This window comes from Leptosomus discolor, chromosome Z (genome assembly GCF_034619465.1).
Source record: "Leptosomus discolor isolate bLepDis1 chromosome Z, bLepDis1.hap2, whole genome shotgun sequence".
Classification (NCBI taxonomy): domain Eukaryota; kingdom Metazoa; phylum Chordata; class Aves; order Leptosomiformes; family Leptosomidae; genus Leptosomus; species Leptosomus discolor.
Window position 1 is genome coordinate 77867241 of NC_141419.1, and position 72089 is coordinate 77939329.

At 41.8% G+C, this 72089-nt stretch overlaps 2 protein-coding genes across 2 annotated transcripts; one reads left to right on the forward strand and one right to left on the reverse strand.

Annotated features, from left to right (window-relative positions):
• Positions 1 to 3103: 3103 nt before the first annotated feature.
• On the forward strand, positions 3104 to 32268 carry C6 (complement C6). Its single transcript, XM_086480202.1, has 18 exons — positions 3104 to 3151; positions 4393 to 4550; positions 5354 to 5510; positions 10793 to 10937; positions 11570 to 11711; positions 12554 to 12692; positions 15258 to 15458; positions 20965 to 21205; positions 21439 to 21561; positions 22518 to 22684; positions 23625 to 23850; positions 24884 to 25055; positions 26146 to 26257; positions 26675 to 26807; positions 27772 to 27963; positions 28514 to 28604; positions 29948 to 30189; positions 32087 to 32268. Exons 2-18 carry the CDS (start codon positions 4393 to 4395, stop codon positions 32266 to 32268), a joined length of 2823 nt encoding a protein of 940 aa, XP_086336328.1. The 5' UTR covers positions 3104 to 3151.
• A 14670-nt stretch (positions 32269 to 46938) lies between these two features.
• C7 (complement C7) lies at positions 46939 to 71014 on the reverse strand. Its single transcript, XM_009954835.2, has 18 exons — positions 71009 to 71014; positions 70658 to 70713; positions 69819 to 69894; positions 68735 to 68876; positions 67780 to 67921; positions 66816 to 66954; positions 66046 to 66180; positions 64625 to 64868; positions 63784 to 63897; positions 63189 to 63355; positions 61952 to 62180; positions 61224 to 61395; positions 60763 to 60850; positions 59252 to 59384; positions 58045 to 58236; positions 55145 to 55241; positions 49046 to 49230; positions 46939 to 47126 (listed from the first exon to the last, which is right to left on the reverse strand). The coding sequence occupies exons 1-18, from the start codon at positions 71012 to 71014 to the stop codon at positions 46939 to 46941; spliced, it is 2505 nt and encodes an 834-aa protein (XP_009953137.1).
• Between the last annotated feature and the right edge of the window lie 1075 nt (positions 71015 to 72089).

Consider the following 72089-nt stretch of genomic DNA (forward strand, 5'->3'; position numbering starts at 1 on the left):
TTCTCAGAAGGGAGTTAGAGGTTGACTTGGGAGGATAATATCGTTTTGCAGAGAAGGATTAATTAGATATTGGATGAAATAGATGAGGCATGACCTGGTGAAACCTAGATAGAAACACTACAGTCTCAGGCAGAATACTTATTGGATTTCTCAGCTTCCTTTTAGATAACAGTTTCCCATTCTTTGAAAAATGATCTTTTATAAACATTGAAGCAGAGATGAAGGGATGCTATGTTTGTTTTGCTGGAGAAATATTCTTGTAGGAATAATGAAATTGATACCATGGATATGTGCATAGACACTTCCAAAGTCTGAGTGTTGTAAAATGGCATGCATTATACACTGACCTCTCTTGGTTGCTCCCAATTTGATTCCAGTGACAGTGCTTTGGCCTTTGAGGAAGAGACCAGAACTTTGCACTGGATCTTAAGACTAGAGATTTAGTAAGGCACAGCATCATATAGGTGTGAAAGCCTGCAGGACCGCAGTCCAGAGGAAGAGCATCTTTCGGTGCTGATACTTTTCCATGTGAAAAGCAGTCCTAGAAGGCACCCTTGATTGCATGAGTGAACACTTGCCATATTGCTGACTAAATTTCTAAGTGCTTATACCTCTAAGCAGACTTATTTGAGTTCTTATTCTTAGAGTCATAAAACAGAATCATAGAATCATTTTGGTTGGAAAAGACCTTTAACATCATCAAGTCCAACCATTATCCTAACACTACCAAGCCCACCACAAATTATTTTTAAAAGGTCAGGAGGAAACCTTGCAAGTAGCTATGGTGACAGAAAGTGAATACGAAATGAAGTGTCAGCACTACAGTATTGCCTGCTGTTCAGATGCCCTAACACATCCAATGGTATAAGGGAAGGATGCACATATGCAAGCAGCGGTCTGCAGCCAGAAAAGAAGAGATCGAGGTTGCTCTGAGGATACCTGTCTATAGACAAAGCCTGTGAGGAACCGAGGTACACATATGGAGACCAGTCCTGCAGTGTCACAAGGTCAGCTGCCACACTTAGGAAAAGCTCCTGTCTCTAGTCTCTTCAGTTACATGAGTGTCAGCTTTGTTGTCCTGGTCTGGACCCTTCATCCTCTGAATCCACCTGCTTGCAGATGAGCTGACAATCTCCCGGGTCACATCAGCGGTTGCATACGGCTTTGCCAAAATGCAAGTTAGCCCAAGCAGTGATCTTTGCTGCAGTTCACATGAAGCCCCATCTAAGGATTCAATATGGATTTCCTCATGCTATCCTCAAGCCTTGACTGTGGTGTGAAGTCTGCCAGTGCTAGTTTCTGCCTAACATTTCTCTTACTACTAACTGTGGTGCTTGTTTGCTAGCTTGTTTTCTGGTTATGAATGGCACAGACTGCCTGTAGACTGTGTGAATTGCCTTTTCCTTGGAACAATTTTAAAATTTATAAACTTTTCTAGTAGCTCCTTGTTTTCCTGTTAAGAAAAAGCGTAAACGTAGTTTCTCAGGTAGAAGATTTTAGCCATTTGCATTATACCACTGTGAACACTGACTTGCAGCTCACAGCTGTGGTTTGTTCCTACAAGCCTGGGAGAAGCCAGGCATCTCCTGTTTGGAGTCCTACTGGGGCTAGAGGGGCTGCCCTCAGTGAGCTGGAAGTGCTGAGGGTTAGGAGCTGCTCTCTGAAAGGTAGAAGCCAATATTTTTCACATGACTTTACAAACCCTACCCCGCAGCAACCATGGAGCCAGAGTGATGACTATTTTGATTTCTTATGACAAGTTTACACAATGCAATAAGGATCTGGCAGAACAACACTTTGCTAATTGTGTCCTTGAGTTGTATAACAACACTTACTTGGTCAAACTCTGAATTAGAAAAAAAAAAAAAGCAGAGTAAACTGGAAAATGAAGCTATGCAGGAACCTCTGAGTTGTTTTTCAAGTATATATATCACCTTGGGTCCCAACAAATTGGGTAATATATTTCGAGGACTCTGACACATTGATATGTTTCTGCCAGTCTGCTACAATGAAGGGGGATTCAATGCAGCATTACCTTCTGGGTGGGGTGCACACCAGGTATTTGGGAGGTTTTGAGTTCTGTTCCAGACTTTGATTATTTTTTTAGGGCGAATTTGATTTGTGTTTGTCATTGCTGTTTCTGTTCTGGACAAGTGTATTATCTCACTTTCCATTTTAATTCCTGTCCTGGCACCTCAGTCTTGGGGTGGTGGCCATGTTGCAGGGCAGAAGCTCTCTGTCTTGTCTGCAGCTCTTGTCTGCTGGCTGCACTTCCCCAGGGTCACTGTGTGCCCAGTGCTCACCATGGAGGGCCAAAGGCAAAGAGCTGTAAATAACTTCAAATGCATTTGGATTTTTGCTTTCTCTTGGAGTCCCACTTTTGCAGAGAGGGTGTAGCAGCAGACAGGTATTTTGCCCAGGCCTGGACTCTGTTTCCTAGTGAAAGCAATAACGAATTATAAGCATATGCCATCTTACCAGATTCTCATTCTCTTGCCTTCAAACTGAGAGCAGAGAGGTTATGAACCTCTATCGGGCAGCACAAGGAGACCTGAAGTGCATTGAGCCATTATGGCCTAGTGCAAAGCTATTTTCTTTCCTCTCAGCTCATGTTGAGCAGCTACGTTTGTACGAAGTACTGTTCCCCCACAATTCTCTAGAACTTGTCTCTCTGAGGGTGCTGGTGGAGAGGCCATTCTGTTCTGACCATTTCTGCCACCAAACCAGGTCTACCTTCATTAACGGATAACTAAATCAAACAAAACCTCCAACCTTTCATTTAAGAGACTGCAGCAAATCGCACCAAGGTCACACCAGTCTGCAAAGCTGACTGACTGTACAGTTAATAGTTTCACAGTAAGTTAGTAAGGAAGCTTTTTTTTTGACTTCAGTGCACATACAAGACATACGGGGAAGTGTTTTGTGGGATTTTTTGTGCTTTAAAATGTTGAGTTAGTCTTTCATGTACTTACGTTTATATGGCTGTTGATATGCTTCTGATGTATTGATTGACTGGAGTTTTGCTCACAGATGAGAATATACAGTGCTTTTCTATTTACGATACAGTGAAGGAATGAACAAAGTAATTGTTCTGTAGGGCTTCATCTCTTTTCTAATCCGGCACTGTTGGTTCAAGCAGCCAGGAACTCAGGTAAGGAAAAAGATGTAATATCCCTTCTTCTCTTTGTTCATTGGCATGACTGCTGATTTCTCTGTGTTCAGTTTTACCGTATTTTGGATTTGATTCTATTTGAATCTCTCTAAAAGGCTTGTTCATTGATAAATTATTGTGTAAAAAGTGCTCTGAGTTCTCACTATATGACAGCTGTGTGAAGATTTACTGCCTTTCTTTACTAAAGGGTGAAGCAACGTTTTGACTTCACGCAATTTCATTTTTCTCAGCAAGGTATAAACACTATAATAGCTAAAAACTTAAAAGAGAAAACAATTGCATATTTCATTTCAAAATTTTCAAAATGAAATCTTTTGGGAGTATTGTTTTAAAATAAATACTTTGCTTTAAAATTTTTGTATTGGCTCTGGGTTTTTTGAATAAAATTATAATGTTCACTGTAACAGCCTACCAAATTTAGTGTTGATTCAACCTCATGTGGGAGTGGGAAAAATTTTTTGCATTTTTCAATGAATAAATAGTTTGTCTGGAAAATGTTTTTCAAGCTTATTAATCACTATTACTTCCTAAAGACTGTCTATAACCTTCTGCCTCATCAAGTGAAGTTTGATTGACCACTGGAGTGAGAAATACGCTAGCTGTTCTGTCTCCTGCTGTGGTAGAAAATTCAGATGAGCTTTGAATAGTGGATGTTTGGGTTTTTGACAGGCTAGTCAAAACTAAGAACAATAAAAAACTAGAGGAAGGCTTCACTGCAGCAAAATGTCTATACAAAGGAGGTCTATGTGTAAATGAATTGTTTACGGGGCGATAAATTGGGTTGATTACTCTTAAGGTGTTGTTTGGTGTTCTACATATTTTATAGGAAGAACTGTCTCATGCTTTTATTCATATTCCTAGAAGATATTTTTGAGAATACTTCTAAGCAATGAAGAGCAATAACAGGTCTTTATTTGCCACATTCGAAATTATTTATAAGCAACATCTTAAATAGAAATAATGCACCATCACGATTAGTAGTCCTGATAAGCAGGTGGCCAAAAAAGCCATTGTGATTTTTGGCCCTTAAAGCATTAATTAAATTACTGATAAATGTGTATTATGCATTATTGCCCCTTTCTAGGTACACTGCTTAGCAATTTTGTATTGTGAAGCAGATTTATAGACTCTGAAAATTAGAAGAGATGCCTCTGTAAGGATACTGGCACAACTGTAAGTGATAGTTTCTTGAGCTTTTGTTACCTGTCCATGTGCTGTAGATGGACACCTTCATTATGGACAAGACTATGTTAACATACCTCATCCTGCTGAGCCTGGTGATTGGGAGCAGCCAGGGGTGCTACTGTGAACATTACCCGTGGGGTTCGTGGTCTGCCTGTTCACAAACCTGCAATCACGGCACACAGACCAGGCACAGGTAGGGCCAAACTATCTCTCTACTTCTATGTTTCTATTTATTTCCTGAGAAAATACCACTTCTGGGGAGGGAGACCTGTGTCTGAAGCTCCAGCTTCCATAATACATGGAGAAGAATTATCATACCCAAATGTCTGCCAGATGAATAGATTTATTTTAATTCCAAGACTTAAAAATTACAAAATCATGTATATAGAGCACTACAGTGCGTCCAAACAAACCTATGTCTGCTGACATACGTAGTGAGGAGAGAAAAGCCAGGTCCTACCAGAGTCTTGCCAACAGCATGCGTTGAGCAACCAGCCTCTGTGTGCACACAGGGACGGCGCTCTGTGTCCTGCTCCAGGAGCATTGTCCAGTGCAGAGCAACGCCATGGGAGGGGTCAGCTCCAGCGTGGCAAGCCTACAGAAAGTTCCTCCCTGTTTGATTTATTTTATGACAACAGTTACAGTTACTTTAACCGTAAGTTACTTTAACAGTTACTTTCAAGTCAAATAAAGATTTAGCAACAACAAATTCAGTGGTACGCTCTAAACTTGTGAGACTTCCCCTCTCTACATCCTGGCTCTTTCTATAGCTATTCTCTGGGACTTTTGAAGTGACATGAATCAAAAAGAACTGCTCTGTAAACTTAAGGTATATTTGGATTTTTCTTTTAATCAACGTTCTGTAACTATGTATTATCTCTCAAGTTTTTTTTACTGGGCTCAAATGATTTCCTTTATCAGCCTTCACCCACAGTTACAGAACATCTACCATCTGTCTATGACTCCTTCCTAGCCTAACTTGTTACATTTTTTTAGGCAAATAAGAATGGATGAATATTATAACCAAAACTTCTGTGACCAGCTGTGCACAAAGCAGGAATCTCGTGCATGTAACCAACAAACATGTCCTATCAACTGTCGGCTTGGAGACTTTGGCCCTTGGTCAGAATGTGACCCATGCATTAAAAAACAAGTAGGTAAAAAATGTATTATATGAGTTAAATGCAAGAAATTATGCTTAAGAGCTCTCTTTGTTTCAGACATTCAACTTTATGGCAATTGATCTGCAAAATGACAGTTTAAGTTAACAAGGGAAATTGGTTATGAATTATAACACTAGAAGACGGAATGAATAAGTCAGAAAAAGCAGATCAAAACAGAAAGGGGTGATTTAGTGACATAAATTCATTTATGAGAACTTGCTTCTGTCACAATTAAAGATCAGTTTTCCACATAAAGGATAAACTAAGCTATAGAGTTTACATGTCTTTTTAAGCAAGAGAAAGTCACTAATTTTTTAGCTTACCCATAACATTCTATATATTCTAAAGAGAAAAAAATAGGGTCAAATAATCTGTTAAAAAGAGTTAACCTGGTAAATCCTAACCAGCACTGGCTAGAAATGCTCAGGCTGTATCTCACACTGATAGTCAGGATCAGTATGAGATTGCTGTTAAGAAATCCAGAGCAACATTCCCCCAGCCTTTACAGCCTACACAAAAACCAGATGGATGTACTTAATATCTGTGGAACAAAGACCTAGGATGATGTTTTTCCCTCTTGGGCTTCTGTCTGTTGGCTGATGGTAGACCTAGAGGTATGATGACAGAGAGTGAAGAGGTGAAAAGTCAGGTTCAAGTGGATTCGACCTAAAGAAACAAAGCCCTGGCAAATATAAGGTTGTAGGGAGTGGAGAGGAGCAGAGTGCAGGTTGTTTGGGATAGTCATGTGGCTGGTCGATCTGAGCTTTGAGCCTGGCAGCTCTGAGTTTCTGTGCAGACATAGCCTACAGCCCTCTGAATGTTCTGCTCAGCTTCAGAAATCCATGCCTGAAATGCGGTCTTGAAAAACCTGTCAGATATCATATCTTTACATACATATGTAAAGATTTCTGATGCCCATGCAGGACAAGGAAGACATGAAGAATCTGTGCTAGGCATGAGATGTGAACCACTCTGTGGCGTTCCCTTCCTTCAGCTGGGATGAACAGTACAAGAGCAGAGCAGGGAGAAACAATGAGAGAGTGGGAGACAGCAAGCAAACTGCGAGAGCTGAAAGGGGGCATTGATCTCAAATGAACTGATTGTTGCTGTAATCAATATCCTCTTAAATGAATGAGTTTCTACTTGTGCAGCCGTATATAGAAGCGTTGTTCATTTTTATTAACTTTAAATATTGATGCAACCTATTTGCTGCTTCAAGCAAAAAGGAGCTTTTGTGGACTGTGATCCATTGCTTGTGACCTTTATAAATGTAGACAAACATCAGAATGGAGGACGCGACTTCCAAAGTAAGTGTGAAGATTAGTGTAAGCAAGCTCCCAGTGAGGAGGAGGGATGAAGAGGTGGACTAAAAAAATCTTAAAGTTGCCAGGAAAGGGGAACCTCAATCCATCTTATTTCTACCAGTCTGATGCCAATGCCAGCAATAGATGCCCAGAGCCTGGAGAGGGATCACAGGTCAGCAGGAGAGCACCCAAAGAGGAATACAAAGGAATTCCAGCCACTCCAGCGAGTAAGTCAGCTTCATCCATGGCCCACTTTAAATGTCTCTATTCAATTACATGCAGCATGAGGAATAAACAAGAGGAATCAGAGACATGCGCACTCTTGCAGGGTTATGGTCTTGTTGGCATCACAGACACATGGTGGGATGGCTCCTATGACTGGAGTGTTGGAATGGAAGAATACAGGCTCTTTAGGAAGGGCAGACAGGGGAGATGATGAGGGGGTGTCGCTCTTCACATGCTCAAGATGGATGAGGAGTTGATGGAGAGTTTATGGGTCAGGATTAAAGGGAGGGCAGGGACAGGTGACATTATAGTGGGGGTCTGCTACAGGTCAGACCTGTACCAGGAAGACAGAGCAGATGAGGGCCTCTATACACAGATAGGAGCAGCCTCACATTCACAAGCTGTGGTCCTCATGGGGGACTTCAACCACCCCGATATCTGTTGGAGGGACAACACAGCAGGGCACAAGCAATCCAGGAGGTTCCTGGAATGCATTGATGATAACTTCCTTCTCCAAGGGGTAGTGCAGCCAAGGAGGAGAGGTGCTATGCTGGACCTTGTTGTTACCAACAAGGAGGGGCTGGTGGGGAATGTGAAGCTCAAGGGCAGCCTTAGCTGCACCGACCATGAGATGATGGAGCTGAAGACCCCTAGGGCATCGAGCAGGGTGCACAGCAAGCTTGCTACCCTGGACTTCAGAAGAGCAGAGTTTGGCTTCTTCAGGGATCTGCTTGGTAGGGTACCATGAGATAAAGTCCTGGAGGGAAGAGGGGCACAAAAAAGCTAGTTAATATTCAAGGATCTCCTTCTCCAAGCTCAGGAGCAATCCATCCCAACAAAGAGGAAGTCAGGAAAAAATGCCAGGAGGCCTGTGTGGATGAACAAGGAGCCCCTTGACAAACACAAAAAGGAACCCTACAGAGGGTGGAAGGAAGGACAGCTGCCCTGGGAGGAATACAGAGAAATTGTCCGAGCAGCCAGGGATCGGGTTAGGAAAGCCAAAGCTTAGATAGGATTAAATGTGGCCAGGGACGCCAAGGACAAAAAGAAAAACTTCTATAGGTATGTTGGTGATAAAAGGAAGACTAGAGATAATGTGGGCGCTCATTTGAAGGAAACAGGAGACCTGGTTACCCAGGATATGGAGAAAGCTGAGGTACTCAATGACTTTTTTGCCTCCATCTTCACTGGTAAGTGCTCCAGCCACACCGCCCAAGTCACAGAAGGCGAAGGCAGTGACTGGGAGAAGGAAGAACCACTCACTGTGGGAGAAGGTCAGGTTCGAAACCATTCAAGGAACCTGAAAGTGCACAAGTCCATGGCACCTGATGAGATACATCTGTGGGTCCTGAGGCAACTGGTGGATGAAGTCACTAAGCCGCTATCCATCATATTTGAGAAGTCATGGCAGTCTGGTGAAGTTCCCAGTGACTGGAAAAGGGTAAAAGTAACCCACATATTTAAAGAGGATAAAAAAGGAAGACATGGGGAATTACAGGCCAATCATTCTTACCTCTGTGCCTGCCAAGATCATAGAGTGGATCCTTCTGGAAACTATGCTAGGGCACTTGGAAAATAAGGACTTCATGGCTTTACTAAGGGCAAATTGTGCCTGACAAATTTGATGGCCTTCTACAATGGGGTTGCAGTGTTGGTGGATAAGGTAAGAGCAACTGATGTCATCTGTCTGGACTTGTGCAAAGCATTCATCGCTGTCCTGCCTGACATCCTTGTCTTTAAATTAGAGAGACATGGATTTGACAGATGGATCACTTGGTAGATAAGGAATTGGCTGAATGGTTGCACTGAAAGGGTCACTGTCAATGGCTCAATGTCTGAGTGGAGACCAGTGATGAGTGGCATTCCTCAGGGATTGGTATTGGGACCGGTGCTGTATAACATCTTTGTCAGCAACATGGATAGTGGGATCAAGTGCACCCTCAGCAAGTTTGCCAACGACACCAAGCTGTGTGGTGCAGTCGACATGCTGGAGGGCAGGGATGCCATCCAGAGGGACCTGGACAGGCTGCAGAGGTGGGCCCCTGAAAACCTCATGAAGTTCCACAAGGCCAAGTGCAAGGTCCTGCACCCAGGTCGGGTCAATCCCAAGCGCAGACACAGGCTGGGTGATGAGTGGATTGAGAGCAGCCCTGCGGAGAAGGACTTGGGGGTACTGGTGGATGAAAAACAGAATATGAGCCACCGATGTGTGCTCACAGCCCAGAAAGCAAATTGCATCCTGGGCTGCATCAAGAGAAGTGTGGCCAGCAGGTCAGGGGAGGTGATTCTCCCCCTCTATTCCGCTCTGGTAAGACCCCACCTGCGGTGCTGTGTTCAGTTCTCGAGCCCTTAGTGCAAGAAAGACATGGACCTGCTCGAGCAAATCCAGAGGAGGGCCACAAAGATGATCAGGGGCTGCAGCACCTCCCCTGTGAGGACAGGCTGGGAGAGTTGAGGTTGTTCAGCCTGGAGAAGCGAAGGCTCCAGGGAGACTTTATAGCGGCCTTCCAGTACTTAAAGGGGGCCTACAGGGAAGGTGGAGAGGGACTCTTGATCAGGCAGTGTAGTGATAGGAGGAGAGGTAACATTTTCATACTGAAAGAGGGGAGATTTAGATTAGATTTTAGGAAGAAGTTCTTTCCTGTGAGGGTGGTGAGACACTGGAACAGGTTGCCCAGGGAAGCTGAGGCTGCCCCCTCCCTGGCAGTGTTCAAGGCCAGGCTGGATGGGGCTTTGAGCAACCTGGCCTAGTGGAAGGTATCCCTGCCCATGGCAGCAGGGTTGGAATTAAGGTCACTTCCAATCCAAACCATTCTATCATTCTATGAAGCTCACACAAATAGCATAGTGAGTGTTCTGAATCCCCAGTGGAGTACAAGGAACAGCAAGTTTGAGCTCAAAAGCTTTCAGATGGTCTGGGGTTGCTCCTGGCCCTCTCCCTTCATAGTCACTTGGTTACTGACATTTACTAGACATCTTCCTGCATTGTTTGACTCCAGTGTCTCTGTACAGGGAGGGAAGTCAAAGAAGTCTGCAAGCAACTGTGCTTTTCCAGTGCAGAAAAATTCTTATAGGATGAACTGTTCAGTCATATGCAGAGAGGTCTCACCAGCAGTCCCTTGAAGAGGAGCAGGAAATATGTCTGAAGCAATTTGTCTAGCAGCCTTCAGCTTTGTATTTCTGCATGGAGGGTACTGACTTGCTGAAAGAAAACCCAGTGAGCGCCAGATTTTACTCCCAGATATTCCTTAGAAACAGAAACTTTCAGGAAAACCATTTTTCCCCAGTCATCCAGTGCTCCTCAGACAAGGTGCCCCATGTGTGTGAGCCAAGCCAGCTGGTTTGGGGATGGGGATACATGCCATTGTCAGAGTATTTCTATTTCAACAGAGATGATAAAGAACAGGAGCCTGTTCACACACCATTTCTTACTCTACCTTTAAAACTGAAGATACAGCGACTGAACTTTTGATTCCTCCAGTGATGTAGCCCAGGTTGTCAAGTGTTGAATATGTCTGCTCTGTCAGGGTTATTGAGGCTCCTTGGATTTCAGTTTCCTGCCTGCCTTACCTGGGATAATGGCATGGTAGGATGTAAGGACAAAAACAACTGATTATTTCCTTTAGGGCTCTGGTTGATAAAGCTTCAGCAGCACTGAGTCACGTGGCTCTGCCTGGGAAGGTACTTAGCTACAAAAACCGCTTATATGGACAACCCTGTATTGTATTTCTTTTGCCTTTCAGTTTCGTGTCCGGAGACTCCTTCAGCCATCCCAGTTTGGGGGTCAGGTCTGTACTGAGCCACTGGAGGCCTACCGCCCATGCTTCCCGACAAAGCTTTGCAACATTGTGGAAGTTGATTGCAAGAATAAATTTCGGTGTGAAACTGGTAATTATAATCTTCATTGAGTAACTGCATTACTAGATAGTTACAAGATCAGACACTGAGACAAAAAAGGTCCAGATGCTCCAGATCTTGTATATTCCATGCATAAATTCCAGGGAAAAGGAGCACAGAGAAAAACCTACTTAAGGATTTCACATGTATTGATAGCAGCTCATGTTTGCAGTTTCTTCTGTAACTAAAAGTAATTCAAGTACAATCTCTAGCCTGGGATGTCAGTATGACCATGAGAGCTAGACCATAGCACTGTTCCAATAATTGTTCTTTGCACAAATGTGTCACATACCAACACGAGTTTGAATATAAACATGCACTATTTTTATTAAATTTGGGTATTTCTTGTTTGTTTCAATTTAAACATACCTGATCAGTTTCAAAATAACATTACCTACATATCCTTTTGTTAAGTTAAGTCTTTGCAACTTCAAAGCAAGGCAAAAGTGGCAGAACTGAAACCATTTCTTATTGGAATAATCTAGGCATGATACTGCCTTGCTGTTAATTCCTACAGCAAGTTCACACCTTTAGTAGGCAAAAAGACATACTGCCCTTTTCTGCATTCAGACATCATGAGTCTTTGCATAAAGTTTCTTACTGCTGCTGTTTCTCTGGTGCAGGTCGCTGTATAGCGAAAAAATTGGAATGTAATGGAGAAAATGACTGCGGGGACAACTCTGATGAAAGGAATTGTGGGAAGAAAAAGACTGTCTGTAACAGAAAGTATGAAAGTATCCCAGGTGTGCAGTTAATAGGCAGTGGGTAAGCCAGTTTTGCTTATTTTTCATAAACTTGAGATTTTTATCTCATCATTTACATAACCAAGATAACTCCCAATTAGCGTGTGAGAGTATCCTATCAAAACATATAATCTCTCAAATTAAAAACAACAAGAAATTATAAAAATGCAACCAAACCATGAAGCTAGGACTTGCCCACTGCATCTGCCAGATGTTCTCTGTACTGCTGACGCACTAAAGAGCTGTCAATGAGCACTGCTGTCTGAGTGACCCTTGCTGCCTCACAGCAACCAGAGCATCACATATTAACAACTTCCAGCTCAGTTATGCCAAGTGCTTCAGAAATTTTGAGGATGTTCCTCTACAGATGTTTGTTTGTCTATGGTACATTTCACAGGATACCAATCATCGTGTCTACCAGGCTATGAATTTAAACAGCGTGAAACCTAAATGTGGGATGCCTCTCCCATGTAGTCTTGCATTTTTTAATTGAATTTTGAACTCAGTGCGCTCTGGTAACATCACTTGTGGTAGAAATGGAGAACTGCTGGTTGATTTTCCTATGCCATTTTTAGGGGTTTCTCTGCTTAAGAGTGACTCTCCTATGCTGATATTGGGATTATCTAGAGAGTTAGGTACTGCTGGACAGTAGGACACAGGATCGCTACTACAACATTTTTCAGGTGAATTCAGTGTGAATGAGAAGTTGTTGTAGAAGAACTTCTTTCAAAGCCACATAACCTAGATGCTCATACACTTTCATTCAAACCAACAAAATCTTCAATGCAGCTATATACCACTAAATGTTTCAAGACTACGTGTCTTTCTGTGATTGTTTAATCTCTGGAAATAAATTTTTGTTAGATTTCATATTCTGGCAGGAGAAAGCCGAGGGGAAGTCCTTGGCAATTCATTCAATGGAGGACAATGCACAACAGTGAAGCGCAATGAGACAAGGAAATCATATCGTGTTCCTGCGAACCTGGAGGCTATCAGTTTTCAGGTATTCTCAAGCAGCAACCCCTAACTGAAAAAACATTGCCGTAATGACAATCCAAGTCATGCACTCAAGTCTTAGGCAGTAATGTGTGTTTTAGGACAAGATTTCTCAATCTGGTGAAGCCTGAACATCCTTCAGGTGATATTTGGAAACGGGATAAATTGAGCAGTTGGGTGGCTCTACTCACGCCTTTCAGTCCTGTGGTTCCTCACTGTATCACATCTGGGAGTCAACATGATTGATTTGGGCTTCCCTCCTGCTTCCTTGTGGCTATGGCCATGTATTTGTTGTGACTCAGTACCAAGGGCCTTGCCCCTGACACTGACATAATCTGGCCAGAGGCTCGTTCAGGTCCAAAGCTCATTTCAGCATCACTGCTGTATCCTTGCAGTGCCAATGGCTGTCCTAACTCCAGCTTCCTCCTAGTCACCTGCAGCCTTGGGACAGAGTTCCTCCCTGAGCCATTTTAGTCCCTCAGTCCTGCCTGTTCCCTGCCCAGCCCCTCCAAAGAGCAGCAAGGAAAGGAGGCAGGCACCAAGTCTGGGAGCTAGGAGGACAAGAGGTACACAGTCTGGGGAGTAGCCTTGCAGGACAGGTCAAGGACAAAATGAACATGGCTTGTATCTTACCAAAATATCTGTGTATCATTTTTTTTTAGACCTGATATTTTAGACCTTTAGACACTGATATTTAGAAAATACTTTGAATACCATGGTTAGGGCACAGCATCTGGCTGTGCACATATCAGCAGGCCCTGTCTGAAGCAATAGATACTGCATTGGGAAGGAAGGAATGCAGGATGTGGAAAAAGCTCAACTGATGGATGAATCTGAACTGCTGATTTTTGCCACGAGTGCTGTGAGTTTTTAATATTACTTTAACAGGAACAACTGAACAAAGGACACCCTAATATATTCCATGGAAATTGCAATAGGATTGGCCATGACATGTAGGTTTTGTCAATAATAGTGAAAAATTACTGTGTGCAGTAATATTCAGTGGGGGAAAATAAGCCTCGGTTTGCCCAGGTCTGTTTAAAGCTGTGTTATTTATTAAGTTACTGATGTTCATTTGTAGCACTGTTAAGGGTTTGCGAATTTCACCTTTGAGAGTGCACCTATATCTTCTAACAATTAGAGCAGCTTTTGGTATAAAAGGGTCACTAGATCAGTCTTTCTTCTTGGAAATCCCGGGTGTTTTCATGCAAAAACATATGACTTCTGGGAGAATGGAAGTGGTTTGGGGGAATGGACCACCTCACCTCCCAAGGTCCTTAGCAGCCCTGTTAATTAAACAAGTCTAAAGGAGGGAAAAAGTTGCATTTTTCAAACACCCACGGGGATTTGCATGAGTTTTGGGAAATGGGCAATTTCTGAACAGATGCTAAAGTTGTCTTGGTGCTTTGCACAACAGCACCACTAAGGTTTACCAACTTGATCAGGCATGCTTGCTGCTCGTTCCTCTCCACCTACCCGTTCTCCATCATGCAGTGTTGGTTCTAATACTGCAAGCAGACTCTAAGTCTCTCCTTCGGAAATCTGTTCATTCCTCTAGCTGGAAATGAAGAAGAAAGGACAGAAAACATCAAGCTCTGTGTCTTGAACAATATAGAAGCCATGGGACTGGGACTTAGTCACGGTGTGAACATAGCATGAAGGTCTGATAGTCTTTGAAAAGTGTGTTGAAAATTATTCCTAAGCTTTGGGGCATGGGGGTGGGGAATTTTATAAGAAAGTGTTACATGCTGTCATGGTTTAACTCCAGCCAGCAACTAAGCACTACCCAGTGACTCGCTCAGTCACCCCATGGTGGGATGGAGAAGAGAATCAGAAGGATGAAAGTGAGAAAAATTTGTGGGTTGAGATAAAAACAGTTTAATAGGTAAAATAATAGCCACAAGCACAAGCAAAGCAAAACAAGGAATCATTTCACCTCTGCCATTGGGAGGCAGGTGTTCAGGCACCTCCAGGAGAGCAGGGCTCCATCACGTGTAACCATTACTTGGGAAGACAAAATTCCATCACTCTGAATGTCTCCTCCTTTCCTCTTCTTTCTCTAGCTTTATATGCTGAGTATGATGTCGTATGTTACAGAACATTCCTTTGGTCAGTTGGGGTCAGCTGTCCCAGCTGTGTCTCCTCCCAGCTTCTTCTGGTGGAGTGCTGTGAGAAGCAGAAAAAGCCTTGACTTTGTGTAATCACTGCTCAGCAATAATGAAACCATCCTCAAGTTATCAACACTGTTTTCAGCACAAATCAAAACATAGCCTCATACCAGCTACTATGAAGAAAATTAACGCTATCGCAGCCAAAACACGCACACATGCTTTCGTTTTCTTTCTTGTATAAATGCCTATTAGTAATTCTACTTCTTACCTTGCATTCATCTTGCCTATTAACCTTTCTTAGTCTCACTTTTTGTGTAAAGAACATTCTTTTACCTTATATGTCTCAAATAATCAATATCAGGCATATTTCTTCCATTAAAAAATCAAGAATTCATTGCTTAATAGGTTTCTGTTTCAGATTATTACTCGGGCAAATGTGGTTTGCTTTATTGAATCTCCAGGTAATAGATGACGAGGATGATGTAACATCAGATTTCTACAATGACTTAACTCCGCTGAGTGACAGCGCTCATGGAAGTAGTTCCTCCACTCATGCTGGTCGAAGATCTTCTGGTATCCCATTTTTATTCTCAAGAAAGACACGGGTTAAAGTCACATCATCTTCCTCCTTCAAGAAAGCCATTGAAGCCTCATATGAAAAGGTAATTGAATGTTGCCTCCAGTTTCTTCCTTTAATTCAATTTCTGTTTGCTGATTTCAGCTACCAAAGGCTACTTTTCTTATCAAGGCAATGGCATTTAAAAAAAAAAAAAAAAAAAGACACTAGAATTACACATTGAAAAGTTCCTCTTCTGATACTACAGGATGTTCCTGGTTGTAACATACCTTCTGTAATGCAACATACATTTTTTGGTTTTAGTACAGAAATCATAGGCTTATTCCACTTAAAAAAGCACAGATTGACATAGATTTGAGATTATCGGATAGGGTAACCCACTCCTTTCCCTGTACTAGTTGTAGATTAAGAAGGCAGAGCCATGTAGTAACAGTAGCAGACAACTGTAAAAAAAAAAAAATGAAGTGCACTCAGGAATGTTATACATATGCATGTATTGGGAATTAGTTTTTTATTTGGTAACCAACTTAAATATTGGAGTCTCATGGCTGTGGAGATGCACTTGGTCATAAAGATAATGTCAGAAATAACACGTCCACAGAACAGTTTCTGAGAACTGAAAGTCTTTTTCCCATAAAATCCTGCACCTTTAATGCAGATGAATACTGTGCGATATAAGATTACGTACTTTTATAGTTTAATGGCAGTAAAGGATGGGCTATTGTTTGCACTTCTGCATGGAAGAGGCCATAGTACAACTAGAATGAATCTTTTACAAAAATATCAGTCTTAATATTAAGATTTCCTGTGATGGAAGTTTAATGCTATCTTGCCCTAACAGTTAAGTAACTTGACAGCTTAAACAGACCATTACTTCTAGTTTGAATTCAACTATATTGAAGTTCCAGCTACTGGAAACCTGTTGACTTTCATTCCCTTGTAGATACCTGTAAACAGATCACACTATTCTGTATAAATATATAAATAAAACTGGTAAGTTTATTTTGGTGGGATGGTAGATTCTTATTGTCTTAAACCCAGACCTAAGCTACTTAAGAAATGTTAATTTAAATGAAAATTTCATCAGTAAGTTTTTTTGGATGTACGTTGGTTTTCAGCATTGTTGTCATGAAATCCCAGAAACCCACCTGAAATAGACAATAGCTTAGTCTGATGTTGGCTAAAGATGACACAGGTTAAAATCCCTTCTTAGTGGATCCATAGCAGGAGTTTTAACTTGGGTCTTCCTCATGTTCTCTACTGTATCATACAGGAAGTGTCTCTTTTTATCTCTATTTGTATGAATTTTATTTATATCTGCTTGTAGATAAATGTATACTTACATATGTTTGAGAAACCTATAGATATATTTCCAATACTTTCTTAAATGGTGAAAATAGAAGTTTATATAGATCACTTAAAAGGAAGGGGAACTCACCTGGGCTTTGGGAGGTCAGATTCAGACCTATATACTGACACGTATGCAGAACGGTTTCCCATGAGTGTTCCAGGGTCTCTAGAGGGCCCTAGTCACTTGAAAGGTCATGCATTTTTCCATATTGGCGTGAAAGAAATATGAAAATATGAAAATTTTATGTTTTTCAAGTTTCCTTTTGTTTACCAGAAACTTTTTTATCTAAGCTGACTGGTCCTCTTGTATTTCTTCTTGGTTTCTGATCCTTTAATCATAGAATTATAGAATCATAGAATCATAGTATCACAGAATAGTTTGGGTTGCAAGGGACATTTAAAGGCTATCTAGTCCAACCCCCCATGCAATCAGCAGGGACATCTTCAAAGAGATGAGGTTGCTCAAAGCCCTATCCAACCTGACCTTCAATGCTTCCAGGGAGGGGGCATCCACAACCTCTCTGGGCAATCGGTCCCAGTGTTTCACCACCCTCATAGAAAAAAATTTCTTCCCCACATCTAGCCTAAATCCACCCTCTTTTAGTATAAAACCCTTACTCCTTGCTTGTCCTATTGCAATAAGTCCTGCAAAAATCCTGCCCCCATCTTTCTTATAGGCCCCCTTTAAGTACCAAAAGCGTACCATGAGGTTTCTCCAGAGCCTTCCCTTCTCCAAGCTGAATAACCCCAACTCTCTCAGCCTGTCTTTGTAAGGGAGGTACTCCAGTCCTCTGATCACTTTTGTGGCCCTCCTCTGGACTGCTCCAACGGCTCCATGTCTTTCTTGTGCTGAGAGCTGAATGCCAAACTCCAGGTGGGGTCTCACCAGAGCAGAGTAGAGCAGCAGCTCATTCTGGACGTCATCTCCAAGCATGTGGAGGAAAAGAAGGTTATCAGAAATGGTCAGCATGGATTCACCAAGGGGAAATCATGCTTGACGAACTTGATAGCCTTCTATGATGACATGACTGGCTGGGTAGATGGGAGGAGAGCAGTGGATGTTCTCTGCCTCGACTTCAGCAAGGCTTTTGACACTGTCTCCCACAACATCCTCATAGGTAAGTTTATGAAGTGTGGGTTAGATGAGTGGACAGTGAGGTGGCTAAGAGCTGGCTGAAAGACAGAGCTCAGAGAGTCGTGATCAGTGGTGCTGAGTCTAGTTGGAGGCCTGGAACTAGTGGTGTTCTCTAGGGGTCAGTACTGGGTCTGGCCTTGTTCAACATATTCATCAATGACCTGGATGAAGGGACAGAGTGCACCCTCAGCAAGTTTGCTGATGACACAAAAGTGGGAGGAGTGGCTGACACACCAGAAGGCTGTGCTGCCAGTCAGTGAGACCTGGACAGTCTGGAGAGCTGGGAGGAGAGGAACCTAATGAGGTTCAACAAGGGCAAGTGTAGGGTCCTACACTTGGGGAGCAATAACCCCATGCACCAGTACAGCTTGGGGGCTGACCTGCTAGAGGGCAGCTCTGCAGAGAAGGACCTGCGGGTCTGGTGGACAGGAAGTTAGCCATGAGCCAGCAACGTGCCCTTGTGGCCAAGAAGGCAAATAGCATCCCGGGATGCATTAAGAAGAGTGCGGCCAGCAGTTGAGGGAGGTTCTCCTCCCCTCTACTCTGCCCTGGTGAGGTCACATCTGGAGTGCTGGGTCCAGTTTGGGCTCCCCGGTTCAAGAGGAACAGGGAACTACTGGAAAGAGACCAGTGGAGGGCTACAAAGATGATGAGGGGACTGGAACATTTCTCTTACGAGGAAAGCCTGAGAGACCTGGAGCTTTTTAGCCTGGAGAAGGGAAGACTGAGAGGGGACCTTATCAACACTTATAACTATCTAAGGGACTCTGTGTCAAGAGGATGGGGCCAGGCTCTTTTCAGTGGTGCCCAATGCCAGGACAAGGGGCAACGGGCACAAACTGGAGCACAGGATGTTTCATTTGAACATGAAGACAACTTTATTTTGAGGGTGGCAGAGCACTGGAACAGACTGCCCAGGGAGGTTGTGGATTCTTCTTCCCTGGAGATATTCAAAACCCGACTGGACGTGATCCTGTGCAACCTGCTGTAGGTGAACCTGCTTTAGCAGGGGAGTTGAACTAAACAATCTCCAGAGGTCCCTTCCAACCCTTACCATTCTGTGTGACTCTGCAAAAAACAAATAAGTTTTTAGAATCAGTATTTGCCAAAGTGGCCTGCATTTTGTGTGTCATAATAGAAATGTTAGCTGGCACAGATAAAAATTGAAGATCAGAACTGTAATCACCTGAAAATCCTAAAAGTTATATTACCACAGGGTATTTTGGGAGCTGTGTGTAATCTGGGAGTTGTTACATACCCTATTTCTTCCATTCTTATTCTCACTACAGCAGAAAGCTGAGTATCCTTAACTTATTTTCCAATGTACAAATGAGAGTGCTGAAATGAGCAGGGTTGTGCAGAACTGAGAGCTGAGGTCCAGCTCGCATGTTACGTTGCTCAGTCCTGTCTGGGACAACTCCCTGTCTAGATGCATCCTTGTGTCTTCTAAGCCAAGTGACCTTAGAGACAGAAGTGGAGTAGAGCCAACCTAACAGCAGCAAAATTCATCAGAAGAACCCATGTATATATAATAGGAGCAATTTTTTTTATAAATAATCTTTCCTATCTGCCAATTGGTCATTTGCTCCAGTTTCCTGCCCCTCCTTTTGCTCTTGGTCTTTGCTTTGCCCTTCTGCCATCAGTTCTCCTTGTCACTTTATAAATCCTGTCTTTCAGTAATTTCTGTTCTTCTCCTTTCTGTTTAGTTGAATTCCCATGTAAGGAGCCTGTAGCATTGCAAAAATATATGACTTAGTTGCTTCAAAACTATTTTTTTTTTTCCTAAATGTAAGAGATGTTTCCAGTTTCTGAACTTTCTGGGCTTTTTTGCCTCTCACATTAACAGCCTGACACTTGAACTCAATGAGTTCTTTATCCCTGTGGTTTAGTTTCAGATTTAGCAGACTGATAAATGGTTAAATTTCATAACGGTGCGTTAGTATGCAAAATATCTACTTACCAGATTAGTTGCAAACAACCGATGTATGTTTATAAGCTAAAGCCTGTGAAATTTTTGGTTGACTTATCGATTGCTGATGTATATGTTATGGCAGGAATCCTTTTGTTTTCTGTTTGGTAGGTGCTCAGGGAGTCCTAATTTTTGTTGGAAGGCTGTTGTCTTGGTTTGAAAGACAGGTGTCTGTGGAGGAAGGCAGGAGACTCCCTTGAAATGGAAAGTGCAACCCCCTTCCCTCCAAAGTATTATAATTTTGAAATTAACGGGCCTTCAGGCAAAGAGATGGGGAATAGGAATAACAGTTCTTTACTAATATATATATATATATATATATAACACAAGACAGGGAAAAAACAAACAAACAACCCACTGGTTTACACTGACAGAGTCAGAAATACAACCTGACAACCTGTTAGGGTGGCAGTAGCAGTCCGATAAGATGCTGCCTGCAGTCCTCCTGAAGCGATGGATGTAGTTCTGTGGAAGCAGCGATCAGGTAAAAGAGTCTGGTCTTCCTCCGAAGGTCCAGTGGTAGGTGGGTAGCTCTTGTCCTCTGGAACTCCAGTGGGAGGAAAAGCTCCTCTGGGAATCCAGTGGAAGAAAGGCTGCTAGGGTGTTCAAAATCTCCGTTTTTATTTGGCATGGACTGCTTGGCTCCTTCCCCCCCCTCCCCGGGCGGAGCATCTCACAATGGGATGGGGAGTCGTGAGGCAGTTCCTTGATGGGCCATTAACGGGAGATAGTCCAGGAGCAAGTTATCTATGGGTCAGGCGATAAGGCATTGTTGTGCCCATTAACAGGAGATAGTCCAGAGGGGGGAGGCAGGGAGCACCGCCCCACCTGGTCTCAACAGCTCCTGAAGATGGTAATAGAATACTTTTTTTTTTTTTTTTTTTCCTTTTGGCACATTTTACACTGTAACCTAGGACAGCTGTATACCCAAGCAACATAAAGGAGTAATGAGCATTGTCCTCAAGAACCTCACAGGGCTTTTGGAAACTCCAGGGCTAGTTTATTCATGATTAAAGCAGCATGATACACAGGATTAATTAGTTCTTGCAATGTGTCTCAGGACATACTCTTGGCTCCTTTACTTTCTGCAATTAACTACCTATGTAGATGCTAAGACTGCCCTTTTCTTATTTCTAGAATTCCAACTTCATTAGAGTCCATAAAGTCATTTCTGTTGCAAACTTCACAATGAAACAGTCAGATCTGCAGCTCTCAGACGTTTTTTTAAAAGCGCTTAATCACCTGCCCCTGGAGTACAACTATGCTCTATACAGCAGAATATTTGATGACTTTGGCACTCATTACTACACCTCTGGGAAGATGGGTGGTTCCTATGACATTCTTTACCAGTACAGCTCTGAGGAATTGAAGAACTCGGGTATGTAATATTTAATGATTTGTTTACCAGCTTTTCTTATGGTTTTTTTTTTTAGGTTTTATGCCATATAGTAACTTCTCTAACAAAAAATCCTTTTGATTTGTGACTCACCCAGCGGTGGTTGAGGAGCGGGGACAGCTACAATGGTTCACCTTGATGTGGGAGCCTGGGGGCATGGTGTCATCATGTAACATGGTTACAGTGATGAAGGTGATGCTCTGTGGTATTTCTAGGGCTGGCAGTGGAAGAATCAACAGAGTGTGTCCGAACAGAAACAACAAGACGTGTGTTCTTCCGGAAGAAAAAGAAAGTCAGTACCAGATGCACCACAAACAGGATGACTGTGAAACATGAAGGTGACCATGATGAGAACAAGGCCCATGTCCTGTTACTTACTCTGAGAGACGCCGTTCCCCTCAGATAGGTGCACCAGGTGACATCCCAGATTTGCTGAACTACAAATGCTCTTCCAGCACTGTCAGAGGACCCAGTGTTTCATTATCTCTGAAGCAAACACTGGAAACATCCTCTTACTTGTGAAAGAAATTATGATAAGCGCTCATCCTCTGCTCTGGAGATTGACCACTGGGGATCCAGTGGCACTGACCCTTCCAGCCAGTCACGGATCTGACAAACATTCCCCATGGCCCAGGGTCCAGGGCCAGGAATGCTGAACAGCGATATGGGCACAACTAGAAATGTGTGATCATGACTGAGTCCCTCATCTTCTTTAAGGGTTGGTCAGAGATCATTGAGAGAGTTGGGCACCAGTGACACACTCCAGGACCTTCCCCTCCCACCTTTCACATGCCAAGCAGATGTTTAGGTGCAGGAGTTCCCTGGTAATGCCAGAAATGGGTCTCAGGAACTGCAGAAAGTAGGTGCATTTTCTGCAAGAGTCATGTTCTGTATCACAAAACCCAGGGATTTAATAACTTCCACCATATTATTGTCCTCATTTTATGATTAATTTCCATCTGTTAGCTGTTTATAGCTGGGATAAAGACCCTGCCTTGCAGTGTGTTTTTCTAGAGGAGCCTGCTGTATCCCCTGCATTTTCCACAAGCGTCTTGTGTAGTTCTGAATATCACTGTGGCTGAGGTCTCAGACATTTTCTTTTGGAAGACTATGACAGACTGCTGTCATAGAGGGGATTGTTTTTCTGAGCTTACACTTCATTCTTCCAAGGGTAGCTTCACAAAATTAATATATTCTTTTATATCCTCTTATACTTTTTCTTACAACTATATTGTTACATCTGCTGTCTTTGGAGGCTTTTGTCCAACAATGCTCTGATTAAATTCCCTTTCAGGTTCCATTTTGGAGTCAGCTGAACGGTCAGTCTCCCTAGTGAAAGGTGGCAGGTCAGAGTATGCAGCAGCTCTGGCTTGGGAGAAAAAGGGGGCTTTTCCAGGACACACAGTCTTCACGAACTGGCTGGAATCAACAAAGGACAATCCTGTGGTGATTGACTTTGAGGTAAGACAAGAAAAGAAAGACATTGAGGTAGTAAAGGATTCAGCAGTCAGCATCTCTTCAGAGAGCTCTGCAGGTGTTTTCTCTTAAATCGGGATGATGCTGTGTGTGATACAAATGTATATATATATATGGACATAATATAAACATACAAAACATTTATTTGAACTACTTCTTGTGCATGCTGGTTTATAAGCCACACCAGGTTTGCATCATCCATGGACAGTGAGAGTAAGAGGGAAGAATATGAGTGAATTACTCCAACAGCAGCAGGAGCTCAGGCATGGGCAGGGGTTAGTTACTGTGCATGAAAGCAGTGCATGGTGCTGGGAACACTTTTTTTTCCCTATGCTCTTTCCCTTGTCAGGTCTATGTTGCAGGGTATGGCATATAGCTAAACTGAAACAAAACAGCAGTCCCCTGGTATCTCTGTCCTGCTCATTTAATGCAGCACGCCAGTGCTGTTGTGAGTGCACTGAGCTGCCTCCTTCCCCAACTACAACAGCAGCTGCTCAGCAGCAGTAGTAAAGCACTCAAAGGCAAAGAGCAAAACCTGCCTGAACACAGCATGCAGTGATCTTTCTCGCGGTTCAGATGCTGAGCTCCTGAAGGCAGCGTGGGGATGTCTCATGTGGCAGGGACCGGGTGTATGCAAAGTTTGCATCATCTATGGTGTCCTGAATTTTTAGACATGGTATCCCCCCTGGTTGGTTTTCCACTGGCTCAGAGAGCCCTAAATTGGGGAAATAAAAGTAATACAAACAGGATAACAGAGATGTATAGCACTGTCATGCTCCTTTAAATCATCCATAACTTTCAACACACCTGGCTCCTGTGTGATACAGCTTCATATGTAGGCTCTATTGCCTTTAAAATCCTGCAGCTACCCCTAGTAGGACCCTGCTGTGTCTAGGTAACTGCTTACTGAACGGTTGCCTACCAGGTGTCGCCCATCACGGATCTGGTGAAGAATGTGCCATGTGCCGTGACCAAGCGTCGCAACCTGGGGAGAGCCCTGAGAGAATACGCGGGCAGGTTTGACCCTTGCCAGTGTGCCCCGTGTCCCAACAATGGCAGGCCTGTGCTTTCCGGGACGGAGTGCCTCTGCCTGTGCCAGGCTGGGACCTACAGCAAAAACTGTGAGACACGAGCTCCGGGTTACAAATCAGGTATTTGGGATGATGTTAGTGTAATGTAGTTATGGTCCTTCTGGTATCTGTTTGTCAAAGATGAGTCTGACATAACCCTCCCTTATTAAATCCGTAGCACTTCTTACCATGTGGTAATGGTCAGAAGAAGAAAGGTAGGATTAAAACCAAAAAATCCATCTGACTAAATGGCTAATGGAGATTAAAAATTTTGACTAAAATGTGGAAGGAAAACTCACTTGTATTAAGGAGGGAGAACATAAGCATATTCTGAAGAATTTAAAGAACATTTTCACACAAACAGATTTTTGAACAAAATTGACACTAGTGCCAATACCTATAGGAAACAGAAGAGATTTACAGGATTGTATGTATTATTACATATATTTATATTCCAAGACCAAAAGGGGACAGAAGATGAGCCACTTAGGCAGCTATAGGTCTCATTCTCTGACCCTAATAAAGAAATATTTTGAAAGAAATAAACAACTGAAGACATGCAGATAGAGATGAATGTAGAAAGTGTATTGCATGCAGAAAAGAGAGAGTGTGTAAATAAAATTTTTTATATACGCTTCATGGTGGCACAGACGAAATACCTCAGGGGCTAAGAAAAGACACTAGTGTTTTAATTTAGCTTTCATGGGATGTAGATTTGTGGTTTAGATGGGGTGTTAGAGCTTAGATTTATTTAATAACTTATTAAATACTGAGCAATCTAAAATGTTGTCAGCACCATGAAAACTCAAACAAGTGTGTGCAATAGAAGTAGAAAATAAGCTGCTTCTGGGTTTCAATGTTACTTGCAGTCAAAACTAGAAAGGAAGAAAACTTGTACTTTTAGGTTTTCATGAAGCAGATGGAATTTGGCTGACCATCTCTTTGTAAAACTTCACACTCCAGCTACAATATACTCCCTTAACAGTAACAATTTTAAATCCTCTGAAAATGGCTGTTATGAATTTATCAACATCCATCTCATACGCGGCCTTAAGAGAAATACTATGTATGGTACAGATCTACCAAAAGATCGGATTTCTTCTATTTCTTGCAGTTGCGGTAGACGGCCGCTGGGGTTGCTGGTCTGAATGGAGTTCATGCGACACTTCTTTCAAAAGAAGAAGGACCCGGGAATGTAATAACCCATCCGTGATGAATGGCGGGAAGCCCTGTGAAGGTGAGCGGGAAGAAGAGGAGAACTGTTATGTCTCCGTGTTCACAGACAGGTAAGAAGATGGTAGATCAAATGATCTCCATAGTCATGGGACAGAGTTAAGGAGACTTCCAGAATGGCCTTGTGGCTATCAAGGTGAAGTAGCAGACAGCCCTCCTGTCTGAACTTCTCTAGTGGGGCTGAGAGAAGGAAATGTCTGAAAATCTTTGCAACTTGCTTCGAGTTTGGATTTATTCACTGTTTATTCCTAGAAAATGGCTGATGAATTACATACTAAAGTATGTCTACAGATCTCTTACACTGCTTTGCATGGCATTTTGTCCAAAGCCGTGGAGAACCCACCTGGTTCCATTCACAGGAGTTTGTGTTTTGATTTTTTTTAATATCACATCCTCTTCTTTTAGAGGTTTAGGTCTGAATTTGGAGGGAGTTTCACTGAAACTACCAAGCTTTTCATATTCTTGCTTTGAGTATGTCTGAGGTACCAGTTTTGCATGGTTTCAACTTGAAATCCTAACTGCAACCCCGAACTGGCTCAGGTTCTTGCATCTTCAAGAGCAAGGCTTTGTACAGATTCAGTTTTGCTACTGGAACCAAGACCTGCAGCAAGATTTTCATCATTCCTGCTGTAATGAGTACAGAGGAGATTCTGGAGTAGACAGGAGAGGATTAAAAGCAATTGGCTCCACAGTTCTTTGCTACTTACCTCAGTTAGACACCACAGGCTGTGCAACTCCATGCCTACAGAGACAAGCCTCCTTTAACCATTGCCTGATGGCAACATGCAGGTTTTGACTACACTATCTTAAACAAAATCAAAGAGATTGGGTTAAAACCCAATCAAAGAGGCTTCCTCTGTGTGCAGTTCTTTGCCTCTTTTTCTTACTCCATAAAAATAATTAATGTGTTATGTTGATAAAAATTGTAGCCCTGTATCTATCACTTTTTTAGTGTTGTCACAATCTCCCTCCTATCAACACCTATAACTTTTGATGTCCACAATTTTTTATTTAATAGAATAAAGGTTTTTCATGATGGTGGGGGGATGGGACACACTTAGAGCATTCCGGTCCAAAGGTCCTGACATTTTGCCATCGTTATTTGGTGACACCAGTGCTTACCAGCAAATTTTTACTTTTCAGAGGTGCTCCTTGTATAAATGATGATGAAGCCAGGCGAGAAGAGGATGTCTTGATTGGTGAACCTGAGTCTGGATGCTCCAGGCCAGATCCACCAGAAAATGGCTTTATCAGGGTGAGCAAGAAAAATTAGTCATACAGAAGGGAAGTGTAATAGTAGCAGAGCTGGGAAATTTTTCGGCTTCTTTGCTACGCATGTGCCTGATACCTAAGCTAGCTACTGTGCTAGTGAGCATGTTGCTGTATATGTGGCATGCTGTGGAACTCTAGTCCACCAAAGCCCACCAGCAACTGAAGCAAAGGCAAGGTAAAATCCATTTCAAACAGTGGTCCTTGAATCCTTGTTTTGTAACCATGACATCAGTGCCGCTGGACAAACTTGTCATTATATAGGTGAGTGGAGGGCTTATATTTCAGAGTAGGAACAGCATTCATTACATCATATCATCAGGCTTTTATCATTGTTTCTTTTGACAATGTCCAGTCTTGTTACCATGGATTTTTGAGAGACTTTTTGGTTTCTTTTTCATAGAATGAAAAGAACCAGTACGATGTGGGGGAAGAAGCTGAAATTGCCTGCATGAGTGGTCATGTCCTCAGTGGCTATCAATACCTTCGGTGTCTGCCTGATCAAACCTGGACACAGCAACCTGTTGAATGTCAATGTAAGAAAGAGAAAACTAGTTTAGCCCAGCCACAGAAGTGGAAGAAAAAGACATGAAATAGATTTTAATACAGGTTTTAACAAAAGAATCTGTAATAATATCTGAAAAGATAGCATTTTAAGAAGGTATTTCATGTAGAGATGGCAAAAACCTACTGAGTCACATTTCTTTTTCAATTCCAAAGTGTTATCATTATGTGCTTTGTAAAGATATTGTAATATTCTTTGCTTCAGAAAACCTTCAGATGGATGCTGTGAGGTCCTTCTTGTCTAGTTTTAAGTATTTTTAACAGAAGGACTCATCTTTTATTTCCAGACTTACATAGATATCTTTAAGTTGATGACAGTTATGCTGAAGAAAGCATGCTTAGAGGAATTTGTCTACCATTTTTTATATTAAGCGGATGATGTGACTTCAACCACCACCACCCCACGCTGCCTTGAAAACCCTTACAATAAATGAATGCCTTGAAGTATTTATAGTCTAATCAAGAATTAAGGATCAGAATTGACCTGGGTTTTCTAACAGGAAAGATTCTAGTCTTCTAGAACTTGGTGTGATTTCATTGACTTAGTGTTCCTTTCATCACAAAAAAATTGCCTGAATATACCTATGATCTTTCTATTGCCATTCATTTTGTTTTGTTAACAGCTTCATTTACAAAAGAAAAATTAAAATATGCTGTTAATGATATTCTTATTATTTTGAACTGTAAAATTAAATTACTCGTACTAACATACATTAGGGAGACATTGTAATTATTTAGTTATAGGTTGAAAAATATTTTTAAAGACTATGACATTTTCTACACTTACGTTAAATATTTATTAGTTTTGAATGTCAGTCAACTGTTCAGTGTTATTAAGTGTTTTTACGGCTCTTCAGATAAAGCATTATGACTTGCTGTAAATATCTGCACACCATAAAACCAACAAGAATTATAGTTTTTTCTTGTTTATTGCAGCCTCAGTATGCCTCAGACCACCAACATCTGACACTGTCATAATTTCCCCATTTAAGCAACAGTACAACATTGGTGAAATCATTAAGTTGAGCTGCCAAGTTGGGTTTATACTCACTGGTCAAACACAGTATACTTGTGGGAAAGGCCTGTCCTGGATACCTCCTATTTTGAGATCTATTACGTGTGAAAAAGGTTAGTATGCCTGCAGACACTTTACTGTTTCTATACTGCTGATATTAACAGCACAGTCTGTTTTAGCTAGCTGGAACCAGGAGGCAGATGACTAGTTTTAAGACATACAGCAACTGTTCATTAATTTTGGTTTTACTTAGTGCCTACCACAGTGCCATACAATTTCAGCCCCAAACTTCTGCATTAAGTTCAGAATGTTTGGATGCAATGTACTGTACACTTTAATGATGAAATTGAGATACTGAAATAGGTTTCTTAAAAATAAAATACCCCCCTTCCCCCCGTCCGCCCCCCAATCTGTACTAGCAAGCTTTATGAAAGCAAAGTAGGAGAACATATTCTATTGAAACTTCATCTTCTCTTGTGCAGGATTTTCCAGTGATCTTTGCAAAGACCGATGCATACTTGTGGAATCTCAACCACAGCAGCTTTTGAAGACAGAAATGTGGGATAAACAGAAACAATCCCATTTTAGGTTTTATGGCAGGAATCAAAGTTATTTCTGTTCACTTTGTTCCTAGTTACAATACTTCTCACTCTTTTGTTTCAGATGAGCAAGCTAAAATTAGAGGTGTTTGCAATCCAGGACAAAAGCAGGTTGGATCTCATTGTGTTTGTATGTCTCCAGAAGAAGACTGTGGGTAAGTTAAGTACTTAATTAGAAAAAGAAAAGTTGAAACTTCTCCAATGATAGACCAAGAGTCCATTGTGGCACAGACAGGAAGAATAATGAGGGCTAGTCTCTGTTTGATTTTAGCCAGCTATGCCTCTGTTTCCAAATTACAGCCTATGAAATCAATGAAAAATGACGTTAACCAAATGGCACACCGTGGCACATCCTTCTAATCTACATTACCATCTGCTACTGGAGATTCCAACTCTTCCTTTTCTTCTCTTTATTCCTCCAATTTCTAAATTTCCACTGTCATTACCTTGCTATAATAGGTCATGCTCCTTGTGTTTGATATTCACCTTTTTCAGATAAACATGCTGCAAAATACACTGTATGGTTCAGTCTCCAGAGCATATAAAAATATGTAAGACTTGGATTTACTGTCTCTTTACACAAGACCTGCACAGACCATTGAGCCTTCAAGTGAATAGAGGGTTATCCTAGAGGATTTTTAGTAAATGACTGGCCAGAGTGGAGGTGTGGAGTGGGCTTGGAGATAGGAAAGATGAGTAAGGATTTAATATGAGCTGGGCAGTTGTAGGATCAACATACATTCCACCACAGTGCTCCTGTGTGACCACAGGCAAGTCCCTTGGCATGGGACTTATCTCATTCATGTCAACACCCAAATAACCAGGTATCTTCCCTCTCAAGAGTCCTTGGGTTGAAAGAGAGCATGTTCAGAGGGTGATAGACACTGTCAAAAGTACATAGGCCAAATCCTCTGAAAACTAGAGATGTTTTGTTGACTAAAGGAATAAGCTTAACTCAAGAACATAAACAAGGTGAGGTGTATTTTGCCCTCTCTTTGGGAAACGCTAAGCTCCACAAAATGATGCTGCTTGGAAATGCCTGCACTTGCTGAGAATGAACCTGCTCAGGAACCAAGAGCAATACAGAAAGAAACTACAAGCAGCATGGCTGGGTTTGCCTGCCATCAGTCCCAAAACAATTGTGCCTCAGAGGCAGACTTGCACACACAGCTGCAGGGCTGCATTAGCTCAGACAAGACACCACAGGGCCGGTGGAATTTTCACATGCCTTGTGGAGGTAACAGCACCTCCTGTTTTCTTGTGCAGGCACATGCCCTTCACCTCCCATCTGTTGGACAGGACCAAAGCTTCCTCATCTCACAGCACTATGCTATATCAGGTCCAGGTCCTGCAGTAGCTGGGACAGTCTTAGGTCTTTAGACAGATTTCCAACCTGTCCATGGCTTTGCTATGTTTCATCTGATGCTGGTGGAGCATTTAGAAACATGGACTTGTTCCACTGCCTGCTAAAATAATTTTTCTTTTTTCCTTGGGGCAGCCACTACTCAGAAGACATCTGCGTGCTACATGCTGTTTCTGAACAGAATGTGACCAAGACTATCTGTCAGTATTCAGCTGAAACATGCCTCGGAGAGCAGTCATTTCATTTTTTGCATACTGGCCATTGCCATGGTGATTCCAACCTAGACTGGGCTATTGAAAGGGCAAAACTCTCTACAAATAGCTTGAAGAAAGTGCCCTGTGGCTATGACACCTGCTATGACTGGGAGGAATGTCCAGGTATGACTTCTGAATGGTGGGATTTATCCAGTCCTTTGAATGTAGAAATAAAATATTCTGACTCCTTCACTGCTTCAAGACTGGGATTTACAGGCATTGTGGTCCATCTGATCAATTTACGGTGAGACGAGTGTGGAAGTGAGGTCAGTCCTATGTCCCTGCTACCACGTGTTACTCTTAGATTTATACCTTTTCCCTTAGGCATGAGTGGTGTAGCATTGTCACTCCCCATTAATAAGGCACAAAAGGAACTTTAAGATTAAGGGAACTTTTTCAGGTGAATTAACACTTGAATCTTTAAGCCCATTCCCTGTGAGGCTACTATGACCACCAGTTTGTACTTTAGGAGTTAATTTGGGCCACACCCTCTATAGCGTATAATTAAATTACAAAAATAAATCATGATACTACTTAAAAAGTAAAACGGGGGCCATCAGGCTTAATGGGATTTTAGTGGTAAAATTTGCAAATACCCATATGTAAAAACTGTGTTTATTAAGTGTTAATGAACTAGCTAAGCTGGTGAAATCCCTAAGAGGATTATTTTATAAACACTTTGTGCAACTTTGCTATTTACTGTGTAACTTGGTGATAAGAGTAGTGGGTTTTCCTGTAAACATCTGAGGTGCTGGCTGGCTCTGCATACATCAAGAGCTTGCCAGGAAAAGGCTGAGTGGCAGCCACGCTCATTCCTTCACTAGCTTCCAGAGACAAATATGATCCTTATCACACCTTGACTACTTATGATAAAAAAAGGAACAGCGATGTGCAGCAATCTTAAAACACCATTTTGAAGATGCAAGATTTCTGCAGCACAGGATCTGAAGCAGGTGGCTGCAAAATTACCACGAGATGTTGTTCCTTGTGGGGCCAAAGCAGAGGACACAACCCTTGAGGGCCATGCTGTGGTGGAGCCTCTAGGCACCTTGGGTTCCTGGGAAGGTGGCTATAATTTTAAAAAATATTAAGTTTATTTATTCGAGAGCCCCTAAGAAGCCTAGATCTACTCCTGCTGTGGAAGTGGCTTAAATCTGGATCCTGTGCCAGAAACCCAGTGTTCTTCTCTCAAAAGCCTACAAAGGAGCCCTGTTCAGTGCGGAAGAATGAGAGAGAAGAGAAAAATACATTAAATAAAATAAGTTTTCATTGTTGTGCGCGAGAGGTTTAAATTGGACTTTCCTCCTCACCATCTCCACAAAAGTCCTCTTTCTCATGAATATGCACAAACATTTAGGAAATTGAAGTTTTGGGTTTCCTGAGAATAAGTTTCAACACAGAGATAGAAGGTACTGCAGTACCATGTGACGCAGCTAAACGGAGGAAAAAACCCAGGTTTTTCATATGTTTTAAGAAAGGGAAGGCAAAAATTTAGTTTCCCACCTAGGGAATTTCTGGGAAAGAATATAAAGAGTCAGAATCTGATTAGATCAGAAATGGATAATGAAATTACCAGCAGGACTAAGCTTTACCACAGGCCAGCAGCAGGTGTCTTAGCATTCATAAAGGGAGCTTTAATGAAATAGGAGCTGACACAATATGGACCTTGAGACTCCATTTCACAGCAACATTGTGTGCAACGATAATTGGGAACAGAAAGTCAACTTAATATCTTTTTGTTTATAAGAAAGGTCAGGGAAAGCCAGTGGATAAAAATAGTTAGATACTTCATTTCTGCTTCCATATGGGCAACTGCTGCAAAACCTCATATTTAAAAATGCTTTTGTCTCTATTCCTAATACCCTACCATCTAGTGTATGCACTACCAGCTTTTGGTAACTAACACATTGCAAACCTCTAATAGCGTTTTCCCCTGTTGGACTTTGAAATGTTGTCAAACAAGAAAATACGGTTTTAGTCATGACATTTGCAGCTAAAATTCCAACATGTTCATTCCCAGAGACACAGAGCCAGTGCTCCTGCCTGATGCCTTACCAGTGCCCCAAAGAAGAAATCCGCCTTCACTGCATCCAAATGGAGTCGACAGGGAGGAGGAGGACAGTCAGTCATTGTACGCTGGCAGCCATGAAGTGTGCTGGCATCAAACTGGAGGTGCTGGAGCAGAGGAGATGCCTGGCGTAACCTGTCAGATATCCTGGCAGCCACCACGATCAACCCACTGTGTTCAGGCTAAGCCATCCTAGTAAAGACTTTACTGGTTATGAAAGAACGAGTAGATCAAAAACAAAGGATAAAAAAAAAAAAGAGCTCACTTAAAAGATTTTTGGGAGAAGGTTGGCAGTGGGCTTTTTTTGGTCTGAAAATGTCTTAGGGTGTGGGGTATAGGACTTCTCTCACTACTGGTAACTCTGTGGATAAGCAGAGGCAGGTAAGGGAGTGGATGGGAAGGGAGAAAGAGGAGCATAGCTTCTGGTCTCCCTTGGTGCTAGATGAGACTTTTGCTTTCCTCAGCCATTTGTTACTTTGTCCCTGTGCTTGTGACTGCTGTGCACACTGGTTGTCTCACTGTCTGAGTACCTGCTGTATCATCCAGGCAGGCAGACCAGGCACATCAGCATCATTGCACATTGCCTCTGACACCTAATGGGGTCATGAAGGAGGCTACCTGTACAGGCACTCACGGTGCAAACTCAGGGAGCAATACAAAATACTGAAAACTACAAATATGCAATGATTGAGTGAAGTCTTCAAAACCATCTGATTTTTAATCAGAGTAACTGAAGGAAAGAAGTGTTTGCTTTCTGGGTTTGTTTGCTGGTTTTGAGCCTTAAACACTGTTGGGGATTTTTTATGGCACCCTTGAGGTGAATTAAACACACATTTGTGCTTAAATAGAAAAGAAAAATTTAATTAATTGGGCAGAGTTCTACCACAATACACCATTCTACATGGAGTCTGCAAAGGTGCGTCACATGCAGACTGCATATATACATTTGCACCAGCACTAATCCTGACAGCAGTTGCATGGGGCATCTCAGCCCAGCCGTGGGCTGATGCCCTGGCCCAGCTCTGCTGCCCAAATGTGGCCCCTGAGCTTGGGCCTCTGAGCCCTCCCATTCCAGGATGGCTACAAGACAATGCCGAGGCTGTTTCTTATCTCATCACCAAGGAAAATTTCACTCCCTTGCAAGGAGTTGTTCTAACTCTGGCATTTCTGAGTCCAGCCAGTTTAATCCCTTCTTACAGTTGAGTTTTCTTGCCCTCCATGCCAGATCATTCCTCAGTCACAAATTACCACTGCTGAGCAGTTACAGTCAGAATTTCCCATTCAACACTCAGAATTTTACAAAATTGAGGATTAGAAACCTGCCTTCCAAGAAGGGGAAAGCTGAAAGTCACTTTTTTCACCAGGAGTGAGCAAAATAATGAAAGTCAGGGGAAAAAAAGGCATGAGAAGTGTCCATTGGTGAATAACCTGCCCTATGTATAAATGTCACACCTTGCCAGGGACTGAGCAGAGTCACTCAGGAGCTGGAAGTGGGCTGGATGTGAAACGGTTATTTTCCCTCCAAGGAGATATCAGACCCCTGTATATGGGATGTTGCCAAGCTCCCTAAATCCAGCTAGTCTCGACAGGATGGAGCTCAAGGAAAAGAAGCTGTTAATCCTGCTGCTAAATAAAAAGCATTATGTTTTCTTGCTTATAACGCATAGTAAAAATTATTATAAAAAAAATTACATGGGTTTACACTTGTTGTTTTATAGCTCTTTCCTCCAACAGAAGATATATACTAATATGCTGGTGATGGTCTAGGAGAGGGTTGAAAACTTGATTGTCCTCAGATGGTTTTTTAGTGCCCTTATTTCTTCTTGCTGGTTGCATTCTGTGGAGGAATAATCACTCAGAATGGCTGTGTATGACTTCTGCACCCTCAACAAGCAATGAAGATTTCTTGCTCCTGACCCTCTAACCTCAATACTAGCTTTTCATTACAAGGACTCTGATTCCAGCATGACTGTCTAGCAATGTGATAGGTGGAATTTTTTTTCCATGACACTTCTCACCATGATAAATTGCCAGATGAAGTTATTTCCTGGTAAACAGAAGGTAGCCGAGTTTCCCTTGGCTGCCACCATTTCTCCAGCATCTCTATCTCAGAGTGGTTGTGTGCTGTGCAAGCACTCACGTTAAGACTTATGTTATTCTCTCTTGCTGATAAGGACAACTCCTGTATTTTACAGTTGAGCATTATGACATAGAAAGGAGACATCATCTGCCACTCATAAATAAGGTGGTGATTCAGCCATAAACTGAATCCAGAGGAAAATTTCAGCTTGCTGAAATTAGTGAGTTTTTTGCTGTTGGCTTCAGTATAGTCAGGACTGCTCTCGCAAGGACTTAGGGTTTGCTGCTGTGCTCTGTCACAGGGGTCTCCAACCCTTACATCAAAGACTGCAGCTCTCTAATGTTTCCTGCAACATCTATCTTTTTTCTTGGATAAGCTTTCCTCTTCTAGTGTGATAACTTATATTAGGTAATGATAGAGTTTTCCTATTCACTAGTGGCAGGAAATGCCATTCCTCCTTTGCCATTGTAAGCTCCAAGTAACGTTATCTGGCTTGATTGATCATTGCCTTGGGCCATAAATTATAATTGGGGAAGATGAAGCAAACCTGAACTGAATCTGTCAGGGTAACCAGGGCCACAGAAACCTTACCAATTCTCGAAGGACAGCTTTCTCAGTAATGCAGCTTCTCTACTGCACAGAAAAATCCCATCTATTTGTTCTTAACGTCAGAAAGGAGGCATTATCCAAAATGAGTATAATGAGCCTTTCCACTGACGCAAAGTTCCATTTTCACTAGCACAACAGTATGTGAAGAGTATGTAGAATACACTTACCACAGCGAGACAGCTGAGGCACAATTCAATGGCTGGACAATTAGCAGCTGCTGTTGTGGGCTTCTGTATAAATAGTTCTTGCAATTGTAACGTAGAATGCAAAATTTGACAAAGTATAGCAGAAAACTGAATATACCTATGGTGTCTGTTATAATGTTTATCCTTATGCAACCTCAGAAAGGGGTAATCCAGAGTTTACTTCAAGCATTTGAAGATAAGGGAGATATACATGTTTAATTATCAACCACCAAACATTCGCAAGTGAGCCAGTGCTTAGTTATAGCAATTACTGTTTCCTGATACAGCTATGAGAAAAAAACATCTTGTATTAAATGTTTGAGTTCTGATATCTATATTTCAGCTGCTATGTGAGAGGTAAACATCTCTTAATTTAAGAATTTGGTGCAAAATATGACTGTGACTATTAAAAGCAAAGCTGCAAGATGCAGTGAGCACAATAGAAGATGGATTCCAGAGCTTTTACTAGTACCACTTTCCCAGTAAGTGATAAAGAAGAGGCAATCTCAGCCATTTTTTTCCCATAGCTCACTGCTGTCCAATGCTCTCCTAGACTTTCACTCCAGCAAGTGCAGGGAGGCACCTCCAGCAACAGCATAATTTGTGGCATCCATGACAGTTTCAGCTCAATGTATTCAGCATATGTATTTAGAGGAAGAGGTCCATCACATTTCTTCTCACCCAGAGATCCATGAACAGTAGGCTTTGGCTAGCTGTTTCAGAAAAGGGAATCCGTATCCGTAACAGAACTGACTCGACTCTGCTAGTGGAGTGTTATGCAATAAAGATGCTACAAATAACATTGTTAATAAGTTAAAACTTAACTAAATTTAATAAACCAGCTTCTCAGAGGTGTCAGTTTTACTATAAGGGATCTTTCAACCATCTCTCAAGGCTCTGTGTGTTCATGTGTGTGTAGGTGTGAAGACTTCTGACATGGAGGGGTTTGGGTAAGCTGATCTTCCTTCCTTCATTACTGGGAGTGATATACCCCTAAAGGCGTATGTGTGCATCCAAGCTAATCATCTTTGGCTGTCCTTTTAGTCAACGGAGGAGAAAAACAGTGCCTTAGAGGTCAGGATTTCTGTCTTGTTAGGTAGATGTCTACAAACAGGCTGGGTAAGTCATGCCCCAAAGGTGCCTGTCTTCCTCTGTTGACTGTGAAGGAAGCTGGGGGGTGACTAGACCAAATCACAGAATCACAGAATGGTAGGGGTTGGAAGGGACCTCTGGAGATCATCTAGTCCAACCCTGCTGCTAAAGCAGGTTCACCTAGAACCTGGACTGCGTCCAGGTGGGTTACAAATACAAATATTTATGCTACAGATGACTAAAACCAGATGAAATTAATTCTACCTCTTCTATTTTTAAAAATTAATATATATGTGTATATATTTTTAAAATATATAAACATATATATACACTCCTAACACTTAATTTCCAGCACTGGATTATTTGCCTTCCAGATCAGTGCCGTTTATATTGCCACTTTTCAGGCTCCATCCACAAAGGACCAAAGCTGTTGTGGATAACTCAAGGTTAGAGACTGGGTCCCAAAACAGAGCTGAGCACCAAATGAGGTGCCTGTGCTTCCTTCCCATCACACACACTGTGAACGAGAAACAGTTGAGCGATATTCACGTGTGGGTGGAAGAGAAGAGCACGTCTGTATAAGACACAGCCAGCCACCAGCAAAACGGTAACGACATGATTTTAGTGCACTGAGCCCTGCTTATTATCCAATGGGGTTTGGGTCACAGTTGTTCCAGGACCTGCAATAACCAAACCCAGAGCAGAAGGGACTTGATTTTAACACGTTGCTTTTTAGATGAAGTGTGGTTGCTTTTTTTAATTATTATTATCTCTCCCTAGAGACCCCTTAACGTCATTAGTTGAGAGTCAAGGGGTCTTCAGCCTGACAAAAATGATCTTCAAGGTAAACAAGAAATTACTGCAGAGAGCTCTGCTATAATTCCCGTTTTGTTTTTGTAAGCTTTTACTTCCATAACTTGCAGGGTAGCAGAGCCTTTCACCCAGCATCATCCTTGGGTGATGAAATCATTTACCTAGAGCTCATAAGGTATCTCAAGCATGGGTCCTGAAGGCACCAGCCAAACTTATGGCCCAGACCAGATTCCTACGGGCCTCCCCACCCTGCTTGTGGCCCAGGACCCTGTTTCAGCCTGCCAAGGCCATCAGGCCCTGCCCTGCCTGGTCATAGACCTCATTGATTGGGATCCCTGCCCGTGGGCCAATGTCCCAGCCTAGGCTTGGCCTGTCCCCATCCCCAGGGAGGTGCCCAGGGCTGCGGCTGCCCAGCTCCCTGGGTGTGGGGTGGGACAGGTCTGGGCTGCCAGGTGCTGCTTGTCTCCCTGGGGGTTCCCAGGGAGCCTCCAGCCCCTGCAGCACCCTGACAGGAAGGTAAAGAAGTGCACATTCAGCTGGAAGTCATAAATGTGTCTGCAAGTGCAAACTTCTAATGATATTTTCTTTATTGGGCATAAAACCCAGTCACCAGGGACTTTCTTCCTTTACTGCTCTCTGCAGCTGAGATCTTGCTAAAATAATAAAAACAGTCTTCCTTTTTTATTAGATCCTTCTGCGAGCATAGCGTAAATAGCAAAACTGATAGGAAAGCTTTAGTTTTCCCGTGGTGATACCTTACTTTTCAGACAAATCAACCACAAAGGCTATCACACATGAGTGATTGCGCGTAACTGGGCACCAACTGGGAATTTCAGGTGACTGATGAACAAGTAGGTCTTGTCAAATGTTGTCTTGGAGACTTCAGGCCATGGTCAATGTGACCCATGTGTTAACACACACTCAGGGAGAAAATAAAGCTGATTATCTGCTGTTTCCTCAACTCAATGGCTGTTTACTTGTATCTCAGGAAGGCTTTCTGACAGAGTACTGCAAAGCAGCTGATTCATAGCTTCAGATTATCAGTATGGAGAAGGAACAGCAATTAACAACAAAGAAGAAATTAGAAGATCTGTTCCTGGAAATCAGCTTGGCTAGAAACAATGGAAACTTATAGCAGAATAAACCGTAACTGGCTGAAAACAATTTTTTCCTAATTTCCACAATTAATATTTACAATGCACATGTAATCAGGGTGATACAGGTTATAGCAAGCAAGTGGCATAGATACCATTGCCACAGTCTCTCTCCAGAAATGAGTCACTGAATATGCTGGCACTCTGGGAGGTGCAAGACTGAGGAAGACCCTGATTGCCTTGCAGCCCATCGATGCTCCCCTCCAGCAACTGCGATGATTGCTGCATGCCACTTCCTGCTGCCTTTTAGGGGAGCTCAAGGAGTAATTGTAATTTTGGACAAGGCAGGTTGGATCCTGATGCATCTGTATGACTACCACTGAAGAGTGTGGGTAAGCATATGTGGGGAAGTTTGGTGTTTCCATTCCCTGAGGTTATTACCACATAAACTAAAACCAACGAGAAGCTCTAAAACTGCTGTTCTAAAATAACCCATTAAAAGTGAACCATACTTACATCCAGGGTGACATGATTTCACACCTGAACACGTGCCAGCTAGTGCTAGATTGGATTACAGAAAAACGGTGGTCTTGCTTCACCAGGGCCATACACCAGGATAAATATCTATGCAAAAAGAATTTATCCAAGGACTGCAACAGGAGCACGGGCAAAGAACCACGACACACATCAGTCAGGGTCCCACATTCAATAAGCATACTTCAGGTTTCAGGAGGCAGAAGTGAACCGGCCTTTTATCAAGCTTGGGGACTAAGGACTTTTTCTGGTTCATTTTAGTCTTTTATCTTTTGATAGTGACAGCTTTTGGGGACACCTGTGTCCTTGTCAAAGTTGCAGAATTGAAGACAGTGAAGCCACGTTGCCAATGGTTGAAAATGTCTAGATGACCAGTAACCCCTCTTTCTGTGTCCTGGTCCCTGTAATCATGACATTGACATAAACTGGGCTATTGAAAAGATAAACTCTCCGGTGAGGGTTGGAAGGAAACAGCCCTGCAGGTATGACAGCTGCTACCACTGGGAAACGCATTAAGTGTAGCTTTCAAATGACTTGGTTAGGTCTCACATTTTCAAAGATAAATTTGAATTAGAATTCAGTCCTTGGATTCATAAATGTTCTGGATTGCTGGTTACAAAGCTTTGTACTGTATGTAATGACTTGCTGATTTCATTTGCAGAGGTTTGAAAGTCTAAGTACTCTTATGAAATCATTTCGTGAACTACTATTATTAACAGCAGTCATTCAAGAAATAAAAAAGATCTAGCAAATAAATAGCACTTTAGAGCTGGACCTTAGCAATGGGCTAATTTGCTGGAATTATTTCAGAACTGTTACTTCATAAAGCAGTTGTGCTTAAGATTTCATTGCTTGTGTAAGTTAAGGATATTCTGTGAGTAGAGAGGTTTTAGTCTTGCATTCCCAGAAGCAGCAGAGTGGGGTCGTTGTAACACTGCAGCCATTTCTGTCCTCTGTTGAGCAGGCTGGTTGTGTTTATGCTACTTAAACAAAAGAGGCTCAGGTCATGGGCTTCAGGAAAGGGCACATGCTTATTTAACATGAGTTTGGTCTGTGCTAGCAAGGCCTCCCCCAAAGCGCATTTGGGCCCAGTTCAACCACTCACATGGGCCAAGGACTGTTTCCAGCAAGACAAATGTTTTTGCGGCAGGGGGTTAGCTGGCTGGATGTGAACTGACCTATACCCCTTTGCCTCTGGGACTGTGAAATGAGGCCTGACCAGTTTTATTTATTGTTATTTGCACTTTCCCAGGAATTCCTAGACTTGATTTACTTTATTCACATGCCCGTATCTGTTTCAAAACTCTCTAGCATGCACTCGGGACAGACAACAGTCCAAAGGGTCAGCTTTCAGGGCCAGAGAAATGTTCCAATTTTTGAAGTATAAATGAAACTTGACAGTAGTGTTTCAGTCATCTGGGATCTCTCAGTGGGGCTGGGAAATTTTAAGAAACTAAGGTCTTCAGTATTGGCTGAAACCTCAAGCAATACTCTATAAGTTCCTTCAAGCTCTCTTAAGCTAAACCTGCATAGTACAATACTTGATGGTATTGATAATTTATGATAATCATCTCATATCCTTGCTTTAGTTCATTAGGGAATAGTTTCTTAATAAGTACATTTGAAATCCTGGGTTATTTTGTTAGTATCTCTGAATACACGGTTGTTTTGTCTGTGAAATTCCTCTGAGAGTTACTGTGTCAACATTCGTTGTGCAATGCTTTTATTTATTGTGTAACAGGGTGAGAACAGCAGTGGGTTTTCCTGTAAATGTGAAATTTTTCTTGGCTGACACAATGTGAAGAGCCCTGCCAACAACAAACTGGGTAGTGGATGCATTTCTTACTGGCTTGATGGGTGTCCTTGGGCGTGTGTGCAGGTATGTGCCCACACACGTGCAAAACCACACACTTACTGGAGGGACTGAAAATGCTTTAGCACTGGCCAATGCCACCACATGCTCCTACCACTCATATAGCCACGGATGTTACAGCCCCTGTTTAGGCTGCAGCTAGCTTCTATATGTGAGCATGCATGACAGAGAGACTTCACCAAAGAATTAATCATTCTACCTGTAGGTGGAAACTCCGTGTCAGGACTTTTGGTTACTTTTTAGCCTTATGATATATGTCATCTCTTTCTAAAATGAAGATACTGAGAAACATCTTGCGTGCAGCAGCGAAACAGCATGAGAAGTCAGTCCTTGTCGGATGCAGTTGTAGCTGGCACTGCTGGCCCTAGCTCTGTATTTGTACCACCTCTTCTCAGCCTAAAAGCTGGCTGAAGTCTCAAAGCACTGCCCTGGGCTCAAGTTAATCCATCCTGATCTCCCCAGGTCTCACTAGCTCAGTCACTGTATTACCCTAGCCCAGCTACATGGTCCTCAGATCAAGCTATCTTGTGTCTAGACAGCTTAAAGAGCAGGCAGAGTAGATACGCATAGCCTAAGGCATCTTCGGGATTTGCTTTCTTGGAAAGGCATTTTATTGATGGGCTTTCATAAAATCTGGTAGAGGAAACAATGCAGAGAGAAAAAAAGAACTCAAACTATTCTGTAGATAATGCCCCCAGATTTTCCCACTGAAAGTCACAATACTTTTTCTTCTTGCTTCAGCCAGTGTTCCAAGGATTAGGAGGAGTCTGATTGCATCTTGGTGGAAGCTTCAAGCAGAAAGACACTATTCAGTATTTCAGTATGTACTGAAACAAAGATGGCAATCCTGGTTTTAGGGAAGTATCAGCATGTACATGTCCTGTGAGATGATCCAAATAAATCTTTCTCATTTGAGAAATGCCAGCCTCAGCATCTTTTTCTATTTGGAGAGGATTTGCAGCAGCCTTTGCTGCTACATGGGCCTGGACTAATTGCACAAGTAGAGTGCCTGCCTCATGCATGTGACAGTACTTACACAGATCTCATTATCATAAGATTTGATCACCTGAGTAACAGTTCTCAAAATACAAGAACGTTGCTTGTGTTTGTTAGTTGCCTTTCGATCAATAAGGCCTGTAGTATGAGCAAGTTTCGTTATCGTCATACATTGTGTAATTATTCAAGAAGCGAATACTACAATCACTGTAAATCTTAGTGTAATTGCTCTCAACAGTAAAATACGAAATCCTGACTTTGCTTTACCAGAAGGTAGCGATCTAGTCTGGTTAAACTATCACTCTGCTCAAAGGCAGTATTTGCAGCTGTTTGTCACTGATTCCCTTTTGCTAAATTTTATTTTGAATATTCACATTTAATATAGTTCTTAGATGCTTGAATATAATAAAAATCCATTTAGAGAAGTGCTAAAGGGAGTTGATAATTTTCTCTTGCCTGCTGTGGGGCAGGACTCTGCCCACTGGCACACAAGAAAGGAAAACAGCTGCCTGAGGAACACATGCAGGAGAGCAGGACCTGGAGGCTGAGCCCTGAGCAGCTAACATGTTTCCTGAGTTTGGCCAGAAGATCTGGGGTGCCAGCACCATCCTTCTGCTGGTCAGAGACAACTCTTCTGTATTTTTCAGTAGAGAGAGAAAGCAATCAATAGCAGTTGATATTCCTGTGCCTCCTGACACACAAAGTAATGGCTCTGCTGTTACCTACAGTGGTAGCTCACCATAGTGAGCAATGCAGCAGAGCCACAGTGTGGTGGATATGGAGCTGATCTGTAATAACATTATGAATATGGCGCTGCAGTGGTTTTAGGTGGTGACAAGACCTGTTATTGATTAATCTTCTATTGGGGCTGTAGAAAGAATGAATAAAGAAGGAATGCAACAGCTCCCAGGTTGAAAGCAATTGGCAAAATCAACAGGTATAAAGATCTGTCCCCAAAGAAATTGCAAGTGTGTTTCATCAGGTTATGAACTGGCAAGTGAGGGAGAATAGTAAGGTAAGCCTGATGAGAAAAGGGATGGAATAGTGGAAGTGCACTTGACCAAAGCTGTCTAAAGGAGACATTAACAGAACAGGAGAGAAAAGGTACTTCTCAGTGGCGGGGAGTAATACACAGACCCTCCAGCTCTGTGTTTTGCTCACCCTGAGAGGTGGAAGTTACCTATGGGTCCAGGGGGTAAGCTCAAGAAGCCATGAGAAGCACACCAGAGGTATACAGTCTCCAATGAAAAAAGATTTGCAAATGATAGCTCACATGATTAATGCTACCATTACTAGTTCAACAATAGCAGGTTGGTGGATATTACTTGCTCTCCTTCAGTTAGTCTCCAGATGCACGCTGCTCCCAAATCTTTTCCATGCAGACAGGCTCCCATTTGGGAGGAAGTTGGGAAGCTTCTCCCATGTCACTGTACAGGAAGACAAAAAGCCTGTCAATCTTTGCATTTTAATTTGCTGTTCCCAGATTAGGAAAAGGTGCATCAGAAGAAACTTATTCTTTCCTAAGTTTCTGCTAGCTACTTGTCTGCTCTTCTTGGAACTATTCCATCTGTTATGTTTAGTCTGGACCACTACTGCTCTGTGCTAGTCCCACTGTATCCTTCCCACCTTTGCTTCTGGGGCATCTCCTTCCTTTTCCAGATTGTCACTTTTCATAAAGGGAGCCTGTCACAGGACCATTTGAGCAGGAGTCTTATCTACCTGTGTTGTCCCTTTTTATTATTTCAACCTGTTGTCTACCTTTTAACCACTCATAACTGAAGGTTAGACATTCCAAAGTTATTGATTCTTTACTATCTTTCATGCAAATAGGCAGCTGGGTAGAGCAAGATCTCTCCCATGTCGTCTCCAAGGGAAAGGATGCAGTGCAGACTTGTTCTTATTAATCAGGGAATCTATACAAAAACATATATTCCTAGAAAACCAAGTTCTTGATAGCGCTGCTGCTCAGAGACCCACTTTTTTTTGCAAGGAAGCAACCAAGGCTGCATTCCACTCCACATGCTGCTACTGTTTACCAAATAGTGCTAACTAGGAGGAAATTTTTCAGTGTTACTGTTTTATAAAGGTCCATCCACTCTGTCCTTGTACCTGATGCTCTGCACCAGGCATGCGTTTTTACTAAGCACTTTGCAATGGTATCTTCCAAGTCACTGGCCTCAGATGATCCCATGAGTCTGGCTAATCAGTGTGGATAATAAGTTTACTTTACCTCGATCTGAGTTAAATTTAACCTGCCACAGCATCACTCAGTTTCTGAGTTGGTTTCTCTCTGCAGCTTCCTGCAGGCTAATATTTTTTTTCATTGGATGTCATTTGCAAAAATTTAGCAGCTTGCTATGAGTTTTCTCCTTCATTCTTTCTCCTCTCTTCACACAACATATGAAAACGATGCTCCCTCTACACATCCCTGGGAGGATCTCATCTCAGTGATAATAGGGGCAGATATTTATGATACTGCATGAGCATCAACGTTAAGATGATCCCTCTTGGGACATGTGTGCATTGAAGGTCTCATTTGATCTGGCATCATGGACCAGGAAATGTGGAAGCAAGGCAGAGTGATGCTCTTAGTAGCTTAAAAGAGCCCAGTTCCCCTAAAAGCCTGTCGTCTGGCACAGAAGTGTTCTGCAGCTCTCTATTTCTGCTCTTCACAGTTCAGCTTTCCAAAGCTCAGGTCATCTAGTATCAAATTCCTCTCAAGTATCCTGACACATGGTGATAGGGCAAATGCTCACCCAAACAAAATATGTGGTCATTAAGTTCAGTTAAAATAAAGGGGTTTACCCCTCTCTGTCAGGTAATTTGGTAAGCTGATTGACTCCATGGAAACATGGTCCCCTCTTTGTTCTTCTCATCTGATGCTAATTCATCTGACAGTGCTTTCTCACCAAGAAAAGATGTCCTGCAGTTCTTTGACAGGTTAACAACAGCATGGTGAAGAGGGGGACCACAGTAACTGGGGGTGTAACTGAAGGGGCCAAAGTGTGGCCAGCAGATGTGCACACCATAGGGATGAATGAACGATTGGAAAGATTGTCATCCCAGCCACTGGTCCTACATGAACCTAGTTTTACTTCATTACATAGTCATATTGCTTTGAAGAGAACATCTCGCCTACCTAGTCACCTTACTTCTTCCTCCCTCCCAAGCAGCCTTAGACAGCTGGCTGTTTGAAAAAAAAAAAAAAAAAAAAAAAAGGGCATCCATCATGTCTGTTCTAAAATGCTGTTAAGATGTCCTCAGATTTTCAGGAGGGATGATGGAACTGAAGTGTTTTCCGGCCTGGGCAAATACAAGACTGCAAACAGTACGTGGCAGAAGTCAGGCAGGGAAAGGACTGCGGTGTCATAGCATGAAGGGGAGCAGACCCTTGCTGGACACACGCAGGCAGGCAGCTAGGAAGGAAAGGGTCTATGAGGTGTCTACAGGGAAGGAGCTGGCTGTGCTGACAAGTAGGAGGGGAAAAGATGAAGTGGGTGATTAGAAAGAAAAAGGATCCCTTCAAAGATTTAGATGGGTCAGATAAACAGTGAGATGCCAGGGACTGGACGAAGCCTTTGAAATGCAGCCTTCATTAATATTTTGTCTGTCTTATCTCAGACTAATCTGTTTTATGGATGTGGAGATCTGTTCCTGCTGATGTATCGAGATGATTATCAGGCAAACTTATTGGTTTTTTGAACTGCTTCTTAAGCAGGAATTCTCAACATTTCTTGAGGCACTGTGCTGGTTTTCTACATATCCCTGTGTTTGAAGACGTGAATCACCAAGTCACTATTATTTCTGTGTTATCAGGAAATTTCCAGGAGATTTTTCTCTTGCCTCCAGCAGCTATGGAAGCTATTGCTACACAGTGGGTTCATAGTCCAATCATATGTTGTGCCAGTTGCCCCAAGAAATAGTCTAGAAGCTGTGGACAAGAGACTTGAGAGTAACCACCAAGGGGCAAACATCCGGCTACTCTCCAAACATACTACTCCTGAGCAAATAATACAGAGCAAATAACCGATTAAATTAATTTGGCTTTTATTCTACTTGTTTTCATCTATAAGCTACTCATAAAAAATCACAATTTGCTCAAAAACCAAAAAAGTGCCATTAAGTTCCAAACAGCATAAAGGTCAGGAAGTCCTTTCAGTTAGTGTGGTGTCAACCTTCCCCTCCAACATAGCTTCCCCTAGGAGAGGGATTCTCCAAGGAAAAGCATGCCGCTCCTATACTGGCTTAATCCTCATTGCCAGCATCACAGAAAGCAAAGCTTTTCCAGTTGAGGGTAGGGTTTATGTGAGGAAGCTACAGGTAGAAACATGACAACTGAGGTGTTTTATCTGGTAGGTATTTATTAATGTTAAGAAATAAAATCTATTGCTTAAAAAGCATACAGGCTTCTTGCTGATACTACTGCACTTGCTTGATCACCCACTTGCTACCCAGCCCTTTGTCCTTGTTTGCATCCGAGAATAGTCAGAAGGGAGCTGACTGCCAGGGTGAGTACCTGAACGGACTTGCAAGGTACTCCATATGTAAGCAAAGATGTCACTGTCTCACTACACTAGATAGCATGCTTAGCTGTGTAAAAAAGTGTAAGAGACTTCTTTTATTCAAGAACAGTCTTAGGAGATTGTCCAAAGGTATGTCCAGGAGGACTGCATGTGGAGTGTCTTCATTTCTGTCAAGATAGACTTTCCCCATGAGCTGCTTTTGAGAAAGTTTTGCTGTGGTGGAAGGCCTCTCTGTGCAACGGTCTGCAAGCAAACTGATCTTGGCACAAACATAAATGCATGTGACAAATGCAACTGAGTTACCTGTGCTTACAAACATAGCTCATGATGATAACTATGACAATGTAAAATGCTGATTTTTCATGAAGTAGTTCTGTGTACGAGAAGCTGCAATCATAGAAGTCTTCTCATTACTTTAAGCTGGCTTTACTATTAATGCACATTGTTTTGACCTTTAAGAGCTTCAGGATCAACAACAGGCTCAATGCTACACATACTGTTTGCTCAGCTGAATAATGCACAGTAAGAAGAAGCTACTTTATTAAAAGAGAAGAATCATACCTCTTACTCTGTAAAGCCTATTATTTTTATTTTTTTCCAATCTAAATCTACTCGGTGCATGTATACATTTGTGTGGCTTTAAGAAAAATGTATTTATAATGTCAGACACTATAATCCATCACTATAAATGCTACTTTGGCAATTGCCCTTCAGCAATATTTTTTAATTCTGATGAAAATCTGAAGTAAACTTGCCAGTGCTAAGACCAGGGCCTAAGGAAGAGCCCTGTCATAAGCAGTAGCAGTAAGTGCAGCTCTGCCTAATGAAGAGCCTCAGGATCTGATTCAGAGCCAACCATAGCTGATGCACACAGTGTCATAAGCTGCAGTGGACTTCACAGCAGAGCTTACATTTGGAAGAGCAAGGTTCGAACTATATCTTGCCCAAGAGTTGACACATTTTGACACATCCCATTGCAATAAGCAAAATGAACCGTAACATATCTTATTTGCTCCGCACGTCGCAGGGCCTTATGCTGACAAGGATGACAGTCTCCCCCTGGCATTTCAGCCGCCCAGCCTCACACTCGGTCATGGTCCGGTGGGCAGCAGAGCCTCTCACTTCAGCACAGATCTGGATGCCTCCCTCCTCGCACAGCCTGTCTTCGTCACAGACACAGCTGTTGGATTGCGCTAAGTAAAAGCACAGAGGAAAAACACTCAGGATTGCATCCAACTCAACAAAAACCAGACTAAAATGTTTCCAGCAAAACTGTAGGATTGACATCAATTTTCTGGAGGGTGCTCAGTACAAGAAAGATGTGGGCCTGTTGGAGCGAGTCCAGAGGAAGGCCACAAAAATGATCAGAGGGCTGGAGCACCTCGCCTATCAGGACACACAGAGAGTTGGGGTTGTTCAGCCTGGAGAAAAGAAGGGTCCAGGGAGACCCTATTGCAGCTTTCCAGTACTTACAGGGGACTTATAAGAATAACAGGGAGGGACTTTTTAGTAGGGCCTGAGCAATAGGACAAGTGGTAATGCTTGTAAGATAAAAGAAGGTAGGTTCAGAGTAGATATACAGAAATTTTTTACAATGAGGGTGGTAACACACTGGCATAGGTTGCCCAGGGAGGTGGTAGATGAACTATCCCTGGAAACATTCAAGGTCAGGTTGGACTGGACTCTGAGCAACCTGATCTAGTTGAAGATGATCCTGCTGATTGGACTAGATGACCTTTAAACATCCCTTCCAATCCAAAACATACTATGATGCTTTTCCTGACCAGAAGTAACCTTAGCTGATACTCAGGTTCAGTGTAAAAACTAGAAGCAGAAATGAGTGGTACACTGCGTGGGCTTCCTCTGCTCAGAAAGGTTGATTGTGCTTGTGGGGAAAGCTTGCTCAAGTTGCCTGAGATACTGCTCTCAAAGACTTCTCTGATGTTACTGCTTGAACCAGTTTGTATATCTACTGCTCCAGAGTCCAGATAACATGTAAGACGAGAGATCCATCCTTGGACACTAACAAACTGATCATGCAGACACAACTGGTATCTTTATTTACATCCAGGCAGTTTCACTAAGATCAAAGAATCTACTCCTGCAAATAAATGTGCGTAGTTTTGTCAGTGACAACAGCTAAATAATCAGACAAGAAGGTACCATCTGACCAGTTATTTTTCATAACTATGTCTTCGTTTTGGTGTTGTATGTCGGGGTTTTTTTTGCCTATGTTTTTCTCTGCTGAAGCTCCAGCCAGATTTTTTTTGTTATTATGTTTGTCTGTTCAACTGTTAGACAAAACAGATGAACTCCTATCAAGTAATCTTTTTTTATTTTCAAAATATGACAATAACTATGCCTCTATCTGGGGAACTTCTAAAAACCTAATTTACTTCTTTATCTTCCCATTTCCGGCAACCCTCCATTAAATGCAGCGTAGTGTAGGACACTCAGGGAAATTAAATCAGGGAATTTGAGAACTTCCACTGCAGACAGATTGCAAGAGACTGGGGCTATTTCCTCTGAGGGAAGAGACATTCACCTTTGATCATAATATGAGAAATCAGGGATAGGCAGTGAAGTACAAGCAAAAGTAAGTGGCTTTCCAAGATTGTATAAAATAAGACATTCAATTCCTTGCCACGAGATACTGCTGGGGAGACAGCCTGGCAAATTTCAGGAAAGGATTAGCTATTCCTATGGGCATTAAGGGCTCCCACAATTACTGTATTAAGGAATTTAAAACAGGTGGATAGAGTGGGGAGAAAAAAAAAAAAAAAAAAAAAAAAAAAGAGTAGGGCAAGGATTTCACCCAAAACTTCCAGAGGACCAACAGGGTAACTCACTTCACAGGGAATAGGAATAAGCTTCTCCTTGCAGATAGTGCATTTTGTTATGGCATCCTGTGGGTTTTCTTTTCCATAGTTGGAGATTTCTGCCACTTTTGGACACCAAACACTGGGCTGATGGTTTGAACCAGCTTAGCAGCGCTCGGTGCTTCTTGGAGATAGCATACCAGCACAGACCTACAGCTAGTGCATACCTGGGGACAAACATTTCATTTTGGTCACATGAACAATTTTGCTTACAATTGTGAAGAACTTCTTACCATCACATTTTTCCCAGGAACGGCACGATCCACATGATATCTCAGCTGTCTGAGGTATTTTGCAGTTTTCTGCATTAGTAAGAGAATATTTTCTGCCCATGCACTCCAAGGCATGCATCTTGCAAACAGTTAAAGGTGTGTTTCTCTTCGTTCTTTGATCTGTAGCACAGGTGTCCAGGGAAGGACTGAAAACAAAAGCAGGAATCTCCCTATTTAAATGTGCTTGATCTTGGTACCTCTTAAAAAGAGCTGAGGGAGTGGAAAATATTCAGGGTCAAGTTCCAATTTCCCTGTTCATTGAGGTACATCCTAAGAGTGCAGCAAGGGAACTCAAGACACAGACATGCAAATAATTCAGACTCCATCCTTTTCCATAGGATGCTGCACCTCAGCAGAGCCAGGATCTCTCCCCTCTGAAGGACAGGGATGTTACCAGGTATTTGTCCATTGACCCCAGGGGTCAGTACTGGGTCTGGTCTGGTTCAACATATTCATCAACAACCTGGATGAAGGGACAGAGTGCACCCTCAGCAAGTTTGCTGATGACACAAAACTGGGAGGAGTGGCTGACACACCAGAGGGATGTGCTGCCATTCAGCGAGACCTGGACAGGCTGGAGAGCTGGGTGGAGAGGAACCTAATGAGGTTCAACAAGGGCAAGTGTAGGGTCCTGCACCTGGGGAGGAACAACCCCATGCACCAGTACAGGCTGGGGGCTGACCTGCTGGAGAGCAGCTCTGCGGACAAGGATCTGGGAGTGCTGGTGGGCAGAAAGTTGGCCATGAGCCAGCAATGTGCCCTTGTGGCCAAGAAGGCCAATGGTATCCTGGGGTGCATTGAGTGTGGCCAGCAGGGCGAGGGAGGTTCTCCTACCCCTCTACTCTGCCCTGGTGAGGCCACATCTGAACAGCTATGTCCAGTTCTGGGGCCCCCCGTTCAAAAGAGACAGGGAACTACTGGAGAGAGCCCAGCAGAGGGCCACTAAGATGATGAAGGGACTGGAGCATGTCTCCTACGAGGAAAGGCTGAGAGACCTGGGGTTTTTTAGCCTGGAGAAGAGAAGACTGAGAGGGGATCTTATCAACACTTATAAATATCTAAAGGGTGGGTGTCAAGAGGATGGGGCCAGGCTCTTTTCAGTGGTGCCCAATGCCAGGACAAGGGGCAACAGGCACAAACTGGAGCACAGGGAGTTCCGCATGAACGTGAGAAAAAAAATTCTTTACATTAAGGGTGGTAGAACACTGGAACAGGCTTCCCAGGGAGGTTGTGGAGTCTCCTTCCCTGGAGATACTCAAAACCTGCCTGGATGCAGTCCTGCACAACCTGCTGTAGGTGAACCTGCTTTAGCAGGGGGGTTGGACTAGATGATCTCCAGAGGTCCCTTCCAACCCCTGCCATTCTGTGATTCTGTGATCGCAGCAGCAGCAAAAGTGAGACTTCAGTTAAAAAGAGTTCAGATCTCAATTTTTCTGTGATACATTGCACATGCATGCACCTAAGTACATACACAGAAAACATTTCATATACATATAAACACACATATAAAAATACTTTATAAATATTTCTTAGCTATAAGATATTCGAGTATACTTAAAGACCTTTTCTCTACTGTCCTTTAAAAGCCTCACCTGTCATTAAATAAAACGTTATGATCCAACATCAGAGACCAAAGATATTTCTGGAAATATGCATATGTATCCACAGAATTTTTATGAAATTTCTGCTCTATTTAACCAGAGAATTTGCTTGTTTATTTCTTGAAATTCAGATATTGTCTAACACCCAAAAAATTAGCTTGTAAAACTGCTAATAACAATTCTTGGACAACCTTAAACAGTGTTGGGGGACGGTTCCAGCAAGTTCATTTGTGTTCCATGCTGTAAGTGCAGGAGGGGAAGAAAAAGCCCTTCCATTATTCCTGGATTTTAATCTCAAACCCCAAGCTTCTCCATTTGTTCTCAATGCAAGCAGTGACATCTGTGTGGAGTGAAGAAAAAAGGTGCCTCTCAGGAGCAGGGCATGCCTGTGTTTTCCTGGATGCACTTTACAGTCACAGTTAGGGTGCTGTGCAGGGTATGAGAGAGTAGAGACACGCTCCCAGAGGATGGAGAGCTTTGAAATACAGCACCAAAGACTTATTTTCAGCATAGCTGCTCCTTTTGAGCTCACAAACACTCCCACTGAAACTTTTAGTACCTAGTGGGTCAGTTCTGAGGGTCAACCTCAGCTTAACAGGTGTTTGGTGGGAAGTAGAGGCCAATGAGGAGCAGGCAAATGGCCCTAACAAGGTTCATTAAGCTGCCTGAAGGGGAGGGTAACAGTCCCTGTGAAAGTGGCTTGTCAGACTAGTGAAGAGGGGAAGTCTAGTAAGAAGGTTCTTACTCAAACCTTGCTCAGTTGCTGGCCAAGTGTTTAGGTAAATTTTTAATTTTTTTTTTTTTTCCCCTGGGAATTAAGTTTTGGTAGATTTATAGATAAAGCACTGCGGAAAAGTGCCTGCTCCAAGCTCTTTGAGTGACGCTTCTGAAGCCTCTTAGAAGACCTGGCTTTACAGAAAGTTTAAGCTACCTGTAACACAGTGCACCCTTAAGATACTAAAAATTTGTCACAGAGTCCATTAGCGGAGTCCAAAAACTTCACTACATCTACCTGCAACCAAAAGTCTTCAAAGATTATTAACTAAATTACATCTCCTACTTAAGCTAACATCCTCAATTGCAATGAGTCCCTTAAACTGCTGTACTTTGACTAAGTACCAGCCACTAAATCCCTAGTAAAATCCGTCGCCTGAATTTTCCTTAATGCCCTTTTATTAACATAAAAATGAGGTTAAACTTCTTATTCTGAGGCATACCAAGAGGACAGCCCAATGGATACACAACAGGAAGCAGTTGATACAGGAAGCCAGTGCATTTGTCTACATTATACTATTTGCTTGCCTGGCTGTACAGCCTGTGCATCAACAGCGCACTGATTTGCAATGTGAAAGTTACCTTTACAGACAGACATACAAGAAAAGCTTAATCTTTAAATATCATCTTAAATTTGGAAGAACAAAGTGCAATCCAGGGAAAGCATCTAATCTGTAACTAAGTTGTTTATTATATCCAAAACTCATCAGAGGCCTTCTTTGACTAAGTGATAAATCCCAATAGGCAAGACTTAAGGTCAAAAACTTGTATAAAAGGCAGCTTAATCTGGCCGAAAAGATTGAGGCCAGATACAAGTGCCCTAATCTGTTTGCTTTGCACCACTTTAGCAACACCCAAAAGAGGAGAGGGAGGCTGATTCAACCAGCTGCCAAAGGTTGAACCCAGGGAGTTCACAGTCCGTGTTGCCAATCTCTCACTACAGTATAATCCCTCAAGCTGTCTTCAGGGTGCTTCACATATTTGCTATGGCTGGGTCCACTGGGAGAAAGCCAGTGGAAATCAAAATGTTCAGATGCATAAGAAAAAGGATGGAGAATCTGTACTCATAAGAGAAATTAACAATTTGCACTCACTGCTGAGAAAGGATATTACAGGGCTGCTCTCACAGCAGTGCAATAAAAACTTAGAGACAAGGAGGAATCCTTGTGTAAAGTGAATGTGATAAATTCAATACTTTTTATCTGAAAAAGAACGCTTGGGTAAAAACAAGCTTTTACAAAAGCATATAGTGCAAGAAATGAAATAGCAGATATAAGTCAGCAAATATCTCCTCTCCCTTTCACCTACAATGAGAGGAAGGCAACTTTCAGTGAAACTAAAAAGTGAAAAATTCAGCATGCTAGAAATTATTTTAACTTCTTAAAATTACATTCAAAACCATAAGTTTTAATATAACACAGGCCAAGGACTCTTTGGAGAGACATAGATGCTATGCAAACAAGCATTGGGGCAAAAAAAAAAAAAAAAAAGAGCGGATAATATTTAAAAATTATCAGATCTCATGTTTCGCTGTGGAGATAGGCTTTAGCTGCTGGGGGCTGAGGTTTCATCTGTATTAACACACTAACCACGCTCCGACCCCTTCCTTGCATTAGGACCAATTCACACAGAGTAGCTGGTGTTCCTACTGTTAAAACTCTGACCCCAAAAGATGAGGATTACATCAGACTACCTGTTAGAAATGGTCCCTGAGCCTAGCGATTCCTGCATTGCGCCTGGGAATTATCTGGGAGTTGGCCCTTGCCAAAGCTCTACCAGGAGCTGCTTTAGCAATTTAGCAGCTCTAGTGCACAGGATCATTCCGTGGCTCTCATTGATGAGGACAGATGTAGCCTAAGGCACCACATCATGAGGGACAAATTACCCCTCACCAGCCCATTGTGGGGCTCTCATGCTGCCCCTGGAAGTCTTGGTTGCTAGTCTCTTGGAAACTGAAAATATGTAGGATGGGTCTGAAACCATGGTGTTGCTGAATTTCTACATGAACTCTTGTTCCCAGCTCTCTTCTGAGTAGAGCCTGCTGCTGAAAGTCACCGCCACAGCAAAGCAAGCCAAGTTACTTCTCTGAGGAAGGACTAAGATCTGCTTACACACCTCACTCCTACAGCTTAGTCTGCTTTGACAGCTGATGATTTATCCTTCTATTATTACATCTGTTATTCCAAGACATAGTGAAAAGATGGCACCAAGTAACAGAAATGACTGTTACCTATCTTCCTGCCATTTTGAACATAATTATAAAAAATAGAAACAGGCAAGTAGTACATTAACTATAACTGAAGTCTGAATGTAATTAATTTAACATCCAAGGTTATTGCGACTCTGCACAAGGCCGTTCTTAGCATTGCGGACTCCCTCCACCTTCTACGTAACCAACCTCTACACACCCATGAACGAGAGGAGGCATTGTAGCCTCACTTTAATGAGTATTGAGACAAAAAGGAGTAGGAGCAGATATTTTAAAATATTTAGGTGTTTAAGGACAGGACTAGAGTCTTAGCAGAGTTGTTACAAACCTGGCACTTATCTTTGCATGCCAGACAATGACCTCAGATCCTAGGGAAGTGTCCGGTGTGTCTACAAAAACCTGAAATAAGTTTACCAATTCTAGTTTTGAGATGTTCAGAGTGTGCTAATTTTAGCTTAGACCCGAAATAATCATGCAGGGCACTCTTGAGCTACATGGCTTATGGAAAGTACAACTACTCCACTGAGAAGTTCTGCTACCTTGAGACAACTTAAAAATGTCTTCTGCTCACTACATGAGGATAAGATAAATATGGTCTGTAATCTCAGAGTTTTCAAACTGCTCAACTCCTGCTGTGGCATAAATGTGGCCAGATTTCATATTCAGAGCTTGCACCCACTGTGATGATGTTATAGGAGACTTCATTCTCTACAAAAACCAGCCCAGACATTGCAGTGCTGAGCTCTTTGGCTCATCTGGCCATCAGTGCCAGGTGGTCCCAGGTGTCTTCTTGTTAATCCTCTGTTTTGGTTCTGTTATCTCCATGTTTAGCAAAGAACTGTTACACATTTCCTTACATTTACACATTTAGCAAAGAACCGTTACACATAGCAAAGAGAGTTACACATTTCCTTACATTTCTCCGCCACTGCTTATTGCAGAATATAGGCTTAGATCAAACAGGAAACAATAAACCCTGGTCTGCAAGTTATGAGGTCAGGAAAGGTGACGTGACTGGTCTGTGCAAACTGCTGTGTAAATGGGAGATTAGATTATTGTGCTTTTTATAACCCTCCAGTCTCTCAGCAGGGAAAAGAAATCTGCTTTATTTCACGAGCTTACTGCTTTGATGGTTTATATCCCAAGGGCCTCTGTTCTAACTTTTTCTCAATCTTCTAAATCTTCAAAATACCATTTTATCTTTTTCCATCTACTCCACAGATCAAGCAGAGCTGAAATTATCCCTTCACCTTCTGGCATCCAACAAAATTCCATCACTACTAAAACCCACTGACAGCTCTGACAAGGCAGGTAAGTGATGAACAGGACATTGATTGAGCTGTAAAGCAAACAAAGTATAATGCCTCCCTCTCATATGAGTAAAACTTTCTCATCTGTCATGGACTGAAGACTTAAGAAATTTAATTGGTCTTGAATAAAATGAGAAAGTCATTGACAAATTCAGCCTGAACTTACCCACACTCATAGGGCATTCTGCACACACATTGAGACTGATGCACTTTCTCCCATGGCTGACATTTAGGCTCTGTCACTTCTGGTTTCACACTGGGCACTGAAGTAGAAGAATACAGGCAGTGCTATTAAGGGTCAGAAAAACAAGGGCTGTTAAAGTCTACTCTGAAATCATCCTATCAGTTGAGCTTAAAAGGCACTGAATTATACAACCACAATGTAAAGTCACATCCTGCATGATCAATAAAAGTATCTACTGCATAGAAGGAACCAACACTATTAAAAAGATATGACAGACTTCGCAAGGTCACTCTTCAGTAATTTATCCAAGGGTCATGAGTCAGATGGAAGGAGACAGGTACTATGTTCAAGCTTAAACATTCATCTCATTTCTGCAGCAGCTGTTTGTTTCTGCTAAACTTAACAGTGCTGAATCATAGGTAGAAACAGCTTTACCTTTAGGTTTCAGAGTTACTGGCTTCACTGTTGTCACTAAAAAAGCTAAGGCTCCAAAGTCCTACATAGAAATGTGAACTTGAATATCTTTATACACTGATGGTAATGAAAACTAAAAGTTCCATCATTAGTCTTCAATCTGCAATAACTTTAAAAATAAAAGCAACTGTGGCTCTTGGGGAATTTTCATGATTGCACATATACTGGTCTTTGAGTGCTGACTTGTATTCCAAGCTTGAAAATTAAATAGGCCTTTGCTAAATATTCTTCTGGAGATTTCTGTATCAAGTAATGGCAAGATTTTGCTAAATCCATACAGACATACTTTCAGAGAAAGCTTTATCCTGATCCATTCTTTATGTTAGGTGTCTGTAGCTTCCTACTTTAACATAAAACTTGAATACCAGTGAACATTGTTGCCTTCAAAGATTTTTTTTTTTTAAAATATCTCCATTATGGATTAAGGCTTACCGAGCAAAATAGACAGGCAGAAATTGCCAGAGAAGGAGGAAAAAAAAAAAAGTTCCAGTACTGTCTGCATTTAGCCTGTACCAGAGGCTAAACTACAGCAGTTACTCTATCACCCAATGACCCCTCACCAGCTGTGAAGGGGAATTGGGAAAAGGAGAGGAGACCTGAGGGCTTGAAGGGAAAACAGATGCAATGAAACACCACTAAACCCACAAAATTATACAAAATTATACTCAGCCTGATGAATGTGCAGCAGTCACAATCAACAGGAGCACAGTCCTCAGGAACCAGGAGAAGGTCATCCTCAGCCAACTTCCCCTTTCTATAGGGAGCGTGAAGTTTATAATACAGGATACAGCTGTTAGTGAACTGGGGTCAGCTGCCCTGGCTTTTGCCCTCCGAGCCGAAGCACCTGGCCAGCTTGGGACTGCCAACAGCCTGCTTACCATGGCTGGCCTAAGATTCTACCTCAGCAAAACCAGGACAAGTGCCTTGCAATACAGCAGGCATAACACTGTCTTCCTGCAGAGGGGAAATTTCCACGAAAATCACTGTTGTTTCCACCCCTGGGGCTGTTGGTTGTATAGCCAACTGTTACTGACACGATTGCTGACTAAATACTCTCATCTAAACCTATGTGTGGCACTATGTCTGGGTATACATATCTTCCTAATTTTTACACTTCTTATCTCATATCTCTTGGGTTTTTAACTGATGTTTTAATTGCTGTTCTAATCTGATTGTTGTCCCATTTTTTGTTTTTAACTTTAGTACGACTGTAATGCTCCCACACAGCCAGGCACAAGCTGTTTCTAAAGATGGAAGCATTTGAAACTGGTTCTAATTATTACTGGTATTTAAATACATGATGCAACAAAAAATGATGAAAATCAGTTCCTAAGGCTAAGCCTAAGGAGTAACTGGCAACAGTACTACAGCACTGGTACTTTAGCACTTCAGCAGCAGTGAGCTGTTTATGTATAGCTATGTTATTCCTTCTGAAATCTTTATGCTTCCTGTCCTGGATATGACACAGCACGAGACAACTTACACTGGGAATCTCACAGGACCATTGCCTTTTGAGGTCTAAGCCTGACTGTCACCTGCCAGGTCAGACAACCTCAGGCAGCAGCTGGCTGATGAGCAGAGGACAGACACAAATGTAGGAGACATGCCTAGTCTTCTACAGCAGTGGCTATCATCCCCAGGCAAGGGTCTTCCCAGGGATATGAGAACACCTGGGACCTCAGGTAAGGAAGTGACTGGCTGGAAGCAGCAAGCTGCTTGGATGTCTGTATGTCACTGAGGGGCATTGTAGGAGTGCAGACTTGCACGTGCAAGAGAAAGACTTGTCTGCCTTCCACAGCTGGAAAAGATGACTTAGACTGAGATGCAGTATGCTATGTCCTGTTTCCCTCTCACCAGTGCCTGACAGTATCAACCCAGAGCTTAAACAGCTGTTACCATGAACTTGAAGCAGCATTTCACACTTGCTTCCAGTTCCTGGAGATTTACTCCATATCAGCCATTTGACTGATAGATGAGCAAAAGGAGTCATCCAGCCCTGTCCTTCTCTGCCATGAGAGGCTGTGGTGCATTGAACCACTTCCAGATATAAAAGCTGTATCTCTAAGGTGAAGCTCACATGGGGGTGGAAGTGTACTTGGGTGGCAGAATAGGCAGCATATGTCCCAGGCAAGCTCTTAAAATATTGTTAGTGACAATACTTGATAGCAGTAGAGGAGTGGGAAGCAAAAAGCCATAAGGAAACCTCACAAGAAATGATTTAAGGCAACTTGTTTGAACAGCCCACAGAAAACACACTCTCACATTTCCTGTGCTTCCTGCTGGTGATTTAAGTACGGCTTCTCTATCACTATACCAGCTGTAGCTCTGTTTATATCTTATCTGCACAAGCCACAGTCCATCCAGGAGAGAAACTTCTGCATTGCCCTTGGAGTACTGCAATGGCTTACCTGGTTTCTTGCACTGGATAGTCCTCATGTCAGGAGACCACTTGAGACTGGGCTCACACAAAATAGAGCGTGCCCCTTCTAAGTGCATGCCGTGTGGACAAGACAGAGTTATTCTCTCACCGATCTCATACATAGGTTTCCATGGCTCTCCTTGCAAGCCCCCCTCCAACACAGGCAGGAGACAAGCAGTTTCTAAGGATTGAAGCATTTAACATAGCCATGGTGAACCAGTGAATTGCAGAAAGCAGTCACATATTTTATCTTCTCCTAAATTCCTTAACAAATTTAATGGTAAGATCAGGTGATTTTCCTGTAGAAACATATCAATCATGTTAGCACAAGATAGTAACTTTTCACACTAGCCAACCATGTGCAACACCAAGGACAGAGTGACAATATCTTCTCCTACTGTCCTCAGGTCCAGCACTAGCTGAAGAGGGCTTCTCTGTTCTTAGGACTCATGCTTCTGTTCAGGGTTCATACTAGAGAGTAACATCCTAGTAGAGGGAGGTCATACATACAGGACCCTGGCAAAGCATGTACTGATACAGAAAGAGATGGCATTTAAACAGTGTGGATTAGCATTTGTGGGCAGTCGGTCCTGGTTGGAAGGAGGAAAGGATGGCTTTGAACTGCAGGTCTGGAAATTCCCAAGTCTATACAATCAGACTATAAATTGAGTCACAAATAAAATGTTAATGGAAAAAGAGAAACCCTAATGGTTACTGACCGGGTTAGAGGAAAAGAACGAAGTGGTGAGATCATCCAAGATGTAAAGCAATCTTTGGAGTTGTGTTCTTACGACAAAGTGGTTATTTGAGAACTTTGTGGTTGCCCAGTGCTGCTTACTGGACTTTTTCCTCAGTTGGCTTTAGGCATAGATTCATTCCCATGGTTCTTGGATATAGCCACAGAACTGAATTAAGCAACAATGTTTGTTTCCACAAGAAGTAATTCCTGGACTGGAATTCAGTTTCCCTCAGTTCCAGCCTTCCTTAAAACCAGACTTTATGGGCACATTTCCATCTTAGCATTACAAAATCTGGATTCAAAATAAAAGTCAATTTGGACCTGATTATGTCCAGGGAACTGGGAAATGCAGGTGTGTATTTTTTCCCTGTTGTTTTTGGAAAGCAGTTGTTCAGAGATATTTCATTGGAATTCAGGAATGGAGTTTTATTTCAAAACAAGCAGAAGTTAGACATACCCTGGCAATATCTGTCTCCAACTTGCCACTGTAAATTACTGCCACACTTAGCAACAGGATCACCAACAAGAGAATATCCATGTCTGCAAGCATAAACAATGCTTTTCCCAACAGGGTATGAGTTTTCAGCATTCTGAAAGAAAAGGAACAGGTGACATTTTGGATATACAATCTAAGAACCACCAGTAGCATTGAACTCCCTTTGATTCTGGCATGCAGTAGCTGAGGACAGTGAGAAGTATTAATGCCACTCTGCAATGCACTGATGAGAGTATCTGGAATACTGAGGACAATTCTGGTTATCAATAGTCTGTAAATGTGATCAAAACAATCAAAATGATCACTATGTTGTAAATAAGTTCGTAGGACACAGAATATTTGGGCTACCTTAACTTAGCAAAGGGAGGGTTAGAGTTGAAGGCATCCTATGACAGGGCCTCGCAGTGGTACATCAGTGATGGAACAGCACTCTCCTGCCAGTGTATAAACTGACTGAAAACACGGCTGTTATCAAGCATTAGAGGGTGAACACAAGCTCTTGAACAGTTTTCCGGGGGTATCAGTGGAGAGTATACAGCTTTGCTAACTCTCAGCTTGCTAAAGGTTAATGTGATACGGTCACTCAAAAGAGCTGGACTTAAGACACGGATCTTCTCTCATTTTATATCCCACTCTCTTCTAAGAGGACATCTTATGAAAAATTGAGACTACTCCACAAATTGCAGGGTTTTACCTTTAGTTTGTGAACCAAAAATATTAATATAGGAGACAACTACTCATTGAAAAAAAAAACCTGGCAAAAGATGGAGCACAAAATTTTAGATCTTGCCTCAGGTTGCAGTTGTGCAGAGGCAACTAATGGATTTTGAACTAATCCTTTTATCTATTTACTGAGTAATAAGATTCTAGACAGCCTCATAACATGGAGAAGGCATAATCCATTCCTCCAAGAGAAGAACCTAGTCTCCCTTGTAAATAAGCCCAAGTCACAATCAGCCAAATACCTTGCCAGATCATAGTTTCACCAGGAAATGAGAAAGTGCAATGCTGAGTTACAGGGTGCAGAGTGAAGATTCCTAAAATCTGTTTATAATTTTGTTATGGACTTGCTGGATGACCTTGGACAGTTTACTTTCTGTGCTGTTTTTTCTCTAGCTTACTGTGCTTTGATATGTAACTCATGTGGTTCGGGAAATTTTTAATATGTGTACACGGAAAAGGACAAGTAGATTACTTTTCTCTGTAGGTACCAGGGTCCAGAAAAGGAAAAATTTTGTTCTGGGTTTGGGGGTGGCGCTTTTTTGGTTTTTCTTTCATTTTTAGTAAGAAGTCTTGGCTAATGTCATGTAAACTTCAATCAGGGAGAAATGCTGAGAGAGCTGCTATACAGTAGATCTGATGCTAAGCTTACCAAGATAAATACAAATTTGCAAGTGAATAGCTGTATTAACTGTAATACAGACACTGCAGGTAGGGATAGGACAGATAACAGAGTAATAGAAATAACTTACTTGAACAAATCCATTTTCCAAGAGAGGAGGTGCTGAACAGAATTCTGTAGGAGTTATGGATAAATCAAAACAGTGTGGTTCAATCAAGCTATGAAGTAAATAGAAATATAATTTAGTTTGAATTTAGTCTTCCTTCCTTTCAAAATTCTACACTTCTCAGTGAAGCCCACTTTCAAGACTATTATGCATCCTATTTACATCACAATTATGTTTAAATCAGTCACTGCCAGGCTATCTGAGAGAGTGCTAAACAGGATGATGTCAAAGTTTACTGGCTTTTACCCCATTTCCTATTCTTACCTTGTATCACCTTCACAGCTTCCAAATTTCATTTTGTTTCAACTTAAATATGAAAGGTCCATAAGTGACCTTCTCCCTGAACTCAATAGCTTATGCACCCTTCTGAAATAAATTCTTAAATCTTCCTGTAGTCATGCTACAAATGTTTTTTTCCTGCTTACCGAAAATGCTGCAACTCTTCATCTTCGCACGGTCTGCTTTCATGCTGCTGTCCTACACAGCCCTTCCCACCACCAACTGGTGAGGGGTTGTTGCAAGTTCGACTCCTTGCTTTCCTTGCCCTTGAACAAGAACTCCAGGAAGACCAGCAGCTCCAGTGTCCATCAACAACACCTGTGCAACATTTGGGAATATTCACATTAAACCACTTCGTAGCTGGTTTAAAGGTGCAGGCTGTTCAAAGCTAGTGATGGTCCAAACTGTGCCCTTACAGAGAATTACAGATTGCAATGATCTAATCTTTCACCTTTCCCAAACTTTCCTTTTACATAAGCATAATTCCATGGAGTCTATATGTCATCAGAGTCTGAAAGAACACAAAAATAGGTGTCAGCTCCAACTAATCACAAAATTAAAAAATGAAAATTTTGGAAGTTATTAATACTCATGTATTTAGTGTATATAATTATTTATAGGTTACATTTTGAGTGGCTACTGTTGTCCACTGCATTAACAATAACAATAAAACCAGTTCTTTGTTAAGTACTGTTTGAACACGTTAAGCAAGGACAGGCTCAGTGGCACCCTGGCCTTGCTGTATGTCTGAAGCGATATCTGACCCAAGCACATCAGCCACTCATTCAGGCTGTGCAGTGGGACAAACAGACTCTGGAAGGAGGAAAGAACACTTTGCCACTTCTAAACTCTCACAAGTTTAAAGAGTGCTGACCTGGCTGATCTTGCAAGAGAGTTCCCAGCTCACAAGCTGCTCCAAAGGTGTAAGGCTTGCAGTAACACACACATTGAGTTCCTTCCACTGCTGCCTCACCACCATTCTGGCAAGGCTGACATTTGCAGGGATCATTTTCAGCCATATATTCTTCAATGGCTTGTTTTAGGTAATGCTTTTTGACTGAGGAGCAAGGCACTTCCTTTACCAGCTCATACAATGGTGTTAGCTACACACAGTAGAGAAACATTTCTATTAAATAGTTATAATTGGGATATAAGAGTTTACAAGCACATTTCATCATGAAAAACAATTTGTGATGTATGCTCCTGCACACGGCAGTTGGCAGATGCTCTAATTTCCTATCCATCTAGCTAAAATCTTATGTTAGTACTGAATAATAGCCTTTTTCTCAAGAGTCAACTCTGCTTAACAGCCCCCCTTAAAGCTAGTGGTAGATTAGCAACATTTAAATGTATTTGAGCTATGAGATTATGGTTGAGATGAAAGTGTAACACAGACCACCAATGCACAATAACCCAAATTCTCACCCAGCTATTCCCAGCATAAAAAGCTGGGCATTTAAACAAACCAGTATGGTATTTCATTGCGCAGTGATTGAAGGCAACAATAAGTGAAAACATTTTGCATTTCTATTGTCTACTTTATGATAGTCTGTTCTTTTACATTTAATTGAAAACTTACTGACAGAATCTTTTGGGTTTACAGCATTCTTCAGTATGTGGGCAGTTCCCAAAAGGGACTCGGACAAGGTTGCAATGAATATGACCATGCCTGACTTTGAAGTGTCTGGCTTCCAGAATCTCCAGTTACGTTAAACTTCTGGATGCAGAGAGAAGGAGGAGGGATTAAAGGGATATACAGAAGATGGCAAGCTGAGCCACACAGACCTGCCAATATGCATTTCAGGAAATGGGCTATCTGAAATCTGGGCTTTCTCCAATGCTACGGTGATCATCTATTCTTAAGCAGAACTCCACTAAAGTCACTGAAGGCTGGTAAGAGTGTGGGTGATCTGCCAAAGAACTTAGATTCATGATGCAGCTGATCACATTAGCTTCATGGCATTTTTCTCCTGTGAACTTTTCTTTTTTATAGTGATTTGGAAACAAAATTATTGCAGACTACAGCCTGATTAATCACCAGATATAGCTTAATCACTTCTCCCCTGAGGTGATCCCGTCTGCTCATCTTTGCTTCAGGAAAATAGCCTTACCTTTTGTTTAATTACTCTGGGATGGTCTGTCACTGATCTGGCCCAAAAGGAGTATCTCTGACTGTTCCCAGCAGGATTATTCAGCTCTAGATAACTAAGGCCAGCAACAGCACCTGGGCTTCCTCCTTCTATGTAGGGGTCTCCTTTAATCTTATTACCACTGCTTCCTGTAGATTCAGGATGGGAAATACAAAAAATACTAGCATTGCTATATTTACAAATGGAAATAGAAACAATGCATGCAAAGACTATACTAGCAAGTAGTGAAAGGACTCGTCAGTGCAGATCAACCACCTGTGCCTGGATCCTATATTGATAGATATATTAATTGATAATATATAAGAAGTATCTGGTTTTGCAGGTGTCTTGGCAGTCCTAACTTACGGTGTCCAGAAAAGTACTACTTACTGGGAAAGCATTAGCAATGATTGATGGGTGTTGGAGAGCATTTTAAATGAGGAACTTGGTGTCTGAGTTCAGTGTTAAGATACAATTCAACAAAGCTATCAACACCTGCTCCTCATTTTCACAGCTATTCAGGAGGAGATAAAAGATGGAGACATGACAACTGTAGGAGTCACTGTTGAACATTTACCTGAAGAAGTCTGTAACAGTTCATCCAGTTTGGAGCACTTTACTTTCTTCTTTTTCACAATGAATGCGTTCCAACCTGATGTGGTGCACTGGTACATGTCTGTTATGCTCATACCTGCAGATAATTGATCCATTAACAATACTGTAAGCAGGAAGTGCGTTGGATTAATTTCTGAGTTTCCCATTCATAGAATCACGGAATGGTTTGGGTTGGAAGGGACCTTAAAGATCACTCAGTTACAACCCCCCTGGCACAGACCTTCCATGAGAAGAGATGTGAGGACTTGAGGTGTCATGAAGTTTTATGCCTAAATTAGAAGGCAACTAACTAGCACGTCTTGTGAGAAGGTTTGCGCGTTGCTAAAGCTTACGGATGAAGGCTGAGAGATGAGAGCTGTATCTGGAAAAAGTTTATTTTTTCTTTTCTCTCTTTTCTCAGCAGTCTCTGATTCTACAGCATTGTTCTACACTGAGTACCACCATATGTGTCACTCTGATGTTTGCTCTGTTTTTAATTTTTTCTGCTTTACACTGCTTTACCCAACCTTCATCCCCAAGTAACTTTTAAGCTTTAACATTATTTGAGATTTAGATTGGCACTAGAATTCAAGTTTAGCCTGATGAAGTCCTGAACTAACTAACAAATCTTTGCTACCCAGAGTACTGCAGGTCAGAGTTGTGATTTGAGCACTTTTTCTAACTTCCTTTCTTTTGCCTGTGAAGAGAGTGTGGTGACTAGAAGTCTCTACTTGATTTTAGATATTAGCTGGGAGAACATACAAATAAATTTTTATTCTTGTTTATTCACTTAGTTTATTGTAACAAATACTCTAGTACTCTACCTTCTGCTTTCATTTTGTCAGTATCCATATAAAAAATAACTTTGTAATGTCCTCCTAGGGATCCAGAGTGTAAGAAATGAGTCCCAAAATGTTCAATAAGTCTTCGGTAGATGTTGTACTCATAGATGACTGGAAGGTTAGCCAGTTCCTTCCAGAATGGCTCCGCAAGAGTGAGAAAGTCTGGGCGGTTGTTAATAAACTGAGCAACTTCCACACTGTTCTCAACAACCATCAGCTGCTTACTCTGGGGGAAGGAACATATGTCAGTCATGCTCCTTGTCACTATCAGGTTAGTTCCTACTAGTGACATGATATGCATGTTATATTGGCTACTAACCAACAGCTATACAGAGCTGTTAGATACATCTAAGCAACTCAGAGAATGCAAAAAAATACCCTGAAGTTAGGAAATAGCTTTTGGTCCTTGATTTATAATTGTTGCAGCATCCTCCTTTTCCTCTTGTATACCTGAAAGCTAGCATAAGAACAAATAAGAAAGGAAAATACCACTCTTCAAAGATAATGGTGGCTTCCAACACCAGAAGTTTGGTAGCAGGTTAACAAGCCTTGACTGAAAGCAAATCAGAGGCACTACAGAGGTCTCTTTGCACCTTGTTTTGTGTAGAGGAGCCTTTCTTTCTAAGGGCCTCTAGCCATTTTGAGGATGCTGCTGAACCATAAAATCCTATATGCCTATACAATATTGTTCACTTCACCTCTCAAAGTTGCTTTTGAACTTTGTTACGCTGTCTCAAAATATGTAATTGTTAGTGTGGTAAAATGAGCTTGTCCTCTGTCAGCTTGGGGACCATAAAATGTAAAATTCATTACTTGATTTTATTTGCTATAAGATAGAGGTTATACTTCATAATTGAGAGTTACTCTCAAATTATTTATCTAATGCCTTTTTTAAAATAAGTCAAAGGCATAAGCACTGTGACCTCCTGGTTCTTTAAGATACCAGATCTCTCTCTTAATGGAGTTCTACTACTGGAAAATGTATTATAAAATAAATTAACTTTAATCACAGAATTATTTAATTTTTTTTTGCTCCAAGATACTGACAGAGGTAATAGAAAAAAAAGGGCAGTAAACCATTACAAGAAAAAGGAAAAGATTAAGCAATTTTGACAGGAGACAATGTTTTTCTTTCTCAAATAGGGAGGAAAACAGCTAGTAAATAAGTAAATTACTAATAAACAGGTAAAACTGAGAAAGTAAAACCAGCAGCCAACCCTTCTTAATTGACAACCAAATCAGTGATCTCTCTGTAAAGGTTTTATGGGATTTTTTCTATCATGCACTTTGTGACAAAAATATTGGGATAAAATAAATATTTGCATCTCACTATAAAAGCACAGGAAAAAAAAGCTGAAAATGTTTATGCGAAATACTAAGCCACAGTGACAACTTATACATACCTTTTGACTGTGTTGCAGAATTTTATTCTGTGAATAACTGTGTCCACTGTTTGATTTTTCATACCTCTCTGTGTGTTTCATATAAGACCAACTGCTGTTGAAAAACTCATAACTGAAATCATTCTGAATTTTAACCTAGAAGGTGAAAGACAGAATTCAGTATAAAGAGCTTAATGAAGGATATCAAAAATGGTAACTTAGAGTAGAGCAACTCCCTCCTGATGCAAAAAATCTGATGTGTTTTTGGAGCTGAATCCATTTCAGACTTCATAAAAAGTTCTGAACACTATTGGAAAATCATTACACATATATATATATATATATTTACGCATTCGTATATGAAGTATTTATGTTATAAAGTGAAGTATACTACGGATTGCCTGGCCTCCTCTTGATAATCGTGACACAAACCAAATCTCTGATAAAGTGACTTCAAACAAAGTGTATCTCTGAAAGATCTCCACAAAACACCCCAAAGCCTTGTGCACGTAACATTTGTTAGAGTGATTCAGGCCACTACTTACACTAAGGAGATGGCTTTACATTCAGTCTAACTGTGAGAGAATTAGAAATCACATCCAAGGAATTCTTTTTTTCCTTTTAGCATGTTATACACCAGTTTGTATTTCAAAATAATATGTAACTGTAGAGAAGTATCATTCAGCTGCATTTAGGGAAACCTACTTGCCAAGAGATCCTACAAGCTTTGCACCATTCTCCCAGTTTTAATCACGACTCTAAATACAAAGCTGCACTTAATGAAAACGTACCTGGAAAGTATATGCCAGAACACTTTCACTCAGCCTGTAGTATTCTCTCCCATCGCCACTAAAGACCTTTCTGCATTGTCCTCCAAAGCTTTTCGTATGAATGACTCTTCCTCTAGTCTCACCAGTAACAGCATCAAACCTATGAGAAGAAAAACATAGAAGATCATTAAGACAAATGAGAGGTAGCAAATTATTTTACAGGTGGCAAAAATTACAGAGCCTTTATAACTGAATGCTGTATCTGCAGATTAAGATCATCAGTTGATTTACTCAAGAAAAGGGGATGTTGACAGACAGACTTCTATACCTGCAGAACTGCAGTGTGCATAGTACATTACAAAATGGAAAGCAAAATGTTGCTCTCGATTTGTCAACAAAAATTAACACATATCAATACTTCTTAACATTAAGACAGGCATATCTATCACAACTGATTACATTAAGTTTTATTGGCCAGTAATTAATGCAACAGAGAAAAAACAGGGCATCCGTTCCAAAACAGGGTTTTTGTATTATATCTGAATTATATTGCACACCAAGTGGATGCAACTATGCTAAAGAAACTTAAGATAATTTTTTTTCTAGGTTGTAGATGGGATGTATAAACATAAATCCATATGGATCCACAGTACTATATGCAACAGCAGTGAACAAAATTGGCATTGCTGGCTCATTTTTTCAATGCTGATGATCATGTGTCATTGCTTGACATTTCATTTCATATCTTAATAGGTGTTTTCCAATAGCAGGAATGAAAGATAAAAAGCTTTATTCTGTGCTTCAGAATAAGCACAGAATTGAGCCACTGGCACGATGGAGGAAGGCCATTGTACTGAACACTTTTGCATATGGGATGCTTTATCATAGGCCCAGGAAGCCTCTCTGTACAGCCAGAGCCTGTAAAGGCAACAAAAATGTAAATGCATTTGGTATCAGTACTACTGAGCCTGTCACAGAACATTACCCTGTTCCTGTAAGTTCTGAATTTGGAGGTGTTTTATCAGTATCACATACAGTTGTCTTCTCTTCACATCGATCTTCATCTGCACCATCTTCCTCACAATCTTGATCTCCATTGCACACAAGAGATCTGCTAATGCACTGACCTAAATCAGAACAAAAATGCACAGGGAAAGGAGAAGCATTTGTTTGTTTAAAAATAAATCACCTAAAATCAAAGCAAAAGTCCCACTTATCTACTACATTAATTAGCTTGTTCACTCCCACGATGAACAGTCTGTGCCCAGGAGGGCTTGTGAAACAACAATAAATGTAGACATAAAGAAATAGCATATAGTACACTAGAGGGAACCACAGCCATTCAAGGCTTGTATTAATAAAACAGTTGACTTCTGGATTTATTTCCTGAGCTTTCATCCTTTGACCCTACCACTTGTGATTAACTGTGATTATCTCTCTGGCAGCACCAAAACATGTTTATCATGTTCCTCTGTGACAAACATCTACCTACTGAGATACTGCATTTTTTTGTGAAGGTAATGGAAGCTGCTTGGATACAAGGACTGTTTTAGGGAGCATTAGTTTCCATGACCCAGGTGATTTGCAAGATGTTTGGATATAGCCTAGAACAGGTTTGAGCAATCACGTATAAGTTTGCATTCCTTAATTACCTTCTTGTAATGAAAAAAAACTCTACTCTGGGGCAAATTAATAAGGCAGAATGACTTAGAGAGGCTACCAGGGCTACAGCATATTATCTACAAAGCTCTGCTGCACTCCAGATGAAATTAAAAAAATGTGTAGTCAAGGCTGGAAAAAAGAAACATCCTCCTAAATCAAATTTACCTGTAGGTCAAGGGTTCTGCAAAGCCATTGCCCATCTACTAAAGTTTGAACATAACAAGGTTATCTTCTCAAATTTATGACTAGAAAATGGTGAAAAAGATCTTGGATGGTACCTGAGAAACACCTGAACCGATCACCACAGCCATCCTCTGTTGGGCACCCTCTTGTAGGGGTGCATGGTCTTGTTTCAAAGGCATCCCCAGAGCAGGGGTTTCCCCCATACTGGCCATAAACTGCTACTGTCCGTCTTCGAATCTGAATGCAAATCAAGGGAGATCTTAGAAAATCCAAACGCAAAGCAGGAATAGTTTACTATTGTCAAGACAAGACAATGCTACCACTCTACTGCTGTAAGGAAACGAGATACTCATCATTTTTTCTGAGAACAACCACACTTGGTATTACCACAATACAGTAACAAACTCTCAGGTCAATACAAAGACAACTGTTTTACCTATAAGGTCTTTAGACTTATGCATAAGCTTGGCTGGTTTATTCAAACATCTAATAGGTACCTGAAACCAAGAGAAAGCTGCTGCTGAATTTCATTTTTGTTTTACATTTTTAATAGGACAAATCATGCCTGATATAAATTTCCTAAAGTTCTTCAAAGTAAAGTGTTATTAAGGAAGATGATAAAATCTAATGGGCTACTTTTTGTTTTAAAAAGAAGAAGTACTGTCTCATGGTGCATCTTTAATTTTAACTAATCCCTCCCTAATTGATTCAACATGAAAGTGAATGAGAAGGAAAATCAAAAGCAAGTGTCTTGCACATCAATAGAGCTGCACTGTATTAATCATGAACTTGTTTTTGCTGTGGATAATACTGTGTAACCAAGTTTTTTTTCCTTGAAATGTGACTCCACTAATGGAAAATCAGTGGAAAACCAGTACAATCAGCAGGGGAATGTCTCAGTTTACCAAACAGTTCAGTTGAGCTTTCTGAAACTATCACCAAAATAAAAAGTGCACAAATTATTTTACAACATGAATATCACAGCTTTGAAAGGGAACATATTGTGGACAGCCTGAAGGATTTCCCTTCTGAGTTCTTTGTTTTTCAGCCTTCTCATTCTGCTGAGGCTTTTGTCTGACACGTATTTGGGGTTTTAAAGATACAACAGCTCCTTAATTACTGTGAAAAACGCATATGCTTATGAAGTCATGAGTACAGAAAAGGTGTGTGGGTCTATACCTGTTTTTGTGTACAGCCATCGCACTCAGACCAAGGGCCAAAAGAATTCCAGCGGCAATGAACTGGAGGGGAAGGGCTGCTCCAGTAGTGGTTTTGGCATTTAAAAAAAAAAGGAAAAAAAAAAAAAAAGAGGAATGTCATCAGGGATTTCCATCCATAAGCATTAGGGCAAAACTTTCCTGAACAGCAAAGCAAGTCTTCAGTAACAATTAGGGCTATTATCAGGCTCCGTCTAACACTGCTTGGATTCACTTTTCATGTGTAAAAATGAAATCAGTCCCAGCTTGTGCTTTCCCCTCTCTGAAAGGAAGAAACTACAAACATTCACCTAGCCTCAAGATCAGCAAGGACTTTGTGCAACCATCATAAAAGTTTCAAAGAAGCTTCACATTGCAAAGCAGGGAGAGGCCAGAGCATACCTGCAGATCTGCAGGGAGCTGCTAGGGGCTGTGTGGGCTACGGTGTGCAGCAGACCTGCCCACAGCAGCTCTCAAACAACCAGTCTGCCAGAGGGAGGCATTGAGGGTGCTACCTGCCACTGGGACTGGGGCTGGCTTGGTGTAAGCTGTGTTGTTTCACAGACGTTGCTGTAGCTCACACCACCACTGTGTGCTCCTTCCCCGAAGGATGGCTGTCTCCTCTGGGCAGAGGGAGACCATAATGCCTCGCTCTTGTCACCACTGATGGCTGTGGCAGCGCTGACATCAAGCAGTGTCTCCTGTCCCAGGAAATACATCTAAAGACCCCTTTAAGCCTTGCTCCATGTCACACATCAGAAGTTGTCTGTTAAATTATACGTGCTTAGACTTCAGCATGTAATTTACTAAATAAATATTCACCTGGAAAAAATAGAAAAGAAGCCTGAAACTTCCAGCAACAGAAAAATCCCCAGCACCTGAAAAAAAAAAGGAGCAAAGGTAAACCTACTTTGCTTTACTGCTTTTTCCATTAGCTCGTGCAGCTGTTCTAACTTTCTGCAACGTCTACACTAGTCAGCTTAAGAAATAAAGGAGAGCATCACACTGATTTTCCTCAGCTTTGTTGTGCAAGCTGTTGTTTTTTAGTTTTCTTCTTTCTTGCAAAACTTCCCAGTTACATTTTCAGCTAAGTATTTCCCTATATAAATTAATATTTCATTGTACTTGCCATATTCACTTCATCAGTACAAATGAAGTAAGCAATTGTCTTACCTTCATGTTAGATGAAATACCCAGATATCCAGCAATTACCAGGGAAATGCACTTCCACTCAACTCTGCAGCCAAAGGAATCAGTCAGTCTGTCTGCTACTGCACATCTCCTCTCACTGTGCCTTGCTATTCTACTTTTCTTTCCCTAAAAAGGCTGAATATTGCCAAGGAATTTTAATCTTAACCCATCTAGTCCTCCCCTGGGACACATCCTGCTTTGGGAGCTGCTTAGTGTTTTTAAGACACAAAAGTCAAGGCTTGGATGTACTGACTGGGGTTGGCACGAAGTTGTGAAGAGCATTTACTGAAAAAACAATCATCTTTTCCTTATCCTTCCTCTGAACAAGACTTTTCAGAGACACCAGGCCAGTTCCGGTGTCACATACACTACACCACAGCTGAGTCTCGAGCTTCAGTAGGAAGAGCTGCTCTAGAATTAAGCTGATGTTGCTAAGGTTTAATTTTGGTCATGAATCTTCAACCTCCACTTCTGCAGTCATGCTGATTTTTGTGTAACAGTTGTCACATTGAAAATCATCTTATGGATCTGAATGCAAGTTTCGGCCAATTTCAGCATGATCCTGCCTGTGAAAGACTTCCTGAGATCGGACACAGCCCCTAGTTTCAATGACATGTCAATAGCTGGCTTTTTGCAGGAATTCTCTTGCAGAAGTAAGAGCACTTCCCTTTCTCTTTCCTCACGCTGTCATGCCCTCTTTTTTTTTTTTTTTTTTTTTTTTTTACTTTTTTCACTTTCCAGAGCTGATCCATTCCAGTAACAGCAAGAAAATGCCACTGCTGCGGAAATTCACACGAATTTATCCTAATGGAGCCTGGATGAAGCCCTCATGGAACAGTAGCACCCCTATCTGAAAACTCTTCATATACTACATCTTCATATACTATATCTATTTTGAACAGTTTAACAGAGTCCTCAGAAAACTCAATGCTTCATGTCACCGCATCGCTATATGGTTACTTTTAAACCTTGCACTCTATTGGCATGGTCTGCTTTCCTTAAGAAGATGCCTAGATCTTGAGTCACATTACTCCATCCATGTGAGGGATGTCTACTTGCATTC

Bases quoted from the DNA above. Each gene is read 5' to 3' on its own strand.
- C6 (XM_086480202.1), top strand. From the start codon at position 4,393: ATGGACACCTTCATTATGGACAAGACTATGTTAACATACCTCATCCTG. The intron at 26,258-26,674 runs GTGAGCAAGAAA...TCTTTTTCATAG, and splicing joins CAGAAAATGGCTTTATCAGG to AATGAAAAGAACCAGTACGA. The intron at 26,808-27,771 runs GTAAGAAAGAGA...TGTTTATTGCAG, and splicing joins GCAACCTGTTGAATGTCAAT to CCTCAGTATGCCTCAGACCA.
- C7 (XM_009954835.2), bottom strand. The intron at 69,895-70,657 runs GTGAATATTTAT...CTACTGGAGCAG, and splicing joins TTCTTTTCTATTTTTTCCAG to CCCTTCCCCTCCAGTTCATT. The intron at 66,955-67,779 runs GTAATGTTCTGT...TTCTTCTCATAG, and splicing joins TCAGAACTTACAGGAACAGG to GTTTGATGCTGTTACTGGTG.